This window comes from Triplophysa rosa, linkage group LG4 (assembly GCF_024868665.1).
Source record: "Triplophysa rosa linkage group LG4, Trosa_1v2, whole genome shotgun sequence".
In the NCBI taxonomy this organism is placed as follows: Eukaryota; Metazoa; Chordata; class Actinopteri; order Cypriniformes; family Nemacheilidae; genus Triplophysa; species Triplophysa rosa.
Genome location: NC_079893.1, coordinates 23492634 through 23553581, shown reverse-complemented (window position 1 = coordinate 23553581; position 60948 = coordinate 23492634). Strand labels below are relative to the sequence as shown.

At 36.8% G+C, this 60948-nt stretch overlaps 2 protein-coding genes across 5 annotated transcripts; one reads left to right on the top strand and one right to left on the bottom strand.

Annotated features, from left to right (window-relative positions):
• Positions 1-4242: 4242 nt before the first annotated feature.
• On the top strand, positions 4243-29276 carry dok7b (docking protein 7b). Of its 4 annotated transcripts, none has more exons than XM_057330598.1 (11): positions 4243-8552; positions 8655-8700; positions 9680-9910; positions 13189-13389; positions 17664-17783; positions 23061-23168; positions 23324-24120; positions 26865-26934; positions 27329-27409; positions 27510-27677; positions 28649-29276. In XM_057330598.1, the coding sequence occupies exons 1-11, from the start codon at positions 8484-8486 to the stop codon at positions 28786-28788; spliced, it is 2031 nt and encodes a 676-aa protein (XP_057186581.1). In that variant the 5' UTR covers positions 4243-8483; the 3' UTR covers positions 28789-29276. The 4 variants fall into 4 exon arrangements, with proteins under 4 accessions (XP_057186581.1, XP_057186584.1, XP_057186583.1 ...); XM_057330601.1 differs by having other exon boundaries at positions 4244-8537; XM_057330600.1 differs by having other exon boundaries at positions 4244-8552; positions 27332-27409.
• A 159-nt stretch (positions 29277-29435) lies between these two features.
• Positions 29436-32555, bottom strand: lrpap1 (low density lipoprotein receptor-related protein associated protein 1). The gene is made up of 8 exons (XM_057330603.1): positions 32280-32555; positions 31946-32090; positions 31226-31356; positions 31004-31124; positions 30688-30843; positions 30483-30565; positions 30207-30383; positions 29436-30103 (listed from the first exon to the last, which is right to left on the bottom strand). The coding sequence occupies exons 1-8, from the start codon at positions 32436-32438 to the stop codon at positions 30035-30037; spliced, it is 1041 nt and encodes a 346-aa protein (XP_057186586.1). The 5' UTR covers positions 32439-32555; the 3' UTR covers positions 29436-30034.
• Positions 32556-60948: the final 28393 nt, after the last annotated feature.

The window sequence follows — 60948 nt, the reverse complement described above, 5'->3', positions numbered from 1 at the left end:
TTTGATGTCATAGATTAAAACGTGAAAATATTTAGAGGTTTTGTTAACCACATATCTTATTTCAGGCGTTTTACCAAAAAATAACATTTAAAAAAAACCCACAGACTTTGGGGCGATGGAACCGGAAGTGCTAAAATGCTAACTTGCTTCCGAGATTTGCATACAACAATACATCATCTCTGAGGTACTCTATACGGACCTTGCAGTAAAAAAAAATTCTGAGAGTGTAGCCATTCAAGTTTGCTTTATTATATTCTCCGTTATGCTGGGCTGTTTTATTGTCCATTAATACAGAAATGTGACCTGAGAGGAGGTTGAGCTGTCTGGGATTATGATTTGAGAACTTTGGCCTTTTTACTAATAGGCACATCAGTGTCAAGTGTAATGTGTAACAGTTCTCATAATATGTGAAATAGAGCTCAGCAAAACCAGGTGTCATCAGTTGTGCTAATATGTGTCAGTCTTGAAATTCCGCCCTCACTCTACTACCCGTGGAGTCCTCCGAGCTGTTATCTCATTGGACAAGGTTACATTGCCTTCTGTCTCTAAAATTCGCATGCTGAATTTTAATTTTTCCCGTTCAACGTCGGACACGTCTCATTGACCCGAGGATGTGAAGGCATTGCTCTCTGCCAAGACATATATCAGGGATAATTAATGGCGTGAGGAGGAAAGAGAAAAGGCAAAGAGACGTGCGAGAGGAAATAATCGATACAAAAAATGCTGTGGGTCTTCTAGGGACGTGCTGAATTTTTATTCGCTAAACGCCAAGCTCACGTCTGCTAATGCGTTTATGATTCCTTACTCCAGCAGAGCAACAACTCTCTCAACTGTCTTCAATAAATTTTATGAATTTTTGATCCCTGGTCAGTGATTTGATTATCTGAGCGTTGCCAACATTAGCTTTGAGTGTGATGAGAAATTACTCTCGTTACAAAAATTGAAAAACAGAGCTACTGCTGAGTAGCACAACAACTTTTATTGGCATTGGTTTTCTTCTGAACATGAACACTGTGCCCTCAAGCAAAACCCAATGAAACCCAAGTCGCCCCAGGGGTGCTAAGCATTACATCTGTGCCATTACATTCCCTTCCAGGACTTGTTTGGGATTTGGTGAGTCTTCTAAATGTTAATTTCTTACTAAATCAATATAATATACAAAACACATTTGGTGAATCTCACTTGTAGATCACACACAGCAGTAGCCTACGGGTTGACAATGCTCTCTGATTTTTTTTTGGCAGGATCAAAGCAACTGGCTTCGTTGCTTTATTTTCCACCAAAAGCAGATCAGGCTCTTCATCAACCACTATAGTCTTCTGATCTACTCATCCACGCTGTGGTTATTTCACAGATATAGAACCTTCACTCCCTCTAACCAGCAATCTGCTGTTTGTCCTTTGGAGCGTACCCAAAATGCTCCAGCTCGAATGGTCTTTAACCTCTGCAAATCCTCTCATGTTACGCCTCTGCCCAGGTTCCTGCACGCCTGCCAGTGCAGCTCAAGATGCTGTTTCGGCCTTACGCTGCTGCCGGTGGCCTGGCGCCCACTGCATTCAATTCTTTATCAAACCTACATCCCAGGCCGGTCATTACTGTCAGGCAGTTCTTCTCGCCCAACTCCCTTATCTCTCCATAAAGGTTATTGCTTGTCTAAATCCAAACATTTTTCCATTTTTCGGCATCTCCATTGGTGGGATAAAGTCCAAATATGTCAAAACAGATGATTTCTCAAAGCAGCACAAAACAAAAAGTCACCTACTCCTGCACTCTCCCTTACATAAATCACTTCATAAAACACAAGGGTTTTTTTTTTGTTTCAGCTCTGTGCTCTTGGTCTTAACATTTCATGATTTTTCTGAAGTCATTTTGTAGCTATGTATTTTAAAAAATCAACAAAGCTATCGTATGTTTGTAAACTGTCTAGATCACACTAATAGTTTTCTAGTACTCTTTGAGGTTATGTGGTAGAATGTATGTAGATTTTTTTGCGTGTTGTTATGAGTGGCATCTTGGCTTTTGAGACTAGTCCATTCATGTTTAGCATCCCATAAAAAACACAAATGAGAAGAGCCAGAGAACATCCTAAAAAGGAATGTCTCAATTAGAGTTTCAGAAGAGATCAATGACCACGTTTACATGCGCACCAATAATGGGATTATTTCCAATAATCAGAGTAAGGACTTAATTGCACCCAGATAGCACAATCCATCTGGTTTACGTCTATTTGACGTCTGCATTTACATCTGCAAGACATCTTAAATACATAGTTTGCTCATCTGCAATACGTCTCGGAGACGTCTGAATGTCTGTAATACGTCTGCTAAAGAGCTGGAGATCTGCTGCTTAAAAACATCTGCTAAACATCTTAGAAAGAGCTGTTGTACATCCATTCTAAATCATAAACATCTTACAGACATCTTCTAGATGTCTATATGACGTCTGACAGCAGACATCTCCGAGACGTATTGCAGATGAGCAAACGATGTATTGTAGATGTCTTGCAGATGTAAATGCAGACGTCAAATAGACCTAAACCAGATGTATGTGTGCTATCAGGGCAGTAACATGTTTACATGACATGAGAACACCTCTTTGCTCCCGTTTACATGTAAGTTTTATTAGTCTGATTATTTGCTATAATACAGAGCACAATCGATAGTCTCGGGTACAGTATAGGTGTGTGTTACTGGATATCGTTTTAATATATTCACGTGAATCGCGTCAATTGCAAAACACCGTTATCTGGACGTATTTTATGGTTATTTTCGGCGCCGTGTTGAATATAGAAATATGATGGAAAATGTCTGGAAGGTGTACGCTCAGCTAGCTGGGTTTGCGCTGTTTCTGTATGAAAGAAAGGGCAGCGACTGCTGATAGCAAGCTGTGTTGACGGTAAAACTTCAGACTGTCATGTTTACCTTGAATTTGTGCTTAAGGTGCATACTTTATGTTACTTTGATTATGATTACTGCGATTATGATCTTAATCACATTATTTAAATCGAATTATTGCGTTTACATGAGGTAAAGTTTAATCGCAGTATTGCCAAAATCCTATTATAATCGCATTATGAGGGTGCATGTAAACGTGGTCACTGACCACGTTTACATGGACAACAATAATCCGATATTAACACGATCAAAACAATACTCTGATTAAGAATGGACCATGTATACAGAGCTTTTTGATTAGCTTAATCCATCTAAACTCATAATCGTCGTAAACACAAATCGTATTAAGACGGGTGGTGTACTCCTATTTTAGCCCATTTACCGGCGCGTAGGAACTTTCGCGGCACTTTGCGACAAGTTACACGCACACACGGCAGTGGACAGCCATTTCGTTTTACGGCAAACAACATGGCTTCAAGCAAGAAAGCACATATTTGGTCGGAACGGGAAACAAGAAAGATGCCAACAATTCTAGAAAATAAATGAAACACCAAAAACTATGTGGTACCATGGCGAAGACGAACTGTTTGTTGATACATGAAATTATGGAGTGAACGTCGAACGGCGTCGCTAAGGGACGTAATGATGTATGCCATTAACCAAACTATGTAGTGTAACATGTAAAACGGGAACATGAAAGGTATATTCTTAAAGCAACTCATGTAAACACCATAATCGTAATATTAGTTTACTCAGATTAAGGCAAATAATTTGATTACTGACGTCAATGTAAAAGTGGTCAATGACTAGGGCTGTCACGATTATTAAAAAATCGTCTCATCGCGATTGTTTGACCTCATCGCGATGGTTTCAGATCATCGCAATTATTGCACATCTCTATAGAAGACACTAGGGGGAGCTGTAGTGCATCTGCATATTGCATATTTTAGTGTATATATTGTTAATAAAGCATGGTAATACTTGTAAAATCTACCACCACAACACAATCACTTAAAAAAAAAAAAACATACAAATGCAGTACAATTTAATATTTAAGCAAATCTCAGTGTGAAAACCAGTCTACCAAAATTTCATTAACACACAAGTAAAATTTTATTGTAGTCTTGCAAGTGATAAAAAAACAGACTAGAAGCTTTTCTATGACTGATAGTATTTTAATGGTGGCTTCAATTCACACCTGATCAATTTACTTCATTTACAAGTATTTGGTGGTTGTATTATTGACAGGTAAAAGCCTAAACCTTAAATATATGATGACCCAATTTTTTCCGATGCATTTCCAAGAAAAAAACATAGTCTTGTATTCAGAACAATATGGTCGTTTCAATCGCTGAATCAAAAATCTATGAGAATTAAATGTCAAAGCTCAAAAAACAGACAATTAATCGTCAAAGCCCTAAAACAGACAATTAATCGTCATAATCGCAATGATTTATTAGACAATTAATCGTCAATCAAATATCATAATACCACAGATTTAGACAGAGTTGTGAACAATATTTGAGAGAAATAGGCCTTTTGTGTACATAGAAAAAGTCTTAGATCTTTGAGTTCAGCTCATGAAAAATGGGGGAAAAAACAAAATGTTCATACACTGAACATAATTTTGTTCAGTATATGACTAAAAATGTAACTTGTTCATTGGTTTACGCATTTTTGTGCTTGGACACTGGATGCATAAGCCAGCGCCGCGAGCGAGGATGATGCGCGCATTTCTCTCTGTCTTTCGCAAATATAACTTAAGAGTGCGAGAAACGGGAGATGGTGAGAAAGTGCCGTATCCAGCGTTTTAAATATTAATGGCCCCTTAAAAATACACACCTTCCGCAAGCATATCTTTTCTGGAGGGAGTGGAGGGGACATGTACCACCCGCAAATTACGCCTATGCCAAAATTAGATACCATATAATACCACAGCAAAAACTATTGACCTAACAAATATAAAGTTCAAACGTTATTAAAGACAAGTAAACAGTCAAGAACTATCTCTCTCTTTCGGGTTGCTCCCATTATCAGGGGTCACCACAGCTGTTTTACGCTGCATGCAGTCAGTAAATAAGAACTAATGAGAAAAAGACAAGCTATAGCACATAATATAAATAAACAGAAGACATTAAACATTGCTTTAGGTTTTTAAGCTTAATGGTGTTCAGATACAGATATAATCAAATGCAATAATCAAAATGCAAAATAATATTTTCAGATAACAGAATGCATATTCTTCACTGTGTTAAATATAAAAATGACAACTGACTGTTTTTCAGGATTCTCGTCAAGTCGGGTATTTTTGACATAGTTCTTCTGTATGTATTTGTCCCTTCAAGCACAAGAAGAAACGGAAAGAAAGGAAGAGAGGTCTGAGGCGCGACCTGATCGAGCAAGTCACAAATCCGTCTGAAAAAACTGTCTCGAGCGTCTTTCACACTGGCACACTATTAAGCATGCAGAAATTGTTAGATCTAGGGGACGAAATAAGCTTATGCAGTTTACATATGAACGCGACCGGAGATGAACATATAGGCTACTGAAAAAACATTTCTGCTTTAACAGCCACAAGGCCGTGCCAAACACGGTGTGTGTTACAAGTCTGGAATGGTGAGAATTGAAAACATTGTGCTTTGTACGTTTTTTGTCTTTAAACCAACCGTTTAGGTCTTTAGCCGTTAAGTTTAAATCATGTCTGGCTAGCGCGCGGAGAGTAAATCCTTACCTTCTACTGTAATTTACACCAATTCTTCATTTCACATAGTTTGCTGGTCAAAAACATACACAAAGAACGTCACGTAAACAATTTATTTGCAATGCTTTCATGTGCTAATATTATTTTAAAATAATTTGCTAGCTATCATTTGCAGTAAGTTAGCATTTTTATAGAAAATAAACATTGCAGTACCCCAACTTAAACTTTCGCAAAGATATAATTAATGAATGAAATCCAGTTAAACAAGACTGATTTTACTGACCTGATCCTTCTGCTCGCGATGAACTTCCATGGTACACAGACAGTACAGTACACTGTCACGAAGCGGTTAGCAGCTGTTCAGCTATAGCGCTCAGACTGTTTGCATCAGCGTATGACATCATATTAATGCGAGATTAATGTCTCGCGTTACTTTCAGCGCATACGCTAAATGATCTGCGCAGCACTCTGTAAACTCCGACACACATCTTAAAACTTCTTTGCGCAACAGAGGTGGCCAGATAGGTGGCCATCCATCATTCCGGGGTAGCCGTGGCCAGCCATGGCCACCATGTAGCTACGCCTCTGTCTACACCACAAACACAATCCGGTCAAGTGCGTTTTCGACTTCTTCTGGAAGTGTTATAAAGTCAGCAAGCTCAAAACGTTTCACACCCTGTTTACACCTGTATTTAAGGTCGTCCACTTGTGATCCGATCGACCAAAACAGGCCCTGAGAGTACAGGCACTTCATGGGATAATAAGATTTCACCCCTAGATCCGCCACGGCTCCGAATAACCACAAAATACGTCCACATAACAGTGTTTTGCATTTGATACGTAGGCCTATAGGTAACACACACCTACTGTCTCTGAAATCATCGCTTGTGCTGTGTATTACAGCAAATACTTCCATGTAAACGGGAGCAAAGAAGTGTTGTCATGTAATTTATTGGTTTAGCTCCTCAGTACTTGAATGAACTCCTCTTGTATTACAGTCCTTCACGTGCTTGTGAAGGCTTGTGCAGAGGCAGCAGCTTTTGCCAGAGGGGAACTGGAATCCCCTGGTTGGGCCTGGGTTCTCCTGAGGTTTTTTCTTGATTAGAGTTTTGGGTTCCTCGCCACCGTTTGCATACTGTTTTTTGCACTATTTGCCTGGCCGGGGGGGCTGCTTCAGAATTAGAATTTTAAATTTTTACTTAATTAATATTGCATATAGGAATTTATAGTCTGTTATATTTGACCTGTGCTTCTCTCTCCTGTGCATGTCTGTGTGTGTGCGCATACTTGTCTGTGTGTGTGTGTGTGTGTGTGTGTGTGTGTGCGTGCGTGCGTGCGTGCGTGCGTGCGTGCGTGCGTGCGTGTGTGTGTGCGCGTCCATGTGTGCGTGTCTATGTGTGTTAGTACGTGTGCATATTGTGTGTGTGGAGTGTTTTGTTTGTGGGTATGTCTGTCTTCTGTGTTTTCACCTTTTTCTTGTTTTTACAGGTATAACTTTAATTGTTTTGCTTATAGTCAATATGTCTTATGTACAGCTGCTTTGTAACAATGAAAATTGTAAAAAGCACTATATAAATAAAGTTGAGTTGAGTTGAGAGTTGAGTCATGTAAACATGTTACTGCGATTAAGTCCTTACTCTGATTATTGGATATAATGGCATTATAGATGCGCATGTGAACTAGTCAGTGTCACAAACTGAGCTCAGATTTGTCAACTCTGCAATCAAAAGTTAATATTATTGAAGATTTCAATGTAACCTCAAACATTTCTCATATAATACTCCATACTCTTCGTGTATTTTAACAATTGCTTCATTTGTTTCTGTTTTCATTTCTCCTGAGCAATTTCCGGAGAGACATAGACTACTTAAATGAAACACAACTAAGAACTCCATCTTTTGAGCTATGAAAGCGAAATCAGAATTCTGCCCTTTCTGACTATTGCTATTTATGTGCAATTTAAAAAATCATAAATGTATAATATATAAATGTCATTGCATGAATGCTATCAGGTTTTCACGTAAATTCATTCCGAATTACATATGAGAAAAGCCTCTTACACATTTCCATTTTATTGCAGTCCATAAAAACCCTCTTCACGGGAGATCTCTCAGGGATATGAACTGTTTTCTCCAGTGAGGTAAACTGTTGTTGTGCCTTTAGACAAGATGCACGGTGGGATACAAAATGCTGCATTGTGCAAAATGGCCTATCTCTCACTACAGTGTAACTGTGTTACCCAATTACTCCCCCACTGGGATTCAGCTTGCTTTATAACAACCTTACTGAGTACATCCAGTATTTCTTGTGATGATAAACTATTATTTAAACTGTACGTGTATGTTTGCATTTCGTTTTATCAAAGAATTTGATTGTCTGACTGTTAGGTATGCGTGCATCTCTGGGCCAGGTGTTGTAAATTCAATTGGCACCTTTAAATTTGCCACTTTGATCCAAACAGACAACTGTAAAAACCTTTGGGGGTAGACTGATGGTAGTGTGTGTGTGCGTGTGTGTGTGTGTGTGTGTGTGTGCGCGTTCATGTTTGTATATCCCGGTGGGGACCTAAACCTGAATACACACCAACACATGGGGACTCGTGTCACCGTGGGGACCAAAATTGAGGTCCCCAGGGGCAAAAAAGCTAATAAATTGTACAGAACAATATTTTTTACAAATCTAAAAATGCAAAAAGTGTTCTATGATGTTTAGGTTTAGGGATAGGGTTAGGGATGCGTGTGCGTGTGTGTGTGTGTGTGTGAGAGAGAGAGAGAGAGAGAGTTAATGTCCGTGTTAGAGCAGTGTAGACAGTTTGGAGGTTATTTTGAAAGTGACCCCCTCACCGCCGCGGACCGCACACACACAGCTGTCGGGAACCATGACACAAGATGACGGATACGGTTGTCGTAGAGGGACAAGTCAGACTCCGAGAGGGGAAAAAGGTGCTTAAACGCAAGGCAAACGACTTTTCTCTGTATTTAATATTTTTTACTGAACTTATTCTTTGTTTGTAAACACAATGTTTTCTTTTCTTTCCATGGGGTTTCCCGCTTTTACAGTGGAAAAATAGATGGGTGATTCTACGAAAACCTTCGCCTGTAGCAGGTAAATCCGCGGAAAATTTTTATATTTATTTACAATTAGCTGAACAGTGTTTTTGATAGGCTACGTGATATACATTTAAATAGCAGTTTCGTTAAACAAAAGTAGGCTACTATCTGTGTAAATGATATGCGAGTGGCTCGGTAGTTATGCGAGCTATGGGAATGACACTCATTGCACGTGTCACGGTGTCGCAATTCACTTAAACCCCGAGCGCTGATCCTAGAACAGCCTTTACAGTTTCAAATGTAAGGTGAGTTCAATTTCATGCGGACCGATAGAGAGGCATGCCATCAAAAATACCGCGAGAGCGATTTGAAAGCGCTGCATTCGAATCGCTCTCGCGGTACTTTGGTGTCACGCACTTATCCGTCTGCGCAACGCCGCAAGAACATACAGTACAGTACGGATTACGAGCAACATTACCTTGCGTAACAGTGGTCATTTTTGGATCTCTATGTCGTCTTCTGAAGCTGTCATTGTTTAATAGGTTGGTCTCCAGCTGCTTTCAGGCATCACAGTGTCTTTGATGTACGTGTTATGTCAGCTGTTCGTAGGGGTACCCTTTTAGAAGTCTCATGATGTGGTAGACTGCACTCTTGTACAGGTGCATGAAAACAAAGCGTCACCAAGTTTCCAAAACAATCAATCACATAATCTATAGTTTAATGCCTATCTATACTCCTAGCATACTCAATTGAAAGAGACAGATCTCATGGCACTGTAACTGTACCAACTGCATGTGTTATTGTCTGGAAAGTTGGTTTAATGGTGGTATTTGTAGTAAACTATGATAATACAAATAGTCTTCATTTGCCAAGTTTGCCACACCTTTACTATAGTAAAACTATGGTTAATTTTCCAAGGGAAGGTACTTTACTATATAGCCAAAAACATGGTATTTCCATTAAAACATAGTATTACTTATATGCTACTTATAAACATGTTTTATATATCAGAATATTGACTCTCTCTATTTCAGACTGCCTGTCCCTGTTGGTGTATAAGGAACGCGGAGAGAGAAGAAAAGGGCAGAGAGAGAGGAGTCAGGCAACGCTGAGGGATATCTGTGGACTTGAAGCTCTTCAGGGCTTTGATGGAGTGAATTATGTGCTCAGTCTACTCTGCCTGAGCCAGTCTGTCATGCTCGGCTTTGACAACAGAGTGACTCTTCTGGCCTGGGAAGCTCGTATCCGCTACAGCCTTGGGGAAGGTGAGAGGAGAGTTTGTATGTCTTGTGAGTTGTTCAGACAAATAGGGGCAAAATAAGATCCCAGATTTATTCATCCTCATGTCATTCCATCCCCCCAAGATTTTTTTTCCGTGGGATACAAGATGTTACACAGGAAGTTGTTGATGCTGTTGCATACATTAAAAGCTACCACAAAGCTATTATTGTATGGCTTTAGAACATGGAAAATAGCGCTCATAGGGGAGTCATTTTTGGAGCCCATGGATACTATTTACTTTCATTGTATGGAATAGATTCAGCTTGGACATCTAAATATACTTAGTTTTGTGTTTCAAAAAGGAATGAAAAACGAAAGGAAGGATAAAAGAAGTCACGATGACATGAGGGTGAATAAATAATGATAGAATTTTCATTTTTAGGTGAACTATTGTATTGCGGTCTGTTCAGCGGGGGATCCTGGCAAAAGCAATATAAACCGTGCCGCCCCCACACGCGTCTCAGGCGGGATCTAAACTTATCTATCGCTCATCTCTACAGTTTCACCATATAGCACCCAGTCTCCCTTATGCTCGCCCACCTCTTATTAAAAATGAATTCTGATTTATGGGTACGCTTTTCCCAAGCGGCTATAATTCTTTAATTACCTGTTCTATAATTCTCCGCCCTCTTTGAATTCAGCTGCTATCTGTATGCACCATAGAAATAGGGTTAGAGGTTTATCTTGAAAAAAATCATCTAATAGAAGCCAGTAGAGGCCAAGTTAACCAAATCATGAAATAAAAGGTGCCGCAGGTCGCCCACTGAAATGCATTTAAAGTGACACTTCACCCAAAAATGAAAATTCTGTCATCATTTACTCACCCTTAGATTGTTCCAAACCTGTATAATTTTCTTTGTTTTGTTGAACACACAGGAAGAAATTTGGAAGAATGTCAGATCTCACCCACCATGTACTGCCACAGTAGGGAAAATAAATACTATGGGAGTCAATGGGGGTGAGATTTGACAATCTTTTTGGGTGAACAGTCCCTTTAAACGTAAATTGTATTTTAACACCTTCATTGCTGATTAATGGCAAAAACAGTAAGCCACATGATGTCACCAAAATGATTCGTTTTTTAAATTGATACAAATATGATATAATATTCATATTTTTATAGTTACATGTAGTTGACTATTTTTAGTTAGTCTGAACCTACATAGCTGTGCAGCACATAAATAGTGCAGGAGCTCTTATCTACCGTACCATGTGAGTCCTCTAATGGGTCTCGTAATCCCAGACATTCATGAAAGACACGTACAGACATGCACATATACCCAGCGCCTGACTCTTTTACGGTGTGCTCTTTTGTACAGCCTTGAATGTTCGCTCAAGCGTTCAGCGGCAGAGTATATAATTGGTGCCCTGTGATGTATGATACTCCAAAAGATCTCTCAAGTTTTTCTCGAACATGTGCTTGACAAAGTAACACATACTAAAAAAGAAACATAGGGAAGTATCTGACAGCAAAATCTGATTTTAGGCTTGGTTCAGATGACCTCACATCATCCCTCCCTTTCGAAGCACTACGGCAACTGACACAGGACAAACATGTCGTCATGTTTTCGCTTCTTTGCCGAAGGAGATTTACGAAACACGCTCTGTTGGTCCGTTTAGTACTATATACTGTAGAATCAACATGGCGAATTCTATGTAAGGGGACCCGCACTGTATGTAGATGGAAATAACTCATTCTAAGATAATAAAAACATAACGCTTCATTATGTAAGGTCTTAATACATTATATATATTATGTATATTACAGTGCATGTCTGTCAGTAGATCTTCCTAAATATTACACACAGCACCTTTAAGAAATAGAGCTTTAAAAAATTAGATACTCAACGCTGCTAACATGGTCACAAAACCATGACTCTGTTATTAGTAGACGTGTGAATTTCACTAGAATTGATAACGAAAAGTGATAGGGGTCATTAAACTGCCTGCTGGTCTTGAGAAAAACCCTTCAGGTCGGCACATTCTTTGCTTTTCCAGCATCTTCTGCATATTTGACCCCTTATATGATGTTGAGATCTTTTCACTCTGAAAACAATAGAGAGACTCATACACAACTAATACAAAAACTGCAAACATGCACTGATGCACAACACACTACATAAAGTGCCAGGTAGATGGAAAGCTTTGAACAGGATGATCTGTGCGAATTAAATATGTAGATAGACATTTTTAATCCAAAAACAAAACTCAACTGGTGGCACTTGTTTCACAGTGGTTAGACTGATGAGTCTCAATGACTTGTGTCATCTCTGCACTGATACATCCTTGATTTTCAGTTCCCTTGTTTGTCTGTGTATTAGTTTTGCTTTAAGGCAAACTGAACAATGATAGATGGAGTTTGGCCGAGCGAGGAACAAATATCTCATTCCGCTTCGCTGCCCTTATCAATTTTCTACTAAACTGCTTTAACACACCCTGGTGTACTTTCCCACACTGATCATGATCAATGAGTCAGTGACTACAGATATATATATATGAGGATGGGAGTGTGTGTTTGTGTGTGTGTGAGAATTGTTAAAAGGTATCATATGATGGATGTGTCTGATTTTTGTCTGTGTGTATTGTGTGTGATGGTGCACAATGTAATCTAAGGCATTAAATAAGAAGCATTAATCTCATTACTAATGCTACACACACACACACACACACACACTGAATGGAGGTGAACTGTATCATTAGTTATGCTTGTTAAGACAATATTGATTACTTGTCTTAATTATGATTCATTGAGGTATAGCGTTTCTAATGATCTGGAGTGTATATACATCTGTGCTGGTTATTCATGCATGTAAAGGATGTATTTAGTATTTGTAATTTTTTTCTTGTACAGTAAAAACCAGATTTACATTTCTGTTTATGTGACAAATAATATCTTTAATTCTATCTAAAAAACAGACAAACGTATATACAGTACAGATGAAATCCCTTCTTTACATCTATTGTCGCAATTTGTTCTGGTTTAGATGTTCTTGTGATAGTGATTGTGTGGTACAAATTACAAATATATCGCATAATACAATTTAATGATTGCAAATGAAAAACCACCAACAACACAAGGTTCAACTAAGATACAGTGATATCACATCTACCTATTTTCACTATTGTACAGTAAGTTTATAGAACTACTGTATCTACTGTAAGCTGACCAGGAAAAAAAAACTTGTGTTGATTAGTAAATATACTGTAGATGTTTTCATGTTGTCTTCATTAAGAAGCTCTTCTTAAACTCAATTCTTTTCAGTTCACAGGTTCAGCGTCGACGTTCAGCCTGGCACCAAACTAGAAAGTGGCCCCGCCTCCCTGCATTTGTGCAACAACTTGCTTGTCATTGCCAGAGACCTCCCCCCAACTGTCATCGGCCAATGGAAACTGTCAGACTTAAGGCGTTATGGCGCCGTTCCTAATGGATTTGTCTTTGAGGGCGGGACAAGATGTGGTTACTGTAAGTTATTGTTATGTTCTTTGTTGAACGGCTCATTGATATTTTTGGGATGCAAAGTGGTTCTTAGAGTCTCTCCTGCTATGTTGGCAGATTACTGATTTTATATTACATGCAAATATTTTTTGTATTTTTTATAATAAGGTTTTTTCGTGGTTTAACAAGTACATGTTTCCACTTGTACTAATTTTTTTCACTTGGTCCTAATGACATTCTCAGCAATGAAAGTAGCACAGGGATGTCTGCCAATAGTAAATGTGAAAATCAGATAACCTCACACCCAATCTCTCTCTCTCTCACTTTCTCACTCTAACCACACTTCCAGATTCAGTTAAACACATTATTTTTGTGCACCCACACACCGACTCGTGGTAATGTGCGATAGGTTTCAGTAAGAAATGTTGCGTTAGCACCAATGAAGTCCACCAGCTGCCTCTTTGGCACATCCTTCTGCAGCTGTTCTCTTGTTTCAGCAGCTAAAGCAGATCTGACTAATCTTATACAAAACTTCTTTACAACCCCAGCCGTGTTACAACACAAGAAACGCTTTATCGTAATCATAATCTGGCAAATTAATTGGTTATGCCATGAAGAGTAGTATTTCTTTATTCATGCAGAAATGTTTGTTTAATGTTGTTGAAGTGCAATACAGGGAACTCTGGGTGTGGGCAGGAGATGTATAAAGAAACTAGTCGAGTGGAAGACCTTGAGTATGTGTGTGGGAGGGTGAGAGGTTATTAGACACCGGACTCTAAATCTGCCTCTCATTGATGTAGTCATGTCTAGGCCCACACGAAATCTGCACTCCACAGAAAGCTCCACAGATTTTCACATAATTGGAACGCCCGTCATTCATAAAATGTACCGGGTGTTAGTGCATTGCCCTTAAAGGCCTTCATCACGGAACCCTGTGCCCATTTACTGCCAAGCAGCGATTCATGATTTACATTCTGGTAAATATGTAAAAATCCATAAAACCAGACACAAATTAATACCCAGTGTGCCAGGTTAACATTGAGAGGCATACAGAGAGATAATGAAGTTCTCTGGAACATGTACCTCTTAGCCTCACCTCATTACATTTTGACAATCGTGAGCTCTGGTTGGTCTCTGCCACACAGAGGTCGTGTCTCTCTTCCTGCCATTAGTGAAATTCAGCGGATGGCTGCTCGGAGAAAAGGTGAATTCAAATGAAAGTACGGCCACGTTGCCGTTTCCACCGAGACTGAGTGTCACAGGCCACACGCGATGTCAAACACATACTGGCAGTGCAATTAGTGAGCGTGTCGGCTGTCTCATTTGATTTCGGAGAATGAACGGGTTTAAGTATGTTCAGTGGTTTGGACAGATTTTATATGTCTGTTTTCCTGTGTCAGACAGAGCAGTTGTGGATGGATTTATCCAGCATCAGCAACATAAAAAACGTAATATGATTTAACGCAAATTTAAAATGACTGCACAAGTTGGATTTTGTTACTCTAAAGAATTTCTAACAACTAGCGATTTTACACAAATCAAGTGTCAAGGCTTAAACTGCGTAGAAGTGTTACATAGAAGCCATACATTTGCTTATGCAACTTTTGTGCTACATTGTATACTGGTCATTTTAGCAAATAGTTAGTTATTCGGTATGAAAACAGAATATTTGCATACTATATGGGTGATTCTCACTGTATTCCCGAACAGTATAATCTACTCATCAAAAATAAGCAAACTGTACTCAAAACTGTGAAAAAGTTAATTTATCTTAAAACTTTTAAGTGTGTTTAACTATTTTGATATTTTGAGTTCCAGGGACACAAAAATAATAAATCACTTAACAAAATTTTTTTAATTATATCTTCCAATGACGTCAGAGCGATTCCCAGCATGCTTTGTGTGGACTGGATAATGGAAGTAAATCTCAAAATAAAGTGTTATTTTATATTTGTATTTATATAAAAATTACAATGGGAGGAGGCTTATACATGTTTAGTATTCTGTTCTATTCTGTTATTTAAAGAGTTTTGGGACATTAGTGATTTTAATGAGGTAACCATTGTGCAGACGAGTAGAGCATTTGCTTAGGAGGAAAACAGACTCATTTCAAATTTTATCTAAAGGCATAACATTGATAATGCTACAGCTGTAATTGGCTGTTGGTCCTTCATGACAACATTGATAAGTGAAACTCAAGTAAATGAAAAATGAAGTATTTTGAGTTTACTATACTTATGTGTTTAGTGTTCTTTACTCAAAAGAATTGAGTTATCAACTTAAAAGTTTTGTGGTAATAAGTTTCCACAAATGTTTTGAGTTATCTTAATTTATCGGGGTTTACAGTCTTGGTTTCAAGATGTCAAACATGATTTTCTTAAAAACAACTGTTCTTTTTATTGATTAAAAACAAGGTATGACATGTTTAAGAACATTGATTTCAAAACTTGTATTGACAGTTTAACAAAAAAATCTCATTACTGTAACCATTTAAAACGATCAATCCCATAGCATGTTTTTTTTAAACAGAAGCCATGATGCCTAAGCAAGTTTTTATTATCCATCCATAATAAGACATTAATGAAGTATATGTTAATAGAAAAATATATATGTAAAAAAAATTGAATGCAGAAAACTACCTATATGGTTAATGCACATGAAAAAGTTGTGCACAGCATGACAAGAGAATATTAAGCTTTTAACTAGAAAAATATAAAGTAACCTGTTAACTATTTGAAAGGTACTGGTAGATGTGTTTTTTTCACATAGAATCAAACTTTAATGTAAATATGTTTGTGTGTATTCAAACAGTCTTTGAAAAATTTTACGGAGGATGTATAAGTCATGGACACTTTTTCAACTATTTCTTCATTTATATTATACATTAATATTCTGTCAATTTATTTTTGTGATTTTTACATCTAGAACATCCACTTGTTTTTTTCAGAATATTTAATTTTATTCTGTTTAAATTACAATGTAAATATATTACTAACATGTTACTAAGTAACATACTTTATACTGAAAATATTAAACACATTTTATATTTACAAGAAGCCTTTTTAATGAGTCAAAATCTGCTAAGGGGCAATAATGGAACTGCAGTTTAAAAAAAAATTCTACTAATTTTTACATTCGGAGGTGCACTTTCATAGGTTAAAATAAAAAAGTATTTTTATCTCTATTTCATTTACTGAAAATTTGGGCAAGGTCAATAGTTGGGCCACTTGGTAACATATCTCAAGTATTAATAGCCCACCAGTATGTTTATGAATTATGAAACCAAGAGCTAAGCATGTTATGGTTATTTTTGTAAAGGACTGTCACTCCAATACCCCTCGCAGTCTCCTCAATGACGCTTGAGGGATTTGACAGGACTATATTTATCATCATGAAAGACGCCTAATTCTGTCCTCATCATGTCGAACAAAGAAAGGCAGTCATAATCTGACTGCGGATGAGTCACTTATAAGTCTTGACGCAATTCATGTCTTTGTTATCCCAGTTTTCCCATTGTAGTTGAAATCTCAAGGCTCTCCGATAGCTCGTGTTTTGCAGTGCATTCGGCAGCGCTTATTTTAGTCTGAAAGGTGCCAGAGGCTTTGTAGATAATGTTAGCTATTGACATATGCATGGAGGAGGTGTGGGCACCAGAGCAGGATTTGTCTTTCTTCTGGAACATTTATGTTTATAAATATACATTATTATGCTCCATTTTAAAGTTCAAGAACAAACTCGTAATCATTTTTATTATTGCTTTTGCCTATTCAAAGAGTGTGGGCAGATATAACATGAGATGTGATTAGATAATAAGAACTGAGTTTACATATAAAATAAAATTCAATAGTACCTTATACTGCATCACTTGGAAGAAACCTGCTTTAAAGTACTGATGCATTGATTGCTTTTTAGTTGGAACGTGAATGTATAATATGAATATGATAATCCTAAATGAAGTCCAGAGGGATCCAAGTTAAAAGGAACACATTTTGATGGAGGCGTACATAAGCTAAACTGATGGGGCTGCATAAGACAAAAAACTGAAAGTAAAGAAAGAAATTAAGACTCCTTCATTTATCTTTAAACAGTGACAATGCTCACCACAGAGAAATGACTTGATGTTTCCTCATTTGCGATCACCTTGCGACTGCGATTGTGGTCATTACCAAACAGCTCTTCTATTCAATGCCTAGACGATTAATATCAATACGAATGCGAAACGGTACATCATGTCTTTTGAGGAACACAGACAATAAGAAATAAATTCTCTCCAGCTTGCTCTCATTTGCTTTTCTCTACAGGGGCTGGTGTTTTCTTCCTGGCCTGTGCAGAAGGCGAACAGATCAGTTTTTTGTTCGACTGCATCGTTCAGGGCATATCGCCAAGCAGGGGGCCGTTTGGACTGCGTCCAGTCCTGCCAGGTGAGTTTGTTTATACGGAGGTGTGTTATTTACGAGCACAGTTCAGATTTTTCAAAGTTGCCGTGTCATTACCTTTGGGTTTATTGACTTGATGTGGCGTGGGCTTGTCAGCTTTGTGTGTGCGCGTTCTGAATTATTGACTACTGACATGTGTGACCTGCAAGTTTTCGGTAAACATAAGCATCCTTATGAACTATTTGTGTGCTTTTTGTGTTCATCATGTACTATTGGATATAAATAAAATAAATATTTAAAGTGTGCATGTGTGGTGGTAAGCTTTATGTGTGATTGGTACATGGTGTGCCATTCCTCTCTCTCTCTCTCTCTCTCGCTCTCGCTCTCTCTCTCTTTAATAAATCACATTAACTGAGTCAGAGTTCAGATCAATTTATAATAAAACAATGTTTATTAGACATCTTGAAATGCTTTAGACTCGTCACAGTTAAGATGGTAGTCTGTAGTTATAATAACATATTTTTTATTGAATACGCATTGACAGATTTTTTTTCCTCTAGTGGTATTGTTGTGCAGTAGTCGATAACATTCATTAAGTGTAATAACCTTTAATGGGTCCTACAATCATTTTTTTAATCTGGCAACTCAATGGCTCCATCTTGACGGGGGGATAATATCATAACTAACACTATCTCATCTACGTGGTCCGTATCATTTAAATGGATCCTAATATTACTTTGGTAATACTGAATTATTGTCCTCAAATCGATGCAATGTTCACATTTAGTTTATTGATTTGTCCCAGATTTCTCCAAAGATTTACCACATAAGCAGAATAGTATATTAAACCGTAATGAGTTTGACATATAGCTTTATAGATCAAACTGCTGTGAGCCACACTGGCACACAGACAATCGTTTAATTGAGTTGGTGAGGCAGCAGTATCGAACTAAAATTATAAAGTCTACCTAAAAGGTTACAGTATGACAATGGGTGTGTGAAAGGAAACCTGTGGAGCTGTGCGGTCGATAACAACAAAAGAATATGGAAGATCGAATATAAAGTGGCTTGCCTTGAAACTTTTGCTTCTGTTTATGTTAGCAGTTCTTGTATTTGTATGGCTATGTTATCAATCCTGTGTTTGTCAGATAAGGATTAATAGGGTAGTTTAGGGTTAAGAGCACAGCTGGGTATTGAAAGGATGTGATTTAGAACCCCACAAGGCCATTTACCTTGTGATGTGTATACTGTGGTGCTTTGAATAAAGTACCACTCATTTGCATAGACCCATTTACACAAGCAGTGTATGGCAATTTGTGCTGTGTGGAATATTTCTGTGTGCCTCAGAAAAGATTAATAGAACATTATTTTCCTAATTTGCTAAAGACATTTTAATTTCCCTGTAGAGTAACCATACAGACAACAGATTAATTAGCAACCCAACTGTTGTATGTTTTTGCTGATAAAAGCTATCTTTTCACAATGCATTCTCCAAATTTTTGCGATTGCTAAATAAACAAATGTACAGGCCAAAAGTGATGTTCAGAGGGCGTATTTGTATGATATTTGCCTTCAATGCTCCCTCATGTTTGATTTAGGGATGCACGATAAATGATCAGCCATATCGGTATCGGCCGATAAATGGTCATTTTGAATGTAATCGGTATCGGCCGATAATACAATTTAGGCCGATATATTATAGCCGATAAATCATAAATAATTTTGTCTGGTTAAACTTCTTCAGCTACATGGTGCTCACAGTTAAAATATAACACAGTACTGTCTTTATGTTGTGATCATTCACTTACTGCTATTAGCAAAACATTGTTGATGATGGTACAGTATGTAGATACAGTATTTATGAATGTGTAAATTATAGGAACAAAAGCATATTGTTTGAATCAGACTGCTCTGAATGCTTTCTGTCTTGAGACCTGTTAGACATGTGGCTATTAAGAACATTTTTCTGGGTTGCTCTGGAAGAACATCTATAATTTGTTTTTTAAATAAAAAATCGTAAGTCGCTTTGGATAAAAGCTTCTGCTAAATGACTAAATGTAAATGTACATGATTTTAAGGGGAAAGAATGGAACTAATGGTGACCTTGTTTTTTTGCAGTAAATGTTTTCAAATATAAGCAGTTGTCCACTTTTTGCCTTTTGTCTCAGTCTTAGGGAATTTTATATTAATATTTAGATACTGTATATCGGCCAATATATCGGTTACCGGCTTTCAATGTTAAAGAAGTATCGATTATCGTTATCGGCCAAAATTTACATATCGTTGCATCCCTAGTTTGATTACGTTTATTTTTTTTTCAAAAAGGCAAACTATAGTGTATCAGGGAATATATGGGTTCTGATATATAAAAAGAAAAAAAAGAAAAGTTTGTGTTTACATAATATATGTCTGTGTATATATTGTGTAATATACTGTGTAATATATATACTGTGCATATTCATTTCATATGTATAAATACATACACATACTGTACATGCATGTAGACGGTTTCAGTGGTGACAACATAAACAACTGCTATGTGACCCAAACTTAACTTCTGGTAGACTTCCGCAAAGAAACAATAACTGTTGAGTAGTTTTAATTTAATTTAATACAATTATATACAATAGAAGATTGATATAAAACCATTGTATTATTGCATTATAACCAAACACATAACGGAAGTTAACTTTGGATCAGGCGCGTGCGTCCAATGAAACCATCTATAAGAAAAATAAAAAAATATTTATATGGGTAAATATTTATAAATACATCTAAATATTTCCTCTCTCTCTCTCTCTCTCTCTCTCTCTCTCTCTCTCTCTCTCTCTCTCTCGCTCTCGCTCTCTCTCTCTCTATATATATATACAGTACATGTTTGTGTATGTTTTTGTGTTTATAAATAAAAAATGAATATGCACTGAACACAGACATTTATTATGTAAACACAAACTTTTATTCTGGATGCGATTAATCCTTTGACAGCCCTAAAAAACATACATTGACTACAACTTTATAAGTTATTCATATGTTGTTGATCCTCTCTTGTGGTAATATTTTGTAGTCATTCTCCAGGGCCTTGACTCAATAAGCTTTGGGCATGTGTGTTGTCGAGCCTCCTTAAATTCTTCAGAGCTGAGCTTCAGTTTACACTTCATGCACAAATACAAAACATGCATACAAAATATTTAATACATCTTGAGTAATATATTTAAATAAAAGGTTTTAGACATCACTTTTGTCCACGGCTGTGCAGTATGCCAGAAGCTTTGGAATATGTTGATGTCAATGCTTACTGTATGAAAACACATTCTCAGTATTCCTTGTCAGTAAATAAAGTTCTCAACTGTCTTCCATCATACAAGATGTCAGGGCAGTTTTTCTAGCTGTCAGTACGTGTCTGTTATTAAGAACGCTTGATGTATTTTAAACTTTGACATTAAATGAAGGTTGTATGAGAGTTCAGATTGCCAATGACAAACAGGGCCATCGCTAACATTTAAGGGACCCTGAATAAAAATGTAATTGCCTGGCCCCTCTTCAGGGACCATAGAAACTATGAATTTTAGTCACAGGGCCTATAGGACAGTGCTTCTGCTTGTGTTCCCTGACAGTGACCTTGCTGACAAATGAGTACAGAACATTGGCACTTTACTTTTCTTTTTAAATATCTTTCTGTCCTTTGTGTGTCTTGAAATATAAAGGACACTTACAATTGTACAAAGTTTTTTTTTTCTTGTTTAATTTTAATTTTTTAAAGTGCACAAATCAAATTTACTTCTGGTCGTTCATCTTCCCAAGCTCAGCACTGTTTTTCAGATGACCAACCACAACTATTTCAGCAGCTTTCTGAGATTTAGCTCATAACGTATATTGTATTATATGAATTTATGCCAAGCAGATTTTTCAGTCTAGTGTAGCCTATATGATTGCTTGTATTGATGTCTAGCATAAAATGCACTTCCTATGCTATTAAGGTGTTTTAATATACCAGAGAAGTCGATGAGTCTAAATTCCTCCATATTGATTATTCTGTGCTCTATTCTGCTGTTTGTTCCCTTTCTGTCTTTTTTGTATTAATTATCTCATAGCTGATTTATTGATAGATTTAAGCACTCTGCGTTTACTGTCGTGGATTATTTTATTATGAGAAAGCGCGATAACCAAGTGTGTGCGCGCGGACAATATATTGCCATTATACTTGCAATGACTCTTTTGGTGATATGAATTTAAGAAACAATAGTGCTTTGAGGCCTAAACGGACAATCAGCCCCATGGTATAATATTGCTTAAATGACCTATTGACAGAAATGCAATATAATATACATAAGTGTCTTCAGAGGTGTATATAGACCTTACATAATGAAGCGTTATGTTTTTTATTACCTTAGAATGAACTATTTCTATATACATGTACCGCGGGTCCTCTTACGTGAAATTCACCATGTTGTTTCTACAGTAGCCCTAAACGGACAAACTGCTCTACAGAGCGCTTTTTGTAAATAAGTAATCTCCTTCGGCAAAGAAGCGAAAAAGCTATGACATCTTTGTCCTGTGAGAGCCGCCATAGTGCTTCGAAAAGGAGGCGTGGAGTGAGTCATTGGTTGCAATTTGCAACCTCACCGCTAGATGCTGCTAAAATCTCCACATTCCTCCTTTAAAATAAGTCAAAACTAAAGATATTTCTAAAAATAGAGACAACTAAAAATCAAGGTATTCATTTTTATGATGAATATACATTAAGTTCTATTTACATCTATTTATTATTTATTCGTACTAGTTGTTATTTATTACTATGTTGCATTTTATGGACATTATTACGAGTTTATTCAAAAACATATTTATATTTTATATGGTATAAAAATGTACAAGACACACAATTGTAATATACAGTACATACTGAGCATCTGTGAATAATGAAATGTTTATCTTTTAAATGTACATATTTAAATGTTTCTGTTTCTTGTATTAAGTAGAGCTCCTGTAACCACAACAAATTGTGTGTGTGCGCACATTTGGCAAGTAAAGCTTATTCTGATTCTGTACCCATGTGTGTGAGAAATGATTGTCATGGGGTTGCAGCCGTAATGTGCCTGTAGAGACTAATAAATGTGGCCAGTGGCTCCTGTAATGTTCCCCGTGGAGACTAATACAACAGTAATGGATTATACATGAATTATTCCCAGAGACAAATGAGCGCTGTCAGGTGCATGTTTGTGTTTTGTTTGTGTGTTCATGAAATATATGTTCTTATATGTGTTTGAGTAATAAATGTTCACTGTATTAGCCTAATTATAAATGAATGAGATTATTTTCCCGTAGACCCCAGTGCTAACCCATCGTCTACAGAAGACAGGATTAGCCAGGAGGCCAGTGAACTAGAGAAACGACTCAGTATGCTGTCTATATGTAGCCAACACAGCAGTGCAGGTAATACCAATATGCACGAAATACATTTTGGCAAAAATGTAATTCTATTTTAAAGAAACAACACACTCAATATTCCTGTAGTTACAGATTGCATCTTTAAAATGCCACACCTGTCAATCATATGTCAATCCCGCCTCTCTTTCACATCCGCTCAGCCTCCAGCTTCAGTTACGGTGCCTCCTTGGCAGGAGACGATAGAAGTATCTCCAGCTCCTCCTCTGAGACCAGCCATTCTGATAACAGCCTGGGCAGTCGTCTGGCAATATGGTCCGAGCCGGTCAGACATCCCACCCCTATCGAACCTTCATCATCATCATTAGGGGCAACTGGACCCAAAATCACAGCCTGTTCTGTCAGCACGTCCAGCGACGAGCGTCTGTACGGAGCGGTTATGGGAGGACTCCGACCCCCATCCAAGCCACCTCAACCTAGAGGCCTTCAAGAGGCGGGACGCCAGAACTCAACCGACAGCGGTATCGCCACAGGGAGCCACTCGTCCTATTCTGGAAGCTTCTCTTCTTATACTGGTAGCATGGATAATGGGCACGCAGAGACTGATGAGTTTGGATCCTTAATAAGTCTTCCTCCAAACACAGTTTTGAACTCAAACACTCCAGTACGGTCCGTTACCCTCATACCCGAGCACATGTCATGTGTGTGTCCGCACAGAGACCCTGGGTACCAGGTACCAAATCAAGCTCTGCAGCATTACGATGTCCCACGTCGGCTAGCGCAAAAACACTCCTCCGATCAGGAGCAGTGTTCGACTGCAGTCCAGGAACGGAGGCCTGAAAGGGGAGCTCTGGGACTAGAGGACATCTCTGCAGACGTCTCTCTTAAACAGACTGTCCCACTGAGATTCAACTGGTGTAGTGAAGGAGCAGCGCCCCCTGAAGGCTCAACAGCGCCAGAATTACAGCCCGCCATCTGTCCTGACTGTGGGGGAGGCAAGGTAACAAAATTTGTTTTCTTGTTGGTATTATTTCTCTTTTTTTGTGAACGATTGTATGCTGATTATAATCAACCCATTACCGTCCATATGTTAGGAGGACTAGGTGAACTTGGATAGACAGTGTAAAAATGACATCACAGATAAACACTCACAGGGAGAGAAACAAATCACGAACATTTGATATTTCTCAGTCTAAACGCATCATTTGTCGAACAATACGTACAGACTGTTCCCTAGATTTTGTCTAGATCTTCACCACCGTAGCAGAATCTCTTAATGACAATAACACGCATCAGAGTTTTGCCTTACAGATCAGGGTTGTGTTGACTGAGCGTCAGTTTTTCATTATACTCTAATCTCAGAATTCAGCGTTCCAGCACAAATCTGCAGACTGTTCCGGAGGTCTGTTTTTTGGAGCACGCTCAGTCGAGTTGATGCACCAGTGGGGATGCAGGACTAGTTTACAAAGTGAATTGAAATGCTTTTTCATCTCACAAGCTTTGGGATCTGGGAACGCAGTAATAAGCCGTAAAAAAACAGACTGCTTTTACCGAACAACAAACAAAAACGTTTTCCCCGTTCAGCTCAATCAATATTTCAATGAGAAAAACATTTTACTTTCTAGTCTGCGTTGAACATTTTGTAGCTTCTGCATTCATTTTAGTTTGAGTTGAACAGGACAAAAGCAAAACGAATTTGGTTAGTGTAATTAAATGTATGTTTTTCAATTGTGACAACACTGCTTGATAACACTTGTTGTGAACATAGCTCACTAAATGAATGCAATTGCTTTTAGTAACAAATTTCATTTAAAATACAAATAATAATCAAGAAATGTTTCAGCTGCCACAAGTTTTCAGGTTTATTTCTAGGCAAGGCAAGCTTAGTTAAATAGCACATTTTATACACAAGGTGCTTTACTAAAGCAATAAGCCCCAAGAAGCAGTGGGTTACAGTGCATTTTATAACAGCTAAGGGCGTTGTGGCACGCCTAAAACCCCCTTAGCTGTTATAAAATGCACTTGTAAGTTAACCCACTGCTTCGCGGGGCTTATTGCTTTTATAAAACGGTTATTCCATATGCGTAGCAAGTTTTCATAAAATTAAGAAAATAAAGTGATATTTAGGCTTTGTAATGTGGTAACAGTTATAAATCAGGGTTATTTTATCAGAATCAAGGACCAGAACTGACCGTTCTATAAATATAAATGATTCACAAAGGAAGGATACATAATGCATAAGAGATCTTTAAAAAAGAAGATTGAAATGATTTATTATTAGCGGTTTTATACCGTGTTTTTACAATTTTGCCAAACACAATCTAACTACCTATATTACGAGGTGGCTAATTCGTACGAATTACTACGATCTTATGTGTGTGTTTAGTAAGATTTGCTTTTGTGCCAGTGACATTAGGTTTAGGGGCGAGGTTAGGGGAGAGGAATCAGTATTGCTTTTTTCGAATAATTTGTTTTTATTTAGTAAATTAAAAAAAAGTAAATAGTAAATAAGTTTTTGTATGATTCACATCAAATGATTTATACAAATTAGCCACCTCGTAAAATAGTTATGAATTCCTATGAGATGCAGTTGGCTATATAAAAAACACACTGCGAAGTGTAATTATAATATAGAAATGTAAAAACAAATGTGTATGTGTGACGATATAAAGCCATGGAAAAAATTAGGAGACCAGTCCAGTATCTGTTGAATTTTAATCAAACCTCGGGTTATTACATTTTTTTTAACTTTTCTTAAATACTTATACAAATATTACTGTTGTATTGCTTATAAGTGAATTTATACTTCTTTGCAGTATTTGAGGTCTGAAAAAACACTGTAAAACTTTGTTTGTAATTTTGCAGCAGGTTTGCCAGTAACTTACTGTATATTTAATTACTGCTTAATACTACTTTCATGTGAGTATTGTTTTCAATTACTTAAATCAAAATTAAAACATTTTGACTTTTGATATTCAAAATGAGCTAGAAGAGACTGGCATTAGCATGGCAACACTGCAAAAAATGACATTCTTCCTAGGGATTTTTGACTTGTTTTCTGGAAAAATATTTAAAACTTCTTAAATTACAATACATTTACACACCAAGAAAAGTGAACTAAGATATTTATTCTTGTTTTATGAAAGAAAAATATTTAAACTAGGTAGATTCTAGGCTTAAAATAAAATTGTAAATTAAATCTACAGTAAGTTGCTGTAAAAACTTACAGCAAAGTTTTACAGTGAAGGTACAGAGCATCGATTCTCTTATTTTGACCCGTTTATCCAGTTTTAATTTTCTGCAAATAGAAAATTTATTTGAAATTTGGGAGAAATATTGTTAGTAGTTCACAGAATGAAACAAAAATGTTCATTTTACCTACACACATACCTATAAATAGTACATATTTTAAAATCAGAAAAACTGATTTTTTTTAATTCTGTGGCTGTATGTATGACGATAGTTTGTGTTTGAGTAATTGTATGATTTAAATCTGTTATATTCATAGCTCTATTAAATATTCATATCACATTTTATGAACATTTAGCAACATTAGCTGTAAAAATAATTGTCTGTGGGATTGTAAACAGACTGCCACAAATATTCTATGGTCTGATATTCTATACATTTGAGGTATATATAGTGCAAGTATTAAGTAACTGTTAAAAATAAAAACCTTCATTGACTTTAAACTGCTCAGTCAATTTAAAGCAAAGAAATACCTTCCAAATCCGTTTCCTGTAGGTGGTGGAGAGGAGCAGGTGCGAGATGAGAGGCAGTTCTGAACACCAGAAACCTTTTCATGAAACTGACGGTGAGATTTGTACAGTAAATTGATTTTGAAATGTTAATGACCTCTAAAGACATGTTTCTGTAGGTCAGGATCACGGGTCTGTTTTTTGTCAAATCAACAGGACGTGCATCAGTATTGCTACCCTCTCATAAAAGATTTTTGACAGGACCAAAAAGTGTTTTGATTCTGCTCTCAGCAGTGACTTCACAGCTAGTATTTATTAAAAAAATAAGACATTGAGATATTCCGTCTGGATATGTCAGTTTGTGTTTAACATCCAAAGCATGATTGGTTTCAGCTGATAACGTTAACGATTTCATGTTTTGGGGCATAAATCACAATCTAACTGAGACGTGTTGAGATTGTAAATTATAAATGGCGAACTGATTCATGCATGGGGTTTTGTCCTGCTCAGCAGATCCTAAAGGCAATTATGAGCAAATGGCATATATGACTGATGCATGCAGGTGGCCACAGTTCAGAGCAGGAGAGTATGGTAATTGAGATGCCGCTACTTATATTATCATGGCATGACAGCATTTCATCCATTCGATCGCGTTTGTTTCTGTTTGATCCATGTTTGTGTTGTCGTACAGGAAGTATGCGCATTAGCCCCGGCGACATGGGACTGACGGTTATTGACAGACTTCAAGGTGATTCTGCTAACTATGTGAATATACCAGTAAGCCCTACATCTAAACGACAGCTACACTATATAGAGTTGGATCTGCAGGATCGCCAGGAGTCAAGCCACACCGTGAGAGGTGCACAGCGTTCCTCTTATACAGTATATACACAACAATCAGTTCTGATCCTTAAAGGAATAGTTGACAGAAAAATTCTCTCATCATCCTGATGCCATCCCAGTCAGTTGTTATTTTTATGATAGATGTATGTTCTTATTTGAGCTTTAACATTTCGAGTCCCATACATGAAGAAAACGACTACATTTTACTATACCAATTTGTTTGTGTTTAACTTAAAGGTCCAGTGTGTCCTTGTTTGGGATGATCTATTCATAGAAATGTAATGTAATATACATAGCTATGACTTCAGAGGTGTATAAAGAGCTTACACAATGAAGCATTGTTTTTATTACCTTAGAACGAACTATTTCTATATACATACACCGCGGGGTCTCCTTGCATAATTCGCCATGTTCTGTCAGCCGTCGTAGTGTTTCGAAAGAGAGGGGAAGGGGTGGAGTGAGCGGTTGGTTACAATTCGCAACCTTGCCGCTAGATTTCACTGACTGGACCTTTAAGAAATGGATGACAAAAGTAAATTACGAGGTAATGTTCATTTTTGGGTGAACTGTTCCTTTAAGAGCATATGAAATACAGGGCATATGTTGTATGGGTAACCTTTTTGGAGCTACACTGTTTGAACTGTTGTTTCAGTATTTAGATTCCTGTCTTCAAGCTCTTTTGTGTTCGACTGGAAAAAACATCCATAAACATTTGGAACAATATGAGTGTAAATAATGCAGAACTTTTCTTTTTAAAATGAAAAGCTGTAGGCTACAGCACAAACCAACCAATACACCATGGCTCAAACAATGTCTCGTTTCTGAATAAACACCTACACAATATAAATGTTTGGCAACTGTAATTTGTCTTTTCTGAGTATGAAAAATGACTATTGTGGAGATTTTTTTAAATGAGCACATAAAATAAGCCTGCATATTTAAAAATGTTGTTTTTTAAAATCCATATTTTTTTCTCTTTGTAAACAGCATCGAACTCGAGCACTAAATATGCACACATTGACATCACTGCTACAGAGACGGTACAGAGGGTGGGAGCCCAGCATGCACAGGGCCGAGAGCAAAGACTACAGGAACTAGAACAGAAAAGAAGAGGAACTCTCCCCTGAACATAAAACAAACATACAGTCCAGTGGGGTTCATGACAGTATTTTGTGTAAAATGTCAGCCCATCATATACTGAAATCTGTGTACAAATACCGTTCAACTTGTCACAATTGTTATGCAGGTATTATCATTTATAATGAACATCCTCAATAGAAGCATTTTAATAGTAGTCTCAGACTTTTGGACCCCACTGTACATTTATGCAGTGACCTTTTAAATTTTATGAATTTAAATAACAACACAGGTCTATGTTTAACAATGATTGTAATGAATTTATTTCTACATTATATAATATGTGTCCTTTTGTGGATGAATGTGTTATTGTCCCCGATATTTACAATAGAATTACAAAGGTTTTACTAAATACATAAACTTTTTTTTGGCTGTTGACAACTGTAAATATATATTTCCTTAAGTGACCAATTTTACTCTGTGCATTTACACATTTAAATATTTCATAAGAAACGTGCATTTTTCAGATATTATTTTCTGACATTTCTTTATGTAGAATAACCGTAAGAATAAAGTTATCATCTATAATGTCAGAGCTCATTGTTGCCTGTCCATGACTTTGTCACTCTGATGCATCAACATTGTGTATATTACTGTTTTAAACCATTTAGAAGACAAAAACATTTATTATTATTTCATTTATTATCAAACACAAAGGCATTAAAAACTATTTAAATCTTTCAGGTAGTAACAACAGTACCATAGATTAATATGTGATTTGTATACAGTAGTATTTTGGTGACAACTTTTTTAACATTAACAATGAAGATGATGATTTACGTCCCGGCCACATTTTAAGACAACACTTGCGCAGTCATGATGTGATTCGACCAGTATTACGGAAAACTCAAGGTCTCCCAACTGCTTCACATTCTTATTCCCTATTCCAGCCCCCGAAGCACATCTCTTTCTCTTTGCTTAGAAATGTAATTGTAATGTACAGCTTAACAGTAACGCTCAATACTGTAACACTCAGTCAAATGCAAGTCAATCAGTTTGTGTGCAAATTCATCTTTTGACTATTTACGGACCTAAAACAATCAAATAAATGACAAAAAGATCAGTACCAAAATGACCAAATCGTCAAATTGAATTTGTTGAATTGACGTACATTAAGGTCCTATCTGTCATAGCCCCATTCAATGTGTTGAATAACATTAGTATATACACAGAGGGGAACAGTATTATGTGAATGATTATAGCCAGCTGTAGTCGCCATGGTGATGAAAACAGCATTCAGAGTTCGTTGTGTTGCAATCCATTTCTGGAAATCTTATTTGTAATGTCCTGCAAGTGTTTCTTCATCTAAAAAAAACGGAAGTATGACTATTAATACAAATCTTAAATTCTCTATTTCAGAAAACGCATACAAATCATATGTCTTTTAAAAATGCTAGTATTAATTTACCTTGTATCCCATTTCTCGTGCCTTCTCAGCAAGAGTGTGGTATTTCTCTTTGGATCTTACGATGTGGTCCTTGTCTCCCAGGGCCTCCACGTGCTTCAGTTTCTGATGAGACAGCTCAAGCTGCTCCTGATAATGCTGGTGCTTTTCCACCTTTGTTTCAAAGTGTCTGAGTTCCTCCTATACGTCATTTATTCACGAATGTTAGCACACATACACAGTAAAACCAAACTCTATTCAGTTGTTTATTAGCTGTGCTGAGATGACTTTCAAGCTTACTTTAAGAGAGTCAAGCTCATCCTCGCTGAGATTGGATCTTTTTGCCATCTCCCAAAGCTCTGTGACTCGTGGCTCTCTGAATTCTGCCGTAAACACAGACATGAAAAAAAGGGAGGAATTTTATCCATCATGCATTTTATCAAACCCACATCAATAAGACAATTAATTTATGAGACAAAGGTTCTTTGTTTGCAAAGGTGCGCACCGGTGTCATCACTGTATCCCTCATGGGTAATTTTGCGCAGTCGTTCAAAGCCCTGGTTAAGGTCTCTCATTCTCTGCTTCAGATCATCATGTTTTTGATGGAGCACATGTTCCTTCACTTCACCCTCCAGAGGACTTATTACATTTTTATGGATCTCTGAAAAACAGTGCAATTTATTCATTCACTTGTGAAAGTCAAAAGGGAAGAGTGTGAGAATCTGCAAAGCAGATTAAAATTTTAGCAAATTTTTACCATTAATTAATTACTGATAAAGATATACCCATCAAACATTTCAAACCAAAGCACTAAGCCTTACCTTCGGTTCGACTCACAGTATCCATGACGATGTTGTACTCATTGATCTTGTCCTTGTGGTGTTGGAATTCTCTCAGAAGACTTTGCAGTTCCTCATCAGAGAACTTTCCCGAAGTTTTGGCCTGAGGGTCAAAAGATCATAGAGAACTGATAGGTTTGCAAAAAAAAGTGGAAGCACTGCCATATACACCAGTTAATGAGTATGTGAAAATGTGTAATTTACCTTGTTCCACAGCTTGTCTAGTCTTGGGTCATCAAATGTATCTCCTTCTTTAACATCATGATCTTTAAACCTGTTGCTGTCCAATGTCCGGGTGTCTTTTTTTCCGTCCATTCCATACTTTGCTAGAATTACTGCGCAAGCAAACACGTGGAGTTAAGCACTTTTTTTGTCAAGGGAATAGTATAATCTTTTAATGACCACTTTGGTAATCTTTATAAGATGTACCTTATAAATGTTTAACCCTTAAAGGGATAGGTTACCCAAAAATGAAAATTCTTCAATCAGTTACTCACTATCAAGTCATTCCAAACCTGTCTGACTCTCTTTAGCAGAACACAAAAGAAGATATTTTAAAGAACATTGGTGACGAAACAACATTAACACCCATTGTCTTCATTATATGGACACAAAATCACAGAGCCATTTCTCAAAATATCTTCTTTTGTGTTTCACAGAAAAAAAATCATACATGTTTTGAGCAATATGGGGGTGAATAAATGAACTTAATTATGTATACAATCTAGTTGTTATATTATGGAGATTATAACAACACTCAGACCAGTAATCTATACTTTTATCTTTAAATGGGACCTGATTTTAGTTTATTTTCTGGGCTCACTCCAACTCTTCTTATTATTTTTTTAGCAGTTTAATGCCATTTTCTAAACAAACATCCTTACATTTGTCTTAGACTCAACCAAAAGAAAAGTCAAATCTTACTACTGAAGTTGCGCCTGAGCTTGGCTTCTCTCTCTCCATCCTCATCCAGCCCTTCTGCCTTCAGTTTCTTCCACTGAAGTTCATCTTTCTCCTGAATCTTCAAGTCGCTGTGTAGTTCTGACAGGCGCACCGGTACAAGCTGAATCTAAATCAAAACAAGTGAAAGGCAGACAGTGCTATAATACGTCTGCGTAAAAAGTGGTGTGTAAGATTGTGCAAGAATTCAACACAATAATACAAAAAAGTCAATCAGACGTAAATAATAACACGTATACTAGTGATGCCTCACAGCACAGAATTGAAAAACGAAACTTTCATATTGCTTAATACTTACCTTTATCGCCTTTTCCCAAACCTGATTAATTTTGGCAATCCTAAACTCCACTTGATCCCCCTTATCAGAGGCCTTTTGTTCATTCACTTCTTTTGAGTACTTCCCCGCCTTCGTCCCGACTACGAAGACACAAAATAAAAGTGTAAAATGCATTTTCATTCCGATATACCGGAGGAGAATAAAAGACAGAAGGTAAAGCGTGTGATGTTTCCTAGAGCATCAGCAGTGGTTTTCAGGAAGCGCTGGGAGAATCATATGGCGTTCACATGCCTGTACTCCAAATGCGCAATGCCTCAAGGTTCTTGTAGTTTCGAGATTCAAAGTCGCTCGTGCTTCGGAACGAGCGAGGCTACGATTAAAGACTTCAAGCCCCATAAGGCGCTGCTACGTCGTTACCTAGTAACAACGCGTAAAGGAGCTTTGAGCAAATGAGATCAATCCACGCAGCAAGAGTTATAAGAGAAGTGCACTCGCAGGGATATAATGGCAAATGCCCGCTAGATTAAATTACAAAGCACATAAAATAATACGATAAAACTAATATCCCGTTTAATGGCAAAAATGTTATTTTTTATGGTTTTTGCTTTCCTGTAGCTCAGTGGTAAGAGCTTGGCAAGGTTATGGGTACGATCCCAGGGATTGCACATACTTGGAAACAAATGTGTAGTATAATGCAATGTAAGTCGCTTTGGATAAAAGCGTCTGCCAAATGCATAAATGTAAATGTAAAATGAAAATGGTTACACCATCTGTTGGACTTTAATAAAATTAAACCTGGGAAACAGAATTGACCTATTATTATTATTATTATGACCTCTAACAGGGTTACTAAAGGACCCTTTATTCATTGCAATCTGTCTTGCTCAAGTCAGCTGTTATATTGCATTCTGTTTTTGCGAGTGTTGCCCGAGCGCTACTAATAACCAAGCTAACAGTTTACTGATACAGGTGATGGCACAGTGGACTGGTGTAGTTAACAGGATTTTTTTACTAGGGACACAATGCAAACAAATGTGTTACTCATTTTACGTGTGCCACATGTATCGCATGTAATTTATCAAAATTTACCAAAAAATTGATTTGATAATAATGATTATATAAATGTATAAAATATACAAAATTAAAAAAACGTCTAAACAATTTGTGGAGTTATTTATTTGAGAAATGAAGAATGGTTTAACAGCTTTTTTAGATTTTACAGTTTTAAAAATGTTGTTGCTTTTTAAATATTTATAACCATTTATATGTCAATTTATTACGAGTTAACATACCAGTGATATTCATATATTCCAGTGTATGAAATTTAGCGGCATCCAATGGATCACTCCACCCCTCCCTCTCGAAGCACTACGGTGGCTGACACATAAGATGTGGTCATGTTTTCGTTTCTTCGCCAATGGAGATAACGTATATACGAAACACGCTCTAGAGCACAGTTTGTCCGTTTAGTGCTACTGTAGAAATAACATGGTGAATTCCATGCAAGAGGACCCGAGGTGTATGTAGATAGAAATAGCTCATTCTAAGGTAATAAAAACATAATGCTTCATTACGTAAGGTCTTTATACACCCCTGAAGACATAGTTTTGTATATTATATCGCATGTCTGTCATAAATCCTTCAAAAAATTACACATTGGACCTTTAAAAACACAACATTAATCTATGCCTTCGCATGACTGCAGACGGCCTATCCAATACAAGCTGGGCTATGTTAAGGATATACAATACAGTAAGCTATGTTAAGGATATTTGCTTGAACCTTGCATAAAAATAAGTTGTCTAAAGGTTTGCCGTGTTAAAAAGCAGTTACGTAAGTGATCAAGTTTGTACAACCTTTTTATTTTACTTTTAAAAGACATAGAAAGTTATTTAATATGAAACAATGGAGGATAACATTACATATGATTTACCTTTCTATTTATAGACAAAACTTTAACTGTCTTTAGTCACACGTTTCATCACCTTTGATTCCACCTAAAAGATTTTACAGGAGCAACAAAGCATAAAATGTCTATATAAAAGGCACAATAGTCAAAGAGTTTCACTACTTTGGCTGGATGAATTCCACAATTAGTTCCTTGTTCATATTTTAAAACTCAGCCTACCACAAACCAAATACCCAAATTAGGTTATCTTATGCATCAGGTGCATCCCATAGCTGATTAAGACATTAAACTCACTTGGTTACATTACGAAAAAGTAAATCCATTCATCACAATGATTCTGTTGCGCAAATAATTTCTAAAATCTTTCGCGGTGTCCTTAACTGAACATTTTTCACTTTAAGGTTGAGTTTTCATCATATGTATTATTAATGAATACAATCAAAGGCTATTGTGGAAGCATCAGGCAAACTGCGCCCTAAAGCGATTCTATTACATAAAGTTTGGTGCTGTTCTCGGTTTCTCAACCTTTTAATGTAGTTCAGATTCCATTAACGTGCAGCGGAGACGGTCAAAGGCCTTTGTGCTCTGCTGCCAGAGACGTCTGTGGGTGCATCACGCCTAATGAATACACTCAATCACAGACAGCGGGAACAAACACGGTCATTAAGCGAGCAAACATCACATTTAGGGACGTTCTTCTCCCCGCATTCGTCTTCATTTAAACAGATCAGGGAGGATTCTCGGGACAACTTGTCTACTTCTGTTTTGAACATTATGACAATATACAGCTGTCAGCCACAGATTCACAAAATGATCAGAATACAACCCACACTAATTGCCTTGTAGAGCGGACAGCTGTTTGGAAGTGATTCTTAACTCTCCATCCTACACATCTTCTAGACTCAAACATCAAACCATATGTCTTCCGATGGCTCCTTCCGATGAACGCCTTCACAGACCAAGACTGGCAGGAGCATTGCTGGTAACAAGCAGATGTTGTGTTTTGGATGCAGATTCCCAATGTAAGGAAAACGATCCATTTATACTCATCCACGTTTAGAAAGACGTTACATGGTACCACTCATTTGTATTGTAAAACCAGTCCAAACATATCAGATCACCTGTAGATGGTGCTGAGGCTTCCTGTCATGCATGAAAGAGAGAGCAAGATGTAGTCAGAGACGTTAGTGAAAGAGAAAGCACGTGTCATCTCGTAGTAGACTCAGCACCCCTTTGTCTAAACATTATTGTTGTTTACAGACGTGCGCACACATGCACACACACACACCAACAAACCACCAATCATTACTGAGGTCCACATCTCAGAATTTTCTGCACTGGTTTTGAGGATGCAGGATGAATTTAAACATGGTAACATGTTAAACGAAGTACTACATTAAATGATCTGCATGTGAGGTGAGGATATGGACCACTAAGATATCAGGAGACAATGCAAGTTCATATTATTTCATATACTTTACAGTATATGAAATAATATGAACTTGCATAAATAGACAAGGACAGTGAAAAACAGACAACAGGTCCATGATTCTTGTCTAATGTGCACAGATATATGATAACCGGGGAAATCTTCAAGCAAAAAGTGTATAATGAAAAATCTACAATGAAAATCGTGTATTGTGGGCATGTCGGAATCACAGGCAACGTTCAACATCGACAGACTGAAATATTTAATAACACACAAGGGGTGGAGCACAGCACTAGCAACACCAAGGAAGGTCATGGGTTGGATTCTCAGAGAACACTTATGTCCATCACTTATTCACCATGTAGCTTTGATGCTCTTGAATTTGAGCTATAATGCTCTATTATCTTCCACATCTTTTATGCAAAATATTCCCTTAGATAAGCCAATACACTGTCTCCCAAATGCAAATAATGTAATGTGTAGAAATCTATAACTCTATAACATGCCTTTGACATAGAAAGCTCTTATAAAATGCAGCTCAGAAAGTTCTAGACAGTATTGCTTACTATATTTTTACAGTAACACAAACCTCAAACAGAATATGTACACATTCTCACAAATCTACTTGAGTTAAAGGGTGCAAGAGAACTTCTGTCAGGAGCCTAGAGGTTTTTTTAAAGGTCTGTTCTTCATTCAATAACCATTCAATAAAGTTCCTCCAGTGACCTTTATCCAGCGCTCCTGTTCTCACCATGATCTGCCTCCATACTGTTTGATTCAATGAAAGTGGGTAATTTTCACCAAACTATGTTTGCCTCTCGAGCGTCACGCACGTATTACTTTAAAGGAGCCTTGTTTAACAAATATTGCTCTTTTTCTCTCCTGCTGTGAAATTGTAAGACAAGAGTCACCAACCCATCTACATCTGAAATAATATATTGACTGTTTGAAAATGTTTTGTTTCCTTATTTAAAGAATTATCAATGTGTTATTGAAAGGATGCATTTGCAGGGTGGAAAATTGCAGGAATGAAAAGGCATCAGAAGGGGTTACATCAATATTCACAGAAATTTAATTCAATTTTTGCATGTACGTGGACTCACCTAGAGAGAGAAATATAGCAGTAATTGATGGCCCTTTTTACTCATATCAACACATACTATGTTTAAGCAAAAAATCGGCAAGCAATCATGAAATTCTGAATATTTAATACAACAGCAAACATTTAAGGTCATACATAGAACCATTTTGTTTAGTAACACAAACAAGACCAATGGCTGACCATGCATTTGAAGCTGTTTTGTATAAATATACCTGATCTCAGGGCCTGTACAAAGTTTTCCTTGTTTACTAAGATGGGTAAGAAGAAGAGTCACATTGCCATCGCATAGCCCGTGTATTGATAGTATTGATTGGTTCATAGTGGTGGTCCGTTACAGCCAATTGGCCAGAGGAATGAAGAAAACAGGAAGTCAGTGCACTTGTACCCTGCAGAAAGAAAGCAAGGCTGTGAAGAAAAAGCAAGTGTTTAAGACTTTTGTTGGTACTAGATACTTATTCAATGCTGGGAATTTGCAAAGATGTTTTTTTCCCAAAGTTTTAGAGTTTTGGGAAATGTAAGGCCCCGTTTGGCCTAATTTAACCTTCTGTTCTGTGTTTGTACAAGTGCAATAAACTGCTTTTGTAAATACAGTATTTGTCTGTTACGAGCACAGAACAGAAGAAGAATCAATAATTTGACTTCTCATGGTAGGCAATGTTCCAATGTTCAGCTTTCAATCATGTTGTTATGGCAAATACAGCCATAATTCACTCTTGTGTGATATTGCTTTAATAAACTGTCTATTCATGTTAATTTCTTTTAACATCAAAGCACATTGTATACACGGTTTTACTTTCATCAGGACCGTGACCAAGAATGACAGATTTAATAAAAAATACCCTTACACATAAACAGCTATCCATGGTTTGTGTCATGGTGCTAAAGATGAAAGCCATGGCTGTTTAGAATGCCGAATCCAGTGCCAACTGAAGCCTTGGTTATTTCATTCCGACATAATAGCAAGGACGTTTGTGTAATGATGTGAAAGCATTCATCTGGTATTTCCTAATGGGATTGACTGATTGATCCTTGAAACTCTCATTCATTCTTATAAATGTTGTACATAGAATCACATTTTCAGGATCACTGTTATTGAAATGATAAATTGAACTGATGGTAATACAAAGTGTCTCATCTTTTGAAGAAGTGCATTATGTAAGAACTTTTAGTTTTTAAGCAGAGGTAACATGCTATTTCATGCATTCTGACTTCTTTACACTGTTAAACGTGCTGGCTTCTCAAGCTTAACATGGTCAACTTGTCAAAAAATGAGTTGAAAGTATGACATAGCCTTTCTGTGCTCGATTCATTCCGCCAGGGTTCGTACAGGTTTCAGAAAGTTTTTTCCCGTTTCATAACAAGGGTTCTTAGTCTCTTAATGGACAATTGTCCCAGAAAAGCACGCCCACGTGTCATCCAGCGAGCGAAAGAGCGAGAAAGAGCACGCCCACGCGTCAACCAACCAGCGTGAGAAAGAGCACAGAAAGATTAGCTGTGTTTGTTTGCTCACTGCATTTCGGTAATGAATGTTAAATAAACGGTGGATATAACGCTGGGTTTGGAGATCGTTTGAAACTGGAGCGGTCCCAGTGCTAAAAGATGCCGATCATGAACCACATGCAGTAAGTGAAACTGAGTCATATGTTGTGTTTTGTTGTCAAATCGTGCTCGTGCTGTAGTTCCGCCTCCCCCATAGCCTCCATGAGCTCGACTTTTTCCGGAAATAATCGTACAGCTGTATCTGTCTTTTATAAATTTGATCAAACTAAATACTCTTCAAAGATACAAAGTATGCAATACTACTGTATAGGTACTCAAGATTAATATGAGATTGGCAGAAACTGCTTGCGTTTCTACGTGTCATTGTATACGTGTCCGTCTCGCTAATGCCTTCGCGTTGCATGCATTCGTGTTAATAACGTCCACCTGTCCGGCCCAAGCGTCAATTACGGCACCATACATTAGTGGCCCATCGGGAAAAGTTGCGATACTACAGATGGCCGGTCCACCGTTGGTCACGGCCGTAGGCCGTTGGTGGGACGGCCGTTCTGGACTTTGACAGAATGTCCTACTGGTCAGTCCGCCCCTGTATATAGGGAACATAAAACATGATATATATGCTATTAGAAATATATGTTCTTTAGTTATAGAATGAAGAATGAGTATAATAATAAAAAAATCCTATTTCCAAATTCCTTAGCAAAATCCCAAACCCAGTCAAAAGGTCACATCTGCATCTGGTGTCTCTGAGAATAGTGAAAACAGAATTTTTAGGGGAAATGTATTAATAAATAATCAAACTCTTTTTTATTTTGTTAAAAACACTAAAGTTTTCTTATATAAAGCCTTTGGACTATCTGGATATTTTAATCTATTAAAACAGGAAAAAGGGAAAATGTTACCTGTTATGTTTCCTCCAATTAGGCTGTTTCAGTAAAACTAGTTACAGAGATATTATAAATTCAACTCTACGTATATACTGTAGATGGACTCCCTGCAGAGTGATGGCTGCAATTATGCAAACTATTCTCTCCGAAGAGAGAGTGGGTCATAACACCTAAAGCAAGGAGACAGAGAGAAATGCTTCATCTTTTATTCATTGCCATCATGGCAGCTAAACGAATGTCTCAATCTCAAACAAAAGAGCTTAAATCAATGAGAAAAGTGTGTTAAAAATAAAAGAATATGCCATCATTTATTTAGTGCCATTTTATAATCCTTACAAAGATAAAGTAAACGTCATAACAGACATGGTTATACATTAAAAATGCCTGCAGAAAATGTTACATATGAGTCAGGGTGCAGCGTTTAGCATAAAGTTGCCATTTCTGGTTGCTATCGTCTTTCTCTCTCATCCATTGTTTATGTGGAACCCGAAGCCAGTTCACTCAAGCCAAATCTCCCTGGGCATTTTCTCAAAGTCCTTTCCCTGTGATCTTTGCATAAAAAAGGAAACCCAAAGTTCATTAAAAATAGCCACGGTGGAATCTCATATATACCCCTTTACCAACATTAACCAACAATCCTTCTCAGAGGTTGCTGTGATCCAACAGCAAGACCAGCAACAAAACAGCACTATAACCAGAAAAAACAGCTCTTAACTTGTCTTTTCAGCAGGGTTTTCAGAAGATACTTAGGATTATGGCAATGGAAAAAGTAGGTGTTGCAAAAATCTTCATCAACCTGTTCCATTCTTTAAATCACCATGCACAGCCAGACATGCTATACTTCAGGAGAACCTTTTCTACTTGACCTGGGTGCTGATTGCAAGGTCAGGGTAAAACAGGAAACGTATAATTGCTCAATTTCATCCCACCGGGAATAGAAGGATTGTTGAAGAAATCAATAAGCGACAGGCTAAGGGTCGTGGCCCTGTTTATGGATTAAGTACCTGAAAACTAGAGAATAAAAAAGAAAGAAAGTATAGAGGAGATGTTCAAGAACAGAACTGAGAGTTCTTCGAGAAACCTAACCTGATAGCTCTTCACCGGGTAGGATATAAATCTTCCAATCAACACACGCGTGTCATATAAATGTGGACACAAATAAAGTCTTGGAGACACCTCTCTTCCCAAAGCGCATGCTTCATTCTGAGTGATGTGAGCATTCACATATAAAAGAGATTAGATCATACCGTCAGTCTGTAAAAAACCAACAGAGATGATTCATGAGGATGATGGCACTTCCCTGGAGAGGACCTGTAAGATAGGTATTTATGATCTTGTGAACTGAGATGTGAGGAAATGAAAATACGTAGGATTATCTTTGTGGTAAGAAAAAAGAGCATTTAAGTGTGTTAACAAATGTTCATGTCATGAAGTCATGCATACTTTAGTGAATAAAAGTAGAGGCTTCATTTATTTGTGTGACTGTGAATAGCTTTGATGCTGAATTTAGCGTGTGTTTGTGTGACCTCTTTTTATTGAGTACATGCACACACAACAACAACATTTACAACTCAAAACTAAAGCAAGAAGCATTTGAGTCAAGTCAGTAGGATGCCTAAACACTGCTATGAAACTGTAAGTGAGCAAAACACTGCTGAATGATGAACTGCATTTGCTGAGATTTTGAAGTGGACACTTTGGGCACGGGAGGCATGGGAGCTGAGAAGCTTCAAAATCTGCCAGCTCTTTTAAAGTTTAAGTGCAATTGCCATCAAGAAAGTTTATACTTTTTGAATAAATACTTGTTTCACAACACCGGAATAAACTATTTTATTTGATCAGGAAATGTTTAACAAGGAATAGACAAGGAAAATATGTTTTTCATCAAATTTAGTATACACACATCTTTAACATGCTCCACAGAATGTGCATCTATCTAAAATTGTCTTTATACAATCACTTGAGTATACTGTTGAATAAACTAAGATAAGCACACAAGCTCTTTTCTATTTGCTACTATTTAGGATTTTAACCAAAGCATCTTCTTCATGTTATAAACAGATGCGTCTGAGGAACGAAATGGAAAATGTAAAGTAGAGACTGTTTTGTTTGTTCTTCTGTTTGTTTAAAAAAGTATCCTACTTAATAAGTGCATCACAGTGCATTGACAAGTATGATCAAATTTGGTTATAACAATTGCACAATATGTATCGTTTGTGATTAATTTTGTTAACTTTTTTCACGAGTTGTGTAAGATACGTGTGATACACAAAGAAACATTCGTAGGTGCTTTTAAAGTGGGTTTGTGACAAAAAAGAAAAAAAACTTTAAGCCAAAGACTGAAAAGAACATTCAAGTGGGTGTTTTTTTTACTTAAAATAATTTGGTTACTACAGATGAATGGTTTATCAGCTGCGACTGATTAAATCACAATCTGATTAAGTCATAACTAATTTTAAAAACTTCTGAAATCATTTTGCATTCTGTTTACAGCCAACCTGCAGTCCTTACAGAATTTCAGTCCACAGACTGTGCAGGCGATTACAGCAGATGGAAAGTAAAAGAATGCCAGGATGACAAGAAGGCAGTTATCGAGTGAAGCGGGAGCCCCGCAATGGGAATCCTCATGCAAATCATCACGCTCACACGGACTGGGAATAGACTCCGAAACAAAGCAGTAATTGTGACGGGTAAAAAAAAAAGATTGTAGGTGGGTAATTGTTCATGACATGTTCAAATCGTTTTATGATCAAAACTTCATGGAATGACAATCTTTGGATCGTCTGTAAATTAAGTACATGCATTGCACAGGAACAAAATTGTATTGAGGCGATATACAAAAGTGATGTCCAATGGGAAATATTTGCTTTTATTGTCCCCTCCATTTAGATTCAGTCAAAATATGTGGTGTGAACAAAACACTAAATGTTTGAGGTAGCTATTTATAGGACAAAATTATTTGGTAAAAAGGCAAAACAGATCTTACCAGATATTGTAATGTACAAAAACCTTCAGGAAATATAGCATATATTCTGGGTACAGATGTATATATTGCGTAGGATTTTTTTTCTTTTATAAAGAAGACTTTTACCGAAATGCCCATAATGGGAAACTCCAGTGGGCAGGGCCGGACTTAGGAGGATGGGGGCCTCTGGGCTTGAGTTGTTTTCGGGGCCCCGTACCATTTAAAATCATGTGTTTGTTAGCATTAGTAAATGTTTTTTTTCTCCAATGACTAACAATGACACTTGTTCATTGGTTTACAAGTTTATAATGCTTGTTTTGACAGTGGGAGCCACAAGTGGTGCGTTTATAGCGTGTAGGAAGTTTCAAACATACTTAAATGTAAAATCCAATCAACATTAATAATCAACATTACAATATCAAGGGGACTAATATAGTTTTTGACATAATCATACAGCCCTACCATTATGTATTTTAAAATTAAATTTATTGATCCATAATAAGAAAACTACTAAAAAGGAACAAATGTGTGTGTTCTCCCTGTATTTCTGGAGGATGTTGAGAGATTATACGTCTTGGATCTAAAATTTGAGAACACCTGCATTAACATGAAACCAACAATGAGCAATACAGTTGTCAGCATTTATTAATCTTGTTTATTGTTAGTTAATGCCAAATACAAATGTTCATGTTAGTTCAGGTGCATGTTTTTAAAAATATTAGTAAATACTGAAAATAAAGATTAACAAATGCAGACATGTAATCTAATGCTTAACTAATGTTAACTAATGCAACGGTGTAAAGTGTTAAAAATATATTAGTATTCTATTGCAATTCCATCAGTAAAGCATATGACAGATCTATGAGTTTGAAATGCACATTAAAATTGTATTCATATAATGAGATGAAACGTCTTATTATGGCTTAAATAGTTTCATAATAATGAGATGGGTCCATAGTTTTGTAAAGTCTAGTTAACTGAGGTTGTGCAGGGCAAATAGGGCACCCCTCTGTTATAAATCGTTTTAAATCTTTGAATTACTTTATGTCTAACATAACATCATTTTCATGTCAAATTCTTAAATGTAAATCTAAGAGACAGTTTAATGCAGCTCACAGGCCATGAATCCATGAATGGTATATCTGCAAGGTATCATCTTAATTTAGCATTTACATTTTGCTAGAGATCTCAACGTCAGACATGAAATAACTATCCAAACGCAGTTTGAAAAAGCACGAGCAGTTTGTCCCATCACGCGTCCCGTAGTTCGGTTGTTTTAACTTTGTTTATTAGTTAGCAGAATGTTTTCATTTTTTATTTACATGGATGGATTTAACAGTATTTGCATATTATTTACAAGAACCGCTTATGGCCACAGAACGGGAAATATTAGAAATAAACTCTATATTACCTGTTTTTATTCAGAGATGTCTGCAGAACACTTTTCATAACACGTTTTTTGTAAAAAGCAAAGAAAGTGTAACAACAGCTAGTAGACTCTACTGCATCTACCTGTCGATGAACCGATCTGTCGTGTTCAGTGAGCGGACACAGACTGTGAGGAGCGAGCGTCAAATGGAAAACGCGGTGTGGAATCATATAGCGGTGTAATAAGAGAAAGTTTTTCGCGGGGATGTGAATCCTCTCTACTCTACTTCGGCTACCGTTCAATTTCGCCTACCAAAGACGGGCGCCAGCCTGTGAGGGCAAATGGGCAGCGGCTCAAGCCACAGTGCCACCCCGTGAACGCGTTCCGGCTCACGTCGGTCCGCGAGTTTCAAAGGAGAAATAACTGAAATAAAACCGGAGGGTGGCGGCCTGGCGGGAGATGGTGACAGGTATGCTGTGGATTCTCTGCCTAAAGATCAAGGTGTGGTGCCATGGGTGTAAAGAATCATTATTTTCTAAATGTTGTTCTTTCGCGTTCTTGTCTCTCAGTTTTTGGTTTTCTTTAAGCGTGGCACTGCGATTACGCTTGTCAGCCATTAGAACAAGCGTCTTAATGAGCAGACAGGTTTCAACTGCGGTAAACGTAACGGATAGAATCCACAAATGACCAATCAGGAAACGCCAACATGACTGACGGAACGATTAGCCAATTAAACGACATCGTTCCTTACATAAGGCAGTGCTATTGAACATTGGTAGGCCAATGCACAAAGTTTAAATGAAAAATAAAATTACTGGCATATAACTAAACAAATCAAATTAACGACAGCAGGCGGGCCCCCTGAAGGGCGGGGCCCCTGGGCTGGAGCCCAGTCAAGGCCAATGGTAAGTCCGGCCTTGCCAGTGGGAGTGCGTGACCATAACTACATTTCTTAGTTCAGACAACAAAACTCTTATATGTCAATTTTTCGAAATTGAGATTTTTACATAATCTGAAAGCTGAATAAATAAGATTTCTATTGATGTATGAGTTGTTAGAATAGGACAATATCTGACTGAGATACAACCGTTTAAAACTCAGGAATCTGAGAGTGCAAAAAATCAAAATATTGAGAAAATTGCCTTTGAAGTTGTTAATCAGGGGCACTGTGGCAGACCATCCACTCACAAAAATAAAGTTTTTATACATTTAAGGTAGGAAATTTACAAAAGATCTTCATGGAACATGATCTTTACTTAATATCCTAATGATTTTTGGCATAAAAGAAAAATCGATAATTTTGACCCATACAATGTATTTTTGTCTTTTACTAAAAATGTTCCGTTGCTACTTAAGACTGGTTTTGTAATCCAGGGTCACACTATACAATTTCATATGTTATTAAGATTTGTTGATTTTCTCTTATGGTAATATTTCATTCTCATGGGTTATGACTTTCTGTGTTTTTAATTTTTTTTGCCAAGCCTCCTGAGCTTCAGTTTTTAATCACCATTGATACACACACCAATGCAACATGCATACAAACTGTTTTAATGCATCTTTAATAAAATGTTGAATAAAAAGGTAACATCAAAAGTTGAACATCATTTTAGCCACAAATACCATTTGTTCCATATCATTCTACTTAAACAATACAGAACACTCTGAAACACATAAGGTATTGATATATAACTATTTACATGTATTCACGCAGACACTTTTATCCAAAGTGAATTAATTAATGCTGTTTCCTGACAACAGCACTGAGCATCACTGGCTTATACTGAGTAACTGTTGGCCTGAGGTGTAGAGTCAGCTATAGAGAGATCAAGGATCGTGTGTGTGCTTGGCAGCTTGTCAAAGAACTCAGTCTGCTGGGACTCAGGTGAGTCAGTATCACACAGTGTGTGGGTCAGCGGAACATGATGAGAAACGCTGTGTGAGCTCACCCTGAGACAACTGTACACTCAAATCATCAAGTCCATTACAATCCTACGGTCAGAATTCCTCTGAGAACGGCAATAAAATCATTAAAATGATCTATTTAACATCTCACTTGTTTCTTTGGACAGTATACATTAGAGGTCAAATCGAGTCTCCTCCATTTTGCATTCAGTGAAACATCTGAAGCATAGTTGCTTCACAAACGAAACATAAGAACTTAATTTTCCTGAGCTATGAAACCCTAAAGAAATATTTTTTTCTCTGGGGATATTGCAATATAGGTAATGTGCTCTTTTAAGCAATATGTAAGAGGCCATACCATTAACAACAACAACAACAAATGTTCATACACAGTTATAAAACAGTGTTTGGTTAGTTCAGTGGCAGTAAACCTCGAATGCATTAAAATGAGATGAGACCTTTGAGTGTGCAGTCTGGCACTGAACTTATAAAATCTGTCATGTCTTCATAGCTCGCATTGACACCTCATTCGGCTATTGCAGCTACCTGCTGTGATGGCCTGACATGACTACGGCAGGAACAGACGGCACAGATGGGAACATTGTGTGCGTGTGTTAGTATGTGTGTTTATCTGTGACTGCGCACAAGCGTGCGTGATGGAGAATATGTGTGCTTGTGGTTTGTACAGAGTCAGACTATTTTCTGTGTCATTGGAGTTTGTGTCCATACCAGCCACGGTGGCTTCAATGGATTCTGTATTAGAACAGTTATTTTTTGAATGACGTAGGTCTCATCTGGTGTGGTGTTACTATTTTAAATCTTGACTAGTGATGAATAAAAAAGTTATTTATTTTCTTTTGAATTGTTTAAAATCTAAATACTGTACATACATTGACATGATTTAGTGATCACATCAGATTATTTACATCAGACCAGTTCTAGAAAGCAAGAGTCTCCGTTTGAGAAACAGTTGCAATATTCATCTAAAATATTTGATCTGTCATTGATCCTTTCTATGAGGCACACGACAAGTTATCTTAACTACACATGTACATAATTCAGGATACATTCATTCGGGTGCATGGCGCCTAGTGCTTACTTTCAGTTTCTATCAGTATTCCACACACAACACTGCCTGATGAGTCTTTACTACAGCTCCAGGGAAACCAAGCAAATCAAAGCCATGGGATATGGAATTTAAGGTGCTGTTTTGGTCTTTAAGGGATTTTTCCATTAGGAAAGATTTACGTGACAGTCCACTGAACTGTTCTATAAGTTGGGAGTTTTTAATTAGTTTAGTTGTCCAGTGTGTCATTTACAGAGATGTGGTGCTTTGGTACTGTGATGCCCTGGGAATTGTACATTTTTAACACATTTATCTTCTTCTGGAAGGGTCAATTTCTTCTTGATTATCTTCTGAAATAAGACCAGATCTTCTTCAAAACAACTTTACAATATAAACAACAACAATGTTGTAAATAAGTGCTGCATTCTAAAATATATGAGGGTTTCTACACTTTATGGACACTTTTGTTAGGCCTAAATGAAGCTGGCAATAAAAGTTTAGAAACTTTTTACAATGCCTTCATCATTTTGTGGCATTGAGAGTAAACTTTAAAATATTATAAAATGTTTGAAAATTGTACAACATTTATCAATCTTTGTTTATAACGGTTCATTGTTTGTTCATGTTAAATCCTTGTGCATTATGTTAATAGATAAAACTATTAAATTAAACTATTAAGTGTTTCTACTCATCTGGAATTTAATAATGCAGGGGTTGACGAATTACATAGAAAGATGCGCCTGAACTAAAAGAGGAGAGTCATTCTTTTTGGTGTTGAATTTTTGTTCACTTTCATCGATGACTGCAACAAAATGCTTTAAGATGTTTGAAAGGATTAGCGTCACTCTCTGATCTCTCTGATCATAGAAAACATAAGAGAAAAGGAGCCATTGTGATGAATTTATAAAATATTTCAGCCTCTTAGCTGATGTAGAAAGTGAGTTTTATTTGTGGCAGTTTATGTGTGCTGTGCACCGTTTTGTTTGAGTCGCAGTCATTGTTCAGTTCTGCTGGTCCTCCAATGAAAGTTTGTCCTCTTCTTCAATCTGGTTAAAGTCTCTCTCTCTATTCATCACAAGGCGAGTTTTCATCTATTATGTGAAGACCTGTATCACACCAAGTGGGGATGGATTGTCCACTTGAATTCTGCAGGGGAAATTAATGAAACTGGTTTTCTCTCCTGCCTGGCCTCCTATCCCGAGGGCTCTGTGTGACTTCCCTGTCTGATCTTCATCTGCTTAGCCTACACAGTATATTTTTTAATGCAACAACATTACGATTTTTGTCTGTGTGAACGAGTTCATGCCAGCCGATTTAAAATCTAAGTCTCCTCAAATTTCAGCAAAAACTAGCGATTTTGTTGATGTTAAAGGGATTGCATCAATGTACATGATACATAATAGGCAAACATTTTTGGTTGCATGGTTTGGTCAGCTGTTTGCCATCTCGGTATTGAGTTCTCAAGTCAATAAAGACTGCTGTTTTGTTTTACCAAACCTCTTGATTCCCAGTTTTCAGTATGCTGTGAAAGGCTAAAGCCAGCCAAAAACCATGTGCCCAATTGCAAGCAAAATGTACAACACACCATTGTCTGTGTGACCTGAGGTCCATCTTGGAGTCTGAGATAGTCCATAAGCATGCAAAGACTGCAATACAGTTAACAGCGGCAGAATAAAAGCTTACCAAGCTTCTTTTGCTAACAGCAGGGAAATTAGCCTTCCCTCAGTTTTGCTTACCTGGATCTACGAATATTGCGTTGGGAGAACACCTTGCACAAAATTTTCTGATGGAACCCAGACACATAATCATAGACATTATTCTTGTGGCAAAACAGACAAATGTTGTAAACAGAACCAGGAATTTTGCATTGTTTTAATCAACCTCGCAAATGTTTTTAAAACATGGGGTGAATTCACAAAGAATAAATCATGTCCACTTGCCATTCAATTACACACTCTGTCTGCGTTATTTCAGCATGAATTTAAAGGAATTATGCAAATCAGGCAACAGCACAAACATGCCCACAAAATTAGTGCTAAATGCGATTTGCATGAAACGATTATCAATTTTGCAGCGAGTGCTTGTATAATGGTTGTAGTGATCAGGAGAAACCACCCGCTGGCCCAATGGAGGAATTCAGTGGCATGGCGAAGGTTTAAACGCGTTCGGTCTTTTCAGGCACTTTGTTTTATTGTGTTGACGTTACGCAATTTTATCTGACTCCAAAAGATAAAAACCTCGATATTTTTAATAAGATTTGATTGTTGTATTGACTACTTGAACATCCAGGTTGACGTTTCTCAAGATTATATTCAGATGTTTAAGATTTCATTCATTCATTGATCTATTTGCGCACACACATAATCTTACAATAACTCTGGATCAATTCAAATAACAATTTATTTCCAATTACAATGTATTTGTCAGGTAAGAATAACATGCCAAACAAGCCAATCATAAAAGTAAAACCTACAGCCAATTAAATACAGACATGATATTAGGATGATAAGATCAGAATTGCATTCCTGACAAGAGAAATATATAGCGCTGTGTGTCCAAAGGCACACACAGCACTATAGGTTCATCTGGCTGCAGAATCCCCAAATAAGTAGAAAAACAGAGTGCAGCATGTCCAAACGAACACACAGCACTATGGTTCATAAGAACCCCCCCTGAACATTTAGCCAACTTTCCTTAAATACCCAGACCACAATTCCCTTCCTCCACACAACAACAATTTACATTGTAAAGGATTCTGTCCAGGATCTGATCAGACCACAAATGGGCATTTACATGAAGATATACAGTATATCTTTAAACCCTCAAACCTATGTCATGATCTGCTCTACTGCTGTGGAAATGAAACCACTGTACCAGTCGCACTGAGACATTTCAAATGATATACCAAACATGTATATGAAGATTCTTTGTTCATATAAGATATGGTATTTGTCAAATCCAATTCATGGGTGAGCTTTGAAGTGCTCTGAGTTGAGATGGAGAGAAAGAGGAGAGGGGGAGAAGAGAACAGATGTGAAGGTGTGAGTTTGCAATCATCATTCATTGTTGTATGCTGTCTGAGATGGAGATGCAAACCCTGTGAGGAGTGCAGTGTATTGGATGAAGCGCTGTGCTTCTCAGGATGTGGTGCGGACATCTTGGCACCAGCCTTACACTTGAGCCCTTTTCACACAGAGATCCTGGAAAATAAAGGTCTGCAGCATGATCTTGTGGAAAATGATGTGCAACAAATGTACAGTCATGGAATAATTAAAAAATGAATATAATAAAAAAGAAAAAAAAAGAAATAAACGAAGTATATTGCATATTGCAATGTCTATTTGTTTGTCCTTCTAGTATCTTAACACTGTGGAAAATGCCAGCACCAAAAAAAATTGAAAAACAAAAATTATTTACATGCACTGAAGGATAAATCCGTTTTTGTAACAAATTGACAAATTCGATCTACTGAAAAGCTACTGGACTTTTCATAATGCCTAAAGCATATTGCCAGCTGACGCATCCATGACATTGCACGAATCTGAAAATTAGAAAATGCCAACAGCTTGCTGGTGGGCTACAGCATGCAGTGCTCCATAAAGGATAGTGTTTAGACCTGAAGTGCTGATGTTTCAAACAATGACATTTGCTACTCAAAACATACAGTACACACTCCAGACAACGACAATAAAATAAAGTTGCCGTGTGGAGTTGTGAAGTAATTAACTTTAGTGCCGCAAAATGTGACCTTGTTTCGCATGCAGTTTGTGTTGATGTCTGACTCATCTCAGATTCATAAACAGAAGGCTTGTGTAATTACAATTCAATTATTCACATCTACAGCAGATGTTCTTACAAGACATGCTGACAACACTCAATTCTGCCTTTCAATATTCGCCTCTTTATTTCGCTCTCTTTCTTTCTTTTGTTCTTCAAAATAAGAGTGCTTGTTAAATGACTTAAATGTTAATGTTACAATATACATCTGTATAAAACATAACACCTGACATGTGGGATCAAATGTACTCTTTTCAACGCCTGACAATTTCTTCTCAGCCATACAACTGCAATAATAATACAAAAACAGCTAAAGGCAGAATGTTGGTTTTTAAGCTGCGATTGAAGCCACATATTCTGTTGCAATTTTTTCAAATATTACCAGTCAACTGGCCCTTTAATAATTGCCTGAAGCCAATTTTTCTTTGATTTTTTTATAACCGTGAATCTTGTTACTGTGCCATTTATTCATGTTTTCACCTTCTATAGACTTTGATGAATTATACATACTGTAGGTATTTTTAAATATAAAGACATGAAAGACTAGTTGTCATATTACGGTCTTGACACTCGTTGAAATGCTTTGAAATGCTGTCCTTCCTAATTTCGTTGTGAGGCCATTATGGTTTCTTTAGAGTTACATCATGTGGTGGTTTGCTGCATTATTCTTTTTTCTATCTCTTTCTTTCTCTCCTTCGGTCCAATATATTCACATTATATATTCCACTAGTGTATACTCAGTGTTGGTAGCATGCTTTGCCTTTAAAGTATGACTGCTGAGCATCTCAGAAGCGCAGACGGTCCTGATATAAATATCTCTTAAGTGATAAGTCACATTTTGTAACTCTTGTAAACTGCCAATGAGGTTTCTTGTTTTGTTTTTTAATGTAACGTAAAATGGCACAGGATTTTCACCTTACTTTAATATCCCCTTCAAACAGCTTTTGACATTTCTGTGTTTACTCTGAGTTTTCCTTTTTGTAAATTTAAACCAAATTAAGATAAAGTAGCATCACTCACTATTCCGCAAAATGTGTTGAGAAAACTGTAAACTGTAATGAATTGTGTGATTGATTGACTTGCCGGTTCATGCACCAGTGGCATGTGTTTCATTTTTTATAGAAGGACCGAATTATGTAATCCACCATTTCACACTCCATTCCAAAGTCAATAAATTGAACACACTAAATTAGTTCCTGAATCAGTCTGACAACATTGAAATTCAACACTGGTTACACTAAAAGAATAACCAATTAACTCTGACATTTTTCAGAAGAGCAGCGGTGCAGATTCATTTTAGCTGTGGTGAACAGGGTTAATCTGTCCTTCAGTGCTATTAACAAACCTAGATGTGTGTAAAGCACCCTTCTTACAGTTAAATAATCCAGATTTGACATTTTAGAGAACAGAAATAAAAACCATATGACCTGGCTATAAACAAACCAGCAAAATGACATTGTGATCAGTGCTGAAGTTCACCATCTCAATCCATCAATTGCATGAGCTCATGGATCTTCTTCTAGATTCGTCTATTCCCCATTCTGTGATTTACACTGTAGTGGTGAAGTGGAACAGTGCACTTCTTAGAAAGAAAAAAACTCATCTCTGGTGCATTTTAAATCACAGTCGACAATCTTCCCTTACCAAAGGCCGTTAGAGAGAAATAAATCAGCTTTTGGACATCAGCCCAGAATACCTTTCTCTGATTCAATTAATATCTACTCAAGCTCAATATCCAATCGGCTTAATATGTGATTGTGAGGTAATGGGGTTTATTTGTATAGGTTTAACCGTGAAAGATTGTTTTCGTTTATGGTTCAGTGAAGTATGTCTGGACGGGCATAGTGATGCAGGACAAACAAATGCACTGGAGGCAAAGTTATAAACAAAATGTGACTGTAACTATATGTTTGGTGATATATGTTGTGTGCATAAGAGCAGAAGTGGAAGGTATAAATTAATGAGAAAGTGCCTATTGAGACCTGATTTTACAGTTGGACAAACAAGATAGAGCACATCATCGCTATACATAATTTGATTTGCTTGTCAAGCTTTTCATTTGCATTAGGGGTTGATGAATGATTTCATTTCACCCAAACAGGCTGTGCTTGAGATCATTTACACAGTATATTGTCACATTCTGGCATTCCTGTAGGTCAACTGATAGCACAAGGTGATATGATTCTTTCAACATCAAAGTCACAGTTTTGATTCCCAGAAATTACACAAATAGATTTAATGTAGACTCTTAATGTCATGAATTACTCACCCTCAAATTGTTCAGTTGAACACAAAGAAAGAAATTTGGAAGAATGTTAGCAACTGAGATTTCTAGGGCACCATTAAAGAAAAAAATATTGTATTTTTTATTGTTCTGTTAAACACAAAAGAAGATATTTTAAGGAATTTGACACCCATTTACATTTTTTCTACTATGGTAGTCAATGGTGCCCAGAAATCTCAGCTGCTAACATTTTTCCAAATTTCTTTCTTTGTGTTCAACAGAGCAAAGAAATGTATACAGGTTTGGAACAACTTGAGGTTGAATAATTCATGACAGAATTTTCAATTTTGGGTGAACTAGCCCTTTTAAAAGTTCCAGTTTAATTATGCATATTGTAAAATCACATTGCAAAAGGTAAAAAATCTGCATGTTATTACAACATTAATATTAACACACCTACATTTTTCATTTAAAAATGTAGACTACAGATCGCAGGATCGATTTTCTTTGTGTGTATATGATGTGGTAAGTTCACTATAAAATTGATTCTACAACAGTTTTAGAGGTGTCTGATCCAAATCGGATTTTAAGCCTGGGGTATTCGAGTCTGATATACAGTATTTGGCATTATAAGCTAAACTTGCCTGGTTATATTTTGATTTTGGAGGACTTGTCCTTTTTACCTACTGTAACCTTTAAAACAAAAGTTGGCTGTTAGACATTAAAAGAATAATCTTCCCGACTTGGAAGACATTTTTACTGAATATTTAATGAGGATAAATATAAAAATATGATAGACCTGCACCCTGTTCAAAATGTCTATTAAACTTCGGTGTGAAATAATGGTGTATAGGACACTGTAAAAAACAACCTATAAAATCTACTCAATAAAATTGAGGTAACAATTTGCACTCACTTTAAAGGAGTATATTCTACCCCATATATTTGAGTAAAGAGCACCTAAATTTATAAGCTATAACAAACTAAATTAAATTGGGTAAAATTTACTTAATATATTATTCAAGTAATTACTTAATAAAATTGGATAATTTTTACATTTTGACAGCAGGTATTGTTCATCCACCTAATTATTATTAATCAATAAGAATAATTAAACTTTATATATTAATTATTTAGGAAAGGTTGAATTTACCTAAATTTGGTCACACAAAAGATTGAATCATTTACTTTTTATTGAGTAACAAATAACAAACATTTTCCACATACTTTGCAGAGTCAACTCATTTACAATAAAATAAAACAACTATAATAATACTCAGTGTTCTGACGTTTATTTATCTTGGTCAAATATATGCGAATTCTCCTGCGTGTCTTCTTCCTAACCAGACGATATACAGAAGCCACAACATTGGAAAAAGCAGCTTCATTGAAGCGGCTAATGAGTAAAAAAATAACATGGAAAATATACCTTTCATAGTGTGTTGCGAGGTCACATCGCGACTGGACACCATGTGTAAAACAGAACCTACATCAACAGAATAAAACAATATTAACATTCCAGCTGTTTCTCTCCTCAGACCCTCTGTAGCACGTCATTCTCTCACTCGCGCTGTCCTGTCAGGCAGGTGCTGACAATACAACACAGAAGCGCGCCAATTACAAATCTTTTGCTATATTACCGTTAAACAGCCTGATCTGTAGATATTTGTACGCAAAGTTTACAAGCACAAAACGTACATTTTTGTACGTTTTTATTGATGCTGAAACGCTGAATTTGGACGTGTTACAGCGTATAAAACGTAAAAATTGCTACGTATTTTTTGCCCAAAAACGTAAAATATTTACAAAGCTTTTATCTCATTAGGACATTTGTATCCGTGAGTTTTTCAACAATTGTATCGATAAGCGATTTACATTTGTAAAACCCTTAACCTACCCCCAAACCTAAATCTACCCATTTTATAGCGAAGATAAAAATATATAAAATCTAATAGCTCTAAATATGCAGGGAAATTTGCATTTTAGTACCAATATAGCATTAAAAGTATATTTTATAGTCGCAAATCCAACCCCTACCTCTAAACCCAACCATAAATTTCTTAAAAATATGTACAGTATAAAGAATGATCGAATCAATGAAAGCCCGCATTTCTCCTACAAACACACCTCGGCAAACAAACACTGCATATCCCAATCTGTGACGAAGCAGGCGAGAGCCAATGAGCATTCGAGTTTCCTGCCGTAAAACCTGTCATAAAGCTACGTGACAGCGCCGGCGGCAACTTTTGAATTTGTGACGATCGCGTTAGCCCTGGTGTTGCTGCTAACGGTGGCTGCGGCTCAGGATGAAGATGAAGATCGCCAAATAATAGCTTGGATTTGGCTCTGTTCCTCGCAGTCGAATGGATTCTGAAGATATTACATGTGATGAATAAAATTGATTCCTTTTGTAATTATTTTGCATTTTTGGTGTATTTCATGGTTCTACTGTCAGTCACAGCATGCTGGAAAAAAATGCTTTTGTGTCCCATGGCAAACAAAGCAAATATTGCATGATAAGTAGTGCTGTCAATCGATTAAAAAAATTAATCGGATTAATCACACATTTTTTCTGTGATTAATCACGATTAATCGCACATAACTATTATATTTTAAAATATACTTTTACATTTTAATAATTTCACATTTAATCTTCAAATTGATGTAGAAACAACATATTTCTTTAACAGCATCATTTTATGAAAGCTAGCATTTTGATATTAGTACTGTAACTGATGTCTCTATTAAACTGATTATTTTAAAATGAATTATAGCCATTCAACAGTATAATTGAGAGCTCATGTAGGAAACATACAGGAATTGAAGGACACTTTACAGTCTTTATTAATGCTAAATTATAAATTAAATGCAGAAGAATTCTCATTAAAGCTACAAAATCACATTTATTTCTTCTTTTATTTTGTTCTTTGATTAACATTAGTGACAGGAGTAACAGCAGCACGTTTAAGAACGTGGCCCCTTTAAGAGCTGTCTCAGTTCGCAGATCTGACCGTCACTGCACTCGCATTTTCACAACACTTGGCATTCAAGATTTATTTTACACTTTGAAGTCTTGCTTAAGAAAATGCTAGACAAAACGGGCTTTCTGACATAGTCTTGTGTGGTTTTATCCATTCAAGCACGAAAGAGAACTTAACACGGATGCGCTGTCTGACAGAGATTCACCGACGCAGCCTTCAGCCCGTGACTGTTTACACCAGACTGGACCTCGCGTTGCGTTTTGCCGCGTCCCACAGTTTAGAAGCGGTCTATCTCCATTGAACGCGTCAAAGCAACTGTTTAAAATCGCGCTTAAGTGGTTTAAAAGCCTGTACACGAATAAGAGCGTGATTACATAATGTAACGCTAGACAAAAAATGTCGAAACAAACGGATGCTGCGTTAATTGCGATAAATATTTTCTCACGCGTTAATTTGAAAAAATTAATCGCATGCGTTAACGCGTTAACGTTGACAGCCCTAATGATAAGTAATGGTTAAACGATTGCAGAAATGTTGTTCATTTTAAAGTTTAAAGTCTTGTTTCTTCTAAACGAGTTGGCCGCGTAAATCACACAGAACCGAAATAATTTCATAATAAGTAAACGAGTAAACCTTAATAAATGCAATTGAAAACATATTGTCATTGATGTGACAAATAAATAAAATATAATAAAATGTTAATGCCGCGATTACGATATTAAGGATGCATTTGTAAGTCTGTAAAGTTGTTCATATGTAAATAATTAACGTTTTATGTGTCGTCAATACGTCAGTATTATGCGTTTAGATGCTGTAAATACGTCAGTAAATATACGTTTTATAGAACCACGTTTTACGCAAAATACTTACGAATTCTCATGAGACAGCCAGCCAACTCTCCCAATGGCAGGAGACACCATCTCTCATTTACTCTCTAATATATATTTTTTTCATATAGGTATCATTTACAGTTGAGATATACGGTGAACCCATCAATTCTAGCCATATCCAGTTTTGTCCTACCACATGAAATAGCTTTTTGAAAATGCATTTTTGTTTGTGTATTATAATGAATGGTGACCTAGCACTGGAATTTATTTTTATTGTTTTGCTGAATGGTTGTTATCAGTCACAGAAAGCGACGGTGGCAATGTTTTCCCTGCACGCTGGCTCAAGGTCAAATCTCTTTATCACAGCTCACCATCTGTTCTCGTAAAAGCACAACGAAATGCATACAATCCTGATTGACTTCTATTGCTCTACATCTGTGGTTTTGTTTTTGTTTAACTGGATAAGTTACATTAATAAGCAATTTACTAGGTGTTAGTACTTATATGTTAATAAGTATTAAAAAACCAATATGTTGCCACTAGACCAACACATCCACGATCAACAAATTAATCAACGGACCAAAATGCCATACTCAAATCTGGTACTTTAACTGGTCAATGACCTCCCCGGAAAATCTATCCATCATGCTTGAAATTCAAGATGCTCTGGACCATGTGGAGGCATGTCTGCTGTGCAATAGCACTTTCACACTTTCCAACCTCACACATTAATCACAAAGTCCTCTGTGAATTTTAATAGGGCCAAGAAAGCATTTTTCCTCATTACTGTTTAACATCCCTTAAAGAACAAAATCATAGCTGCTCCTTTAAGGAGAACTTTATGGCCATGTTATATAAATCCATTAATTCACTGTTGTCTGTGTTAGCATATTCATTTGTTACATAACATTTCTGCCTTCCCTTTGGCAGGCATACACCATATGCTTGAAGGTCGTCACCCAATGCATATTTAAAGACTCACAGTTTTGGTTGTGTTGGCACTTTGCGGTGTGCGACTTTCATGTGACAAAAGCCCAGTATTCAGTGCTCGAATTTAATAATTTCTTATGGGGGGTACCCAACATGGTGTTTCTTGGGTGGGACCAAAAATATTAAAACTTATTTTAAAAAAGTAAAAAATAGTTAAATTAGTAAACAATTTATTTACAATATTGACCATATATTATCTGCACAAATTTTAGATTTGTCATTTTTGCTACTTAAAAAAAAAATCTGAGGGAGCCCCCTAAGTCCTCTTATACCTCTTATAGGTGGTCCTATGCCTTACGTGGGGTCCTGGACCCCCCAGCCCCCCCTCAATTCAAGCACTGCCTTTGATAGATACAGCAACTGTAGATTATATTTTCTGTTCGGGACATGGCTCATGTTGACATGTTGGCTTGATTTCAAACCACTAATCTGCAACACATGCAAACAAGAGCATTAATGATGGGCAATTGGGCATGTACAGTGAGTTAAAATCTCAGGTTCCTAATAATCGGGAGTTATTTGTCACAAACATAAAATATCAAAGAACAACAAGCGTAGTGTAGTTAATTTGACTTTACTACTTCACTGTAGTCAAAAGCCTGAGGTCAAATATGGGTGAAATGTAAAAATAATGTAACTAAAGTCCCCATGAAATGGAAACGGACATTTCCTTTTTTTTATGGAATATTGGAATACTGGAATATAACGTTGCACTTGGAGAAGAAAACACTGTCGCAAGGTCTGTTTCATGTTGACTGTGTTTTGTTTACACATACTGTATGGGTACAGCAATAAAAAAATAGGCAAAACATGTATATGCATGGATGTCTCTAGATGTTGATCATAGCAAAGCCTCTGGGTGTCAAATGGATTGTTGTTGCTTGTAATGTCTAAGGGGACAGTGTGATGTAGTGGTAGCTAAGAGCTGGTAACCCAGAGTTTGCTGCTTTAGGCTGCTTTAGGGAAACAATCCTGAACTGTATCATGAATTGTATCATGCTGCTCTCTGTTTCAAACCTGTTGGAACATTTCTCAAAAAAAAAACCACTACAATTTGTTGTGGATCATGCTGTCAGAGAACAAGACCTCTGATGATTTTGTTCTTGCAAGTTTCCAGAGAACTGCTGCGCTTGTGCTTATGAGACTGCTGGTAATGCCAACAATATCCAGTTTTATCTTGCTGTATTTTTTTCTCACAGGTTAGTTCTTTGGATGCCAAAAATTCCATCCCATTTATTTTTGGTGTAAACCGAATCTTTATTAATTAAGGCATTTATAATACTGATATTGTGTAGTTTTTAATCTTGTTTGTCTGATCGAGATAGAATGAAAATGATTTCATGGGGTCTTTTGTTAATTGATTGATTTTAAGCAGCTTAAACAGAGCTCTTGAGCTCTTAACAAGAGATCCATTATAGTGAGTAAAGACAATTTTTCGATAAATTGAAAACAGTATTTATTTATTTAATTCAATTTAAAATGATCTTAAATAGCAGTTTGCATAATGATCTCTTTTCCAGATATGTGTTCTGAATAGCATGTTCACCACCTACTAGCTCTAACTTTCCAAAGTTTACTCAAAATCTTTTGAGCACCTTCTGTCCCTGACTGTGACTGCAGATAGAGAACTTTCATTCTTAATGTGCTTAGAGCACACTGCTACATCCAAGAGGGATTATGATTCTTAGAGAAACCATCTCATATTCTTACACATTATGGCCGCAGTAAGGGAGAGAGAGAGAGACCTTGCCCTTTCTTTAAGGAAAGAGTCCATCTAATGAGAGAAGATCAGTAATGTCTTTGTTCTTGGCCATGGACAAAGGGTGAATTAAGGTTATTCGGGTCACTTTTGACAGACATCTCAGTAGGTGTGTAACCTTTGCGCCTTATTTATGCACTGCAAATGACATTTCATATGCCTCAGTCATTTTATATCTTGACCTTTTAATAGGTACTGTATGTACATATTTAATTCCTCTATTTTATTATAATTTCAATGAACATGACATTAACAAAGTCACTTAAATTTGAGTTTTTATCAGCTTTTATATGGTTTATATGGGCATATTTTGTAATATCTGCTACACATGTCAAGTGCATGCCAGTGCCTTTGTTATGTCATAAAGTAATTAGTGAACTTCTTGGCAGTGCATCCCCACTGTTCTCACGCATTGTGATTCACGATGCGTAGACACAATGTGACAGCATTATGAATATTACCCTCACAGGACAGTCAGTCAGTCACGATTCTCAGACGAAATATTCACTGGAATGACATTTGACAGACGTGTCAGGTTCTATTTGTACGACAGAGCCCTGCAGAAATGAAAAGGGTTAGGTTTTGCAATGAGGAATTTTTCAAGTGCATTAAATGTCCCATGATCAAAGAGTCATCTTCTTAATTGAAGCATGCAACGCATATGTCGAAGCATCTTGCATTACAATTGAGAGAATAGGCACAAAATTTGTCTGGCAGAGTAAAATTTGTCATAAATAGTCTATATATACTTTATATTGTTTATATATAGTTATATTCTCTTATACAAATTATAGAGAGATCAATATCTGCTAAAGGCCACACAATGATTCATCAAGAAATCAACTAAATGAGCCGGACAACCCTTGCTAATGTAAAATTGAACTAAAGTGTAGTATAAAGACCCAAATGCAGAGACAGCCGTGTGAGAGAGAAAAGAGTTATAAGCTTTATGTAATTACGTCTGTCCCCTGCATATAATTTACAGTGTCCTGACTAGAGCAGTTTGCTCATATTGGGGTCAGGAAGAGAGGTCTGAACACTCGTATCTCACTATTCATCTTGATTAGAAGGACAGTGCGTCTTTTCATTTCACTGTTGCCTTTAGTCAAATTCAACAGACACATTTGAAACTCAGGCGATACATGCATCTTCTTTATTTATAGCTGGTCTTCTTGTTGGTAATCTACTTATAGGTATACTAGTTTATTTTCAAAAAATGAATACTGTGCCTGTATCATAATACAGTGATGGTAAATATGATAATATATGATAGTAATACCATGGTAATCCAATGTGAATATGAAGAAAGAAAAGCTAATCAATAACAGTCTCATCTCGGCAGAAACAAGTGGATGATGTTAAATTATAAAAAAAACGTTTATTTTTTTTATTTTGTGCTGAACAAAACTATTTTAATTTCAAGCCACTCGATGTTAGTTCAGTGTGTTCTTGGAAATACAAACATGTTCTTGTGCTCCACAGTTCCTCCCATTATTGGCCGGTCACAGCTTGGTTTGGTAGACATGTTCCAGCTAATTTGATTGTTTGTCTTCTCTGGCTTTGAGCTGTCACATCAGCCACCAAATATATATATATATATATATACAGTATATACCTCATGTCACATTTCTGTGGCAGAAGTAAAATTATCATTAATATGAGTTTTTTTATTTTGTACCATTTCATACCTTACCACAGCTTATTCTCTTATGTGCCATTTTCACATATTTTTACATCTTTTATTGTGCTCAAAACACAGTAGTGATATTATCACGTTATCTTTTTTAAATAAACAAATTGTGGCAGAGCCTCTTGTTTTGTGTGAAGAGAAACATATTATTGTCGGTCACGACATAATATGCGTTCTCTCTGGTCTCGTCTTTGGCCCCGCCCCTCTCATTTCCTCGTTTAGCTTTCCATTAGTGTTTCATTCCCCACACCTGCCTAGTGTTAATTTACCCCTTGTTAGTCTCCCTATATAAAACCCTTGTGTCGTC

Excerpts from the sequence above, each read along its gene's own strand:
- dok7b (XM_057330598.1), top strand. The coding sequence starts at position 8,484 with ATGACGGATACGGTTGTCGTAGAGGGACAAGTCAGACTCCGAGAGGGG. Across the intron at positions 13,390-17,663 it reads CGGGACAAGATGTGGTTACT|GGGCTGGTGTTTTCTTCCTG; the intron begins GTAAGTTATTGT and ends TTTTCTCTACAG. Across the intron at positions 24,121-26,864 it reads CTGACTGTGGGGGAGGCAAG|GTGGTGGAGAGGAGCAGGTG; the intron begins GTAACAAAATTT and ends CGTTTCCTGTAG.
- lrpap1 (XM_057330603.1), bottom strand. The coding sequence starts at position 32,438 with ATGAAAATGCATTTTACACTTTTATTTTGTGTCTTCGTAGTCGGGACG. Across the intron at positions 30,844-31,003 it reads TACTGTGAGTCGAACCGAAG|AGATCCATAAAAATGTAATA; the intron begins GTAAGGCTTAGT and ends ACTGTTTTTCAG. Across the intron at positions 30,384-30,482 it reads ATGAGCTTGACTCTCTTAAA|GAGGAACTCAGACACTTTGA; the intron begins GTAAGCTTGAAA and ends AATGACGTATAG.